At 43.0% G+C, this 72089-nt stretch overlaps 1 protein-coding gene and 1 long non-coding RNA gene across 9 annotated transcripts; both read right to left on the reverse strand.

The window, feature by feature from the left end:
- Positions 1-406: 406 nt before the first annotated feature.
- On the reverse strand, positions 407-17945 carry LOC137374852 (SLAM family member 5-like). Of its 7 annotated transcripts, none has more exons than XM_068041408.1 (9): positions 17913-17945; positions 17115-17275; positions 14072-16904; positions 13370-13484; positions 12928-13278; positions 12067-12339; positions 9357-9473; positions 7772-7919; positions 1238-1265 (listed from the first exon to the last, which is right to left on the reverse strand). In XM_068041408.1, exons 4-8 carry the CDS (start codon positions 13386-13388, stop codon positions 7780-7782), a joined length of 900 nt encoding a protein of 299 aa, XP_067897509.1. In that variant the 5' UTR covers positions 13389-13484; positions 14072-16904; positions 17115-17275; positions 17913-17945; the 3' UTR covers positions 1238-1265; positions 7772-7779. The 7 variants fall into 7 exon arrangements, 6 of the variants coding, with proteins under 6 accessions (XP_067897511.1, XP_067897509.1, XP_067897510.1 ...); XM_068041409.1 differs by having other exon boundaries at positions 17111-17275; XR_010975906.1 differs by having other exon boundaries at positions 7772-7924; positions 14072-17275; positions 17913-17935.
- Positions 17946-37625: 19680 nt separating this feature from the next.
- LOC137374853 (uncharacterized) lies at positions 37626-40966 on the reverse strand. 2 transcript variants are annotated; one of them, XR_010975908.1, is made up of 2 exons: positions 40905-40966; positions 37626-39507 (listed from the first exon to the last, which is right to left on the reverse strand). It is a non-coding gene; the product is annotated as an uncharacterized lncRNA (long non-coding RNA). The 2 variants fall into 2 exon arrangements; XR_010975907.1 differs by lacking the exon at positions 40905-40966 and adding an exon at positions 40728-40889.
- Between the last annotated feature and the right edge of the window lie 31123 nt (positions 40967-72089).

Here is a 72089-nt window from a genome sequence, read left to right on the forward strand (position 1 = left end):
ACAGTACTGGTAGGGACAGGGGGAGACAGACAGAGAGGGGTGGGGGGGGACACACAGAGATTGGGGGGAGTCACAGATAGAGGGGGGAAACAGAGAGAGAAGGGAGAGACACAGTGGGGGAGGAGACACAGAGAGAGGGAGAGACACAGAAAGGGGGGAGGGGGGGTGCGGGTATTACAGAGAGTGAGGGGAGAAGACACAGAGAGGGTGGAGAGACATAGAGATGGGGAAGATGGAAAGGGATCAAAATCAGTCCTGACAAATGAATATCTAAACTGAATTCTCTGCATCTCTATATCAAGTATGAAGGCAGACATTGTGCAAGCAAAAACAATGCTAAGTATCTCACGAAATCAGTGTTCAACATAGTAAGGAGAAAGTAAGTTTAATAAATTAGTCTTCTCATTTAAAGCTTATTCACAAAAATGCACATTTTTTTAACAGTAAGATGAATTTTTAATGCTTTTATCTTTCTGAAATTTGATCACCGTCTCCCTACGTAGGACAAAAATTGTAATGTGGCCCCTCACAGAAAGAGGTTGAACACCACTGTTATAGAGAATGTCCAATTTTCATTGAAATCACTGATCCACAAAACCAGTTTTGTGCCTGAGCAGCGAATAGGATATGTACTTTCATGTTTGTTTTAGCTTTATTGCAAATCAAGACTTACAGTCTGGAAGTAAGTGGCCATAAAGTTTAGTATTCCAACAGAGCTGAATGGGATTCCCATCCTCAATACACAGACATGCAACGTAGTAACGTTAAACAAGAGCCTCATCTTACAAATGCACATCAATGATCAAAATACACAAGCTGATTGCAGCTGGAAATGCAATGTGATGCAAATGGCACCAGTGTTCCTAAGAGCAGACAGTAGAATAAATTGCCAGGGCCCTTTAGTCACCCAGCATCTGGCACCTGATGCGTGCATGTTTGGAATCTGGGTGAGGCTATTACATTAACTGCAGTTTTGTCAGAGTATGGTGACAGTATAAAATTCATCACAATTCATTTTGTGACACTGTAGAGCTAAATGAAAAACTCCATAACAACGATCTTCATTCTGCAGCCCAGTGAGATTCAATCAATTTCTTCCATTTTTATAGTTAGTTGCCTCCTTTCCCAGTGAGACTAACAGTGCAAGTAGTATTGTGTACATAATGGGCAGTGTTAGCTTAAATCAATTCTAGTAATATATGTGGCTTCAATAGATCCATCTCTAAGGTAAGATATTTCTTCATTCCTCTTTGGTGTTGCTGTATCTGAAAAAGTAAATAAAATTCACGTCATTTTATTTTTTTTTGAAAACTGGTTGGAAATGCATCATTGGTCACAGTAACATAATCCAAGTGTACAGCTCTGTTCATTCAGTGCACAACTGTCAGGAGAACTACATTATTGAAAGTATTCCTCCACTATATGGTTTGTAGGGGGACTATTAAATAGAATTGCATTAAGGAGCTAATAAGAGGGTGCTTAGAATGTGAAACTCATTTCCACAAGCAGTATTTGAAGTGAAGAGCATAGATACGTCTAAGAGGAATATAGATAAAAAAATATGATGGAAAACGGAGCAAAAGGTCAGCATGTAAAGCTACCTTGTTCAAGAGAATATAAGAGCTATTTTTAGAAAAGGTCCGCAGTAAAGAAATTAATAAAAATAGTCAACTGAAAAAAAATGAGACTTAGTAACATTTACAAATGAAGTGACTTTTGCATTTAGTTTAGTTTAGTTTAGAGATACAGCACTGAAACAGGCCCTTCGGCCCACCGAGTCTGTGCCGACCATCAACCACCCATTTATACTAATCCTACACTAATTCCATATTCCTACCACATCCCCACCTATCCCTATATTTCCCTACCACCTACCTATACTAGGGGCAATTTATAATGGCCAATTTACCTATCAACCTGCAAGTCTTTGGCATGTGGGAGGAAACCGGAGCACCCGGAGAAAACCCACGCAGACACAGGGAGAACTTGCAAACTCCACACAGGCAGTACCCAGAATTGAACCCGGGTCGCTGGAGCTGTGAGGCTGCGGTGCTAACCACTGCGCCACTGTGCCGCCCTTTCTTTTGATATTTTCTATTTTGAATTCCCAGCTGGTCAATGGAATTTGGTTTTCATGTTGTTTTACCTCAAATGACATTTTTTGCGACATCTCTGCCGTAATTTAGTCTGGGGCGGGAAGGCCTGTGAACTGAGGCCCTTAACTGGGTAATTAATCCCTAATTAAGGTCCTCTTCCCACAGCAGCCGCAATTACCTGCGCAGTGGGTGGCCCTGTCGCCACACAGGAAGCACAACACAAAAAACTGTGTGGGCTGCTTCCCAGCTCCGGGTTGGGGTAGTTGCCTGAATGAGGGACCTGGCATCGGGAAGGGGGGCCCACTAAGGGCCACCCCCCTGCCCTTGCTGCCGACCCCCTCCCCCATATCCCTCACCCCATGAGACCCCTCCCGCCCTGATCTACCTTAAGTCAGTTTCCCATCGATTATAAGCCCATAGCACAAAAGTGGTACTCAAGGCAAATCAGTAAAATAGCAAAGTAACATGTGAAAATATTGTAAATTGAATGGTTGAGATATTTTAGTTTGCCTTGGAATTAAAATTTTCACTCAGGAGAGGTCACAGCATGGCTGGTGGAGCAAGTGAAAAAATGTTGTCTGGGAGTTCTTTTAAGGGGGGGGTGACATTTAGCTGCTGTCAGTATTGCTTAACGCGAGGGGGCAGGTACTTCAGTTGCAGTAAAGTATGCACTGTAGGAGACGTCAAAGACTGATTTAGGCTTTAACTGTTTGCAACAGTTGTGGTTTTGAAATATATGTTTACAAAATTACAGATTAAGTGAATTTGTCTATTGGATCTGTTAGCATTTCAGGCACCCAATATCCAAATACAGCACTCGTATGTGGGAGGCACAGAGTAAAACTTCATCGACTCATCTCTAATATTGTGCTCAAGCTTCACCCCCATAACAGAACTTCCAGACAACATTTTTTCACTTGCTCCACCAGCCATGCTGTGTCCTCTCTTGAGTAAAACTTTTAATTCTTACACAAACTTCCATATGTCAACCATTCAATTGACAATGTTTTCACATGTGACTTTGTTATTTTACTGATGTGCTTTGAATACCACTTTTGTGTTATAGGCTCATGATTGGTGGGAAACTGGGTTAAGTCCACCACCACTAGCACCATCACCAACAACCCTCACTGCAAACTCATTTGAAGTAGGACCCTTGCACTCAACATAGAGCAGTTGTAAGAATAATAGGTTGGGATTTAGTTTCATATCAATAAATTTTTTTGTCAAATGTTTAAATTAGTTCTTAAGTAAACTACGTAAACCACCTCAACTGAAAGGACACAGTTAACTCTGCACAGACCAAAGATATTGAGGATTGAACAGGGCACAATCTAATGTCCTATAACTACAATATTATACGGTTATCTGTAGAGTCCAGGATAATATTGTTAGCAATACAATTTCACAAACAAAGCAGTAACTTAATTTCAGAATTACATCTAAAGCATTAACTATATTCAATTTAACATAGGAAGATTTCATTCAGAATCCCATTATCATCGTCTCAATTTATCGTAACATTAGTAATCAATTTTGAGGATTAGAAACAAAAACAAGAAATGCTGGATTCACTCAGCAGGTCTGGCAGCATCTGTGGAAAGAGAAGCAGAGTTAACGTTTCGGGTCAGTGACCCTTCTTCGGAACTGACAAATATTAGAAAAGTCACAGATTATAAACAAGTGAGGTGGGGGTTGGGCAAGAGATAACAAAGGAGAAGGTGCAGATTGGACCAGGCCACATTGCTGACCAAAAGGTCACGGAGCAAAGGCAAACAATATGTTAATGGTGTGTTGAAAGACAAAGCATCAGTACAGATTAGGTGTGAATACACTGAATATTGAACAGCAGCAAGTGCAAACCTGAAAAAAAACCTGAAAAAAACAGTGGGTAAGCAAACTGAACAAACTAAGATGAAATGAAATAAATGCAAAAAAAGATAGTAAAAAATGTAAAAAAGAATGTAAAAAAAAAAGGAAGAAAAAATAACTAAAAATGAAAGTAAAGTGGGGGGCTGTCATGCTCTGAAATTATTGAACTCAATGTTCAGTCCGGCAGGCTGTAGTGTGCCTAATCGGTAGATGAGATGCTGTTCCTCGAGCTTGCGTTGATGTTCACTGGAACACTGCAGCAATCCCAGGACAGAGATGTGAGCATGAGAGCAGGGGGGAGTGTTGAAATGGCAAGCAACCGGAAGCTCAGGGTCCTGCTTGCGGACTGAGCGGAGATGTTCCGCAAAGCGGTCACCCAGTCTGCGCTTGGTCTCCCCAATGTAGAGGAGACCACACTGTGAGCAGCGAATACAGTATACTACATTGAAAGAAGTACAAGTAAATTGCTGCTTCACCTGAAAGGAGTGTTTGGGGCCTGGGATAGTGAGGAGAGAGGAGGTAAATGGGCAGGTATTACACCTCCTGCGATTGCAAGGGAAGGTGCCCTGGGACGGGGACGAGGTGGTGGGGGTAATGGAGGAGTGGACCAGGGTGTCGCGGAGGGAACAATCCCTTCGGAATGCTGACAGGGGAAGGGAGGGGAAGATGCGACTGGTAGTGGCATCACGCTGGAGGTGGCGAAAATGGCGGAGGATGATCCTTTGGATATGGAGGCTGGTGGGATGAAAAGTGAGGACAAGGGGAACCCTGTCACGGTTCTGGGAGGGAGGTGAGGGTAGAGGTGCGGGGAATGGGTCGGACACGGTTGAGGGCCCTGTCAACCACAGTGGGGGGAAATCCTCGGTTGAGGAAAAAGGAGGTCATATCAGAAGCACCGTCATGGAAGGTAGCATCATCAGAGCAGATGCGTCGGAGATGGAGAAACTGGGAGAATGGAATGGAGTCCTTACAGGAGGTAGGGTGTGAAGAAGTGTAGTCGAGGTAGCTGTGGGAGTCAGTGGGCTTATAATGGATATTGGTAGACAACCTATCCCCAGAGATGGAGACAGAGCAGTCGAGGAAGGGAAGGGAAGTGTCAGAGATGGACCATGTAAAGGTGAGAGAAGGGTGGAAATTGGAAGCAAAGTTGATAAAGTTTTCTAGTTCGGGGCGGGAGCAGGAAACGGCACCAATACAGTCATCAATGTACCGGAAAAAGAGTTGGGGGAGGGGGCCTGAGTAGGACTGGAACAAAGAATGCTCGACATATCCCACAAAAAGACAGGCATAACTAGGACCCATGCGGGTACCCATAGCGACACCTTTTACTTGAAGGAAATGCATGGAGTTGAAGGAGAAGTTGTTCAATGTGAGAACAAGTTCAGCCAGGCGGAGGAGGGTGTTGGTGGATGGGGCTGGTTGGGCCTCTGTTCCAGGAAGAAGCGGAGAGCCCTCAAACCATCCTGGTGGGGGATGGAGGTGTAGAGCGATTGGACGTCCATAGTGAAGAGGAGGCGGTTGGGACCAGGAAACTGGAAATTGTCAAAATGACGTAGGGCGTCAGAAGAGTCACGGATGTAGGTGGGAAGAGACTGGACCAGCGGAGAAAAGATAGAGTCTAGATAGGAAGAAATAAGTTCAGTTGGGCAGGAGCAGGCTGACACAATGGGTCTGCCGGGACAGTCCCGTTTGTGGATTTTGGGAAGGAAGTAGAAGCGGACTGTCCGGGGTTGCGGGACTATGAGGTTGGAAGCTGTAGAGGGAAGATCTCCAGAGGAGATGAGGTCAGTGACAGTCCTTTGGACGGTGGCTTGATGTTCGGTGGTGGGGTCATGGTCCAGAGGGAGGTAGGAAGAGGTGTCTGTGAGTTGGCGTTGAGCTTCTGCAAGGTAGAGGTCGGTACGCCATACATCAACGGCACCACCCTTGTCTGCAGGTTTGATGACCATGTCGGGGTTAGACCTGAGAGAACGGAGTGCCTCAAGTTCAGAGGGGGACAGGTTAGAGTGAGTGAGGGGGGCAGAGAAATTGAGACGACCAATGTCTCGCCGACAGTTTTCAATGAAGAGATCAAGAGCGGGTAAGAGGCCAGGGTGAGGGGTCCAGGTAGAGGGAGAATGCTGGAGGCGGGTGAATGGGTCTGCTGGTCGGGGGGAGGACTCCTGGTCGAAGAAGTGAGCCCGGAGGCGGAGGCGACGGAAGAAGAGCTCAACGTCATGCCGAGCGCGAAATTCATTGAGGTGGGGGCGTAAGGGGATAAAACTGAGACCTTTGCTGAGTACAGAATGCTCAGCATCAGAGAGGGGGAGGTCAGAGGGTATAGTGAATACACGGCAAGGGGTCAGATCAGAAGGGGTGGGGTCAGAGGGAAGTGAAGCGGAAGGAGGATCTGGAGGGGCATTAGTCCCCATCAGCTGCTGGAGCTTGCGTTCCTTAACACCTGAAAGGAAGAAAAAAAGTTTTTTGTTAATGCGTCGGATGAGACGTAAGATGAGATGAAACTGCGGAGTAGAACAGAAAAGCCCACTGACTCCCACAGCTACCTCGACTACACTTCTTCACACCCTACCTCCTGTAAGGACTCCATTCCATTCTCCCAGTTTCTCCGTCTCCGACGCATCTGCTCTGATGATGCTACCTTCCATGACGGTGCTTCTGATATGACCTCCTTTTTCCTCAACCGAGGATTTCCCCCCACTGTGGTTGACAGGGCCCTCAACCGTGTCCGACCCATTCCTCGCACCTCACCCCTTCCTCTCCCTCCCAGAACCGTGACAGGGTTCCCCTTGTCCTCACTTTTCATCCCACCAGCCTCCATATCCAAAGGATCATCCTCCGCCATTTTCGCCACCTCCAGCGTGATGCCACTACCAGTCGCATCTTCCCCTCCCTTCCCCTGTCAGCATTCCGAAGGGATCGTTCCCTCCGCGACACCCTGGTCCACTCCTCCATTACCCCCACCACGTCGTCCCCGTCCCAGGGCACCTTCCCTTGCAATCGCAGGAGGTGTAATACCTGCCCATTTACCTCCCCTCTCCTCACTATCCTAGGCCCCAAACACTCCTTTCAGGTGAAGCAGCGATTTACTTGTACTTCTTTCAATGTAGTATACTGTATTCGCTGCTCACAGTGTGGTCTCCTCTACATTGGGGAGACCAAGCGCAGACTGGGTGACCGCTTTGCGGAACATCTCCGCTCAGTCCGCAAGCAGGACCCTGAGCTTCCGGTTGCTTGCCATTTCAACACTCCCCCCTGCTCTCATGCTCACATCTCTGTCCTGGGATTGCTGCAGTGTTCCAGTGAACATCAACGCAAGCTCGAGGAACAGCATCTCATCTACCGATTAGGCACACTACAGCCTGCCGGACTGAACATTGAGTTCAATAATTTCAGAGCATGACAGCCCCCCACTTTACTTTCATTTTTAGTCATTTTTAGTTATTTTTTCTTCCTTTTTTTTGCATTCCTTTTTACATTTTTTACAATCTTTTTTTGCATTTATTTCATTTCATCTTAGTTTGTTCAGTTTGCTTACCCACTGTTTTTTTCAGGTTGTTTTTCTTCAGGTTTGCACTTGCTGATGTTCAATATTCAGTATATTCACACCTAATCTGTACTGATGCTTTGTCTTTCAACACACCATTAACATATTGTTTGCCTTTGCTCCGTGACCTTTTGGTCAGCAATGTGGCCTGGTCCAATCTGCACCTTCTCCTTTGTTATCTCTTGCCCAACCCCCACCTCACTTGTTTATAATCTGTGACTTTTCTAATATTTGTCAGTTCCGAAGAAGGGTCACTGACCTGAAACGTTAACTCTGCTTCTCTTTCCACAGATGCTGCCAGACCTGCTGAGTGAATCCAGCATTTCTTGTTTTTGTTTCAGATTTCCAGCATCCGCAGTATTTTGCTTTTATTTGAGGATTAGAATACTTGCTTGATAGTGTCAGGACTGTTCTGATTATATAGTGAAATAATAGTAAGCAATTATGCTCTTTCTATATCTTGAATGATTATATAAAAACACACAGCCTCTTTTTAATTGTTATATTAAAATACTCTGCCTTCCCCTGCACAATATACTAATTCTAAGCTCAAGAGCATGTCTTCAGTGAATTGTCTGTAATCAACTGGAATGAACTGCCTGGAAGAGTAATAGGAATTTCAATAGTAACTTTCTTAAGTGAATTGGATATATACTCGGCAAAGGAGCAATTTGCAGGGCTTTAAGAAAGAGCGGAGGAGTAGAACTAATTTGCGGAGCAGGCTCGATGGGTCATATGGTCTACTTCTGCTCCTATTTCTTGTGTTCTTGTGTAATTCAATAGTTTTCCTTCCAAGACCCAGTGTAGACATGATGGGTTGAATGAATTCCTTCTGTGCTGTATGATTCAATCCTTCACGTTTCGTCGCACTGACAGGGTTAAATGAAGAGGAATGGGAAGATGTTCACATGGAGCACAAACAGCGGCATGGACCAGTCAGCCTGAAAGCCCTGTTTCTGAACTGTGTATTCTGTGTAAATCTGTGTAAGTCTATGAAATCTTGATTTGTATTTCCTTGAGTAGAGAAGATAGAGGCATGATCTGATTGAAGTATTTCAAATGTTAAAAGGATTAGGGTAGGTACAGATGAACTATTTCCTCTGGTAGGGGAATCAAGAATGAGGGGACACAATCTTAAAATTGGGGCTAGGTTCTTTAGCAGGGAAACCAAGAACCACTTATTCACACAAAGGATTTGTAGAAATCTGGAATCCCAGGCAAAAAGCCTGCGTGCTGCTGGGGTAATTGAAGCTTTCAAGACTAAAGATTTTTTTATTATGTGACGGGATCAAGGCATATAGAGCTAAGGCAGATAAAAAGAGTTGAGGTACAGATCAGCCATAATCTAATTGAATGGCTGGGCAGGCTTATGGGGCTGAATGGCCTACTCCAAGATTGAACTACTTTAGGTAGAAGGTGGGAATGTGTAGAGTGGGCAGTCCCAAGGAGGCAGTGTGGGAACATTTCAGGGAGAGTTGGATAGATATTTGGGGAGTGGGCATTTGAGAGGTGTTAATTTTGGAACGATCCATTCACGCACTTTATGTTGTTAATCTGCAAGAATAAAATGTTTAGGAGTACTATGCTTTTTGTTTAATAATTATCGGTAAAAATGCAAACAAATAATTCTGATGCTGAACATTTTAAATATAACTTCTGGAAGATTTAGAATACAGTTCAAGCGACAATATTTTATCCTGAATTCATGAAGTATTTTGACCAACTGTGTATTTTCCGAATATTTTCTGGAGTGATCTTACCTGTCTGTAAATCTTACAATACATGGAATAAATAAGCAACACCCTTGAACTTCTGCTTTGTCTAATAATAACAGTTGTACTTACTGCCTTCTTTATCACTGGCAGTCAGTTTTATTTTGTAGCAAATGTATGCCACTAAAGCCAAGACTAACAGCAATACTGGTGCAGCGATGGTGGAAATATTCCAGAGCAGTTTATGATCTAAAATAGAGAGAGGGGTTAAAACATTGAAATAGCAGTTTAACAAACCTGTGATTTGACAGATTTGGTAGAAAGCAATTATTCGTTATACACTAACGTATGTGTATATATGGATAGATATAGGCAAAATACCATATGTCTGGAACTGTTGCATCATGTCTTGTTGTTACATGGGTAATTAACTTCCTTTGTTTGCACACATAAACAGAGAAAACATTTTAAAACCAGTTTCTAGGAAGTGCAAGAAAAAAGGAGTAAGGGATTGAACCTACAACTTGAGGCCTATGCATTTTTTTATTATTAATAGCTGATCTCCCATTTCATTGCTAATGGATTGTCTGAGATTTGGAGTATAATGGTGATGGTCAGTTTCTTTTAACCTGATCGGTCTCTTTTTAAGGTCACTGCTCATGTTCTTGCTGTGGAAGTGACCTCAATATAAATATTCTTAACTCAATTAGAAACTAATTGTTGAGGTAAGTTTCTGCAAATCGCTGCTGTTTGTAAACATTTCGCTGAAGAGGCCACATTATTGAGCTCAAAGATATGATTGTTTCTTTTTTATATATACTTATGACACTTTGAAATGTGACTGCACATCCTAGATACAAGACTTTATTTTGTGCACAATGGGATCTCTATGTAGTGCTTGTTCTTGGTAGTGTTCAAGTGAATGCAGTGTTCAATAACAAAATACCAAAACCACACAGTATTGAATATGATACCTTCACAGCTGCTTGTAGTGCTCAATGCAAATCAATGGTATGATTCAGTTTGGTTTAGATTGCAGTTTTTCCATTGTCATTTTTTATGAGCAGTCTGAAAGGGAAGTGCGTCTACGATAATGAGAGCATCTGTGGATAGTTTCAGCAGTCGAGAATTGCAAAACACTTTATTTTATTACCCTTCACATTCAATACTATATAATGCAGTTTAGAGTTTTTGCTACCAACCATGTTACAAACCTTGGGACCTACTTTGTTTAAATATCCATCAGAGATCTGACTTCAACTCTATTGCTCAGGGGAAGGTGGTGTCTATTAGGAGCTGCCAAATCAAGAACCATATCCCGATTTTATTGGACAATTAGCAAGTATTAATGTTGGCTCAAAAATGTCAATGATATAATGGCTGAACAGGGACGCCAAGTAACGTTTAGTGTCAAGAAAGAGAAAAATCCTGCATTTATATATCACCTATCACAGCTTCATGAATGCCTCAAAATGATTCACAGACAATAAATTATTTCTGAACTGTAGTCATTGTTGCAGTGTTGGGAAATGCAGCAGCCAATTTGCACAGAGCAACATCCCACAAACAGCACTAAGATAGATGCCAGATAATCTGTTTATGTAATATTGGCTGAGGGATAAATGTTTGCTGAACACTGGGAAAACTCTCTGCTCTTCATCAAATCATGCCATGGGATCTTTTATATCCGCATGAGAAGTTTAACATCTCATCGAAAGACAGCATCTCCAGTAACACTACACAAAAGTGTTCAACTCTCTGGAAATTCCAATCTTTTAACATAGAGGTAAGAATGCTGCAACTGAGCTGACTAACACATAAATATCCTTAACTAACTTAATGTACTATTAACTTCCACTGTAAAAGATCATGAGTTGAAAGTTTATTGAGGCAAGTAACTGCATCAATGTATTAGTTCCACTGTAAAAGATCGTCACCAGAAATCTGAGCTTACAATGGATGGTCAGGTGAAGCATCATGGAAATTAATGGCTCATGAGTCAAAGGTCGAGGCAGCTGTGACTTGAATTCATGACACATATATGTTAAGAGTACCCGGTCTTTTCAGCAAGCCAATTAAAACATAGTCAAGTTGTCAGATCAATGGATATGCTGTCCCCAAGTCTAATAACATCAATTTTCGCCAAGCTCGACCGTACCTTTACAGAATAGGTCCATTTCCTTTATCTCAGTATCTGAATGTAAAATGCACTTCTCTATTAGTTCCCTGTCTTTCATTACTACAGCAACAACTTGCATTTATATAGCGACTTTAATATAGTAAAACGGGCCAAGGCACTTCACAGGAGCATTATCAAACAAATCTGACACTGAGCCACAAAGGCAGATATTAAGACAGATGACCAAATACTTGACCAAAGAGATAGATTTTAACAAGTGTCTTAAAGGAGAAGAGAGAGGTTAAGAGGCAGAGAGCTTTAGGGAGGGTATTCCAGAGCTTAGGGTCTAGGCAGCTGAAAGCGTGGTTACCAATGGAAGAGGAATTAAGATTGGAGATGTACACGGGGCCAGAATTGGAGGAGTGTGGAGATCTCGAGGGTTGTTGGGCTGGAGAAGTTTACAGAGATAGGGAGAGGTGAGGCCATGGAGCAACTTTGAAAAGAAGGAAGAGTATTTTAAAATGCAGGTGTTGCCAGACAGACAGCCAGTGTAGGTCAGTGAGCACAGGGGTGATGGGTGAATGGAACTTGGTACAAGTTAGGATACAGGAAGCAAAGTTTTGGATGAGCTCAAGTTTACGAAGGGTGGAAAATGAGAGGCTGCACAGGAGAACATTGGAATAGTTAAGTACCACAGAACAAGTAGTTTTTACAATCTCTCACCTTTAGAATTATTCACATTACACTGCTCTATAGTCCATGGATCACTGCTTGCATTACTGATGAGGTTGTCTGCTATGCATCGGTACATGTATTGTTCCTGTTCAGTAACATGGTCTATCACTAGCTCTGCCCCATCATAGGTTCTATTGATGGCTCCAGACAAGGATTGTTTTTCCCAGTGAAAAATGACATTATTTCCCTTGGCGACTGAGCAACTCAGAGTGATATTTGAAGCTGAACAAATTATTGTCATCAGAGGTTTGGAAACTGCCTCTGCAATAGAGATAATAGTTAGGAGGTGAATTGTGAGACATGATAGTATTTCTTGAATTTCACCATTTTACATTTAGTGTGAAATAAATAATTGCTTACATTCCAGCAAAGTACACAAATCTGAAATGTGTACAACAGGATTGCTGGAAACACCTGGTCAATTTCCCTCAGAAACTCAAACCCTGATGTATCTGCATTTTCTGTAAAACTTCTGTCCACAGAAAACCTCCGGTTAATTTTATAAAATTACTACAGTTTAAATGGGTTAATATAAAAGCTGGAAATGCACAACAGCCACTGACATAGGAGACATATTCAAAACATTAAGGTAGATATTCTGTTTTCAGATGTTGATGGAGCTTCTGTGTAACTCACAGATCTGGGGTAATAAGAAGGGCTCCCACAGAGTGAGCATTCTGCCTCCCTCCCTCTCCACTGTGTTCCTGATCTCAGTTGGAGTCCTGAGTAGAGGTCTGGAACCTCCTCATGGAGAGAACACATTATTGTGCATTCTAATAACTGTCTCAGAGAGACATTGAGTTTGAAAATCTCAGTTTTATTTTGAAGTTATATTATCAAATAACTTACCAAACACTCGCAAATCAAACAGTTTTTCATCTGTTGGTGTCATGGTTTTGCTGTAGCAATCAATTTGTAATCCATATAGTTTAGTGTCACTAATCTGTACATTGTACAACACCACAGAATCATTCGTGCTTCTTTCCAGTCTGTTTTCGTACAGTGGGTGTTTGTGAGACGTGTTGAATCCCCATGTAGCAAGTTTAGCATGAGTTGGTGATTTTGTTAGAAATGTTACTTCATACTGAGCTCCACAATGGTTATGTACAGGGAACAGAACCTGTTCTCCCACAATGGCATTAATGATGCTATTGGGCACGGCTGAGATCTCTGTCCCACACAGTGTAAGCAAATGGAATACTGGAATGGAAAATAAATATATCTACATTACATGGATGAATATTTATATTTCTGAATGACAATTAGCTTGATAATTCCTAAAGCATTTTACCTGAAAGCAGTGCTAGCATTTTCACATTGAAGAGATCCAAGTTCTTTGTATCTGCGCTGTGTACTGTTTGTTTTTTGATTCTTGTTTGCAGTGATTGATCCTAAAAGAACTTCATCTGCAGAAGAATAAAATAAATTAGTTGAGTAACAGCACTTCATGGAAATCTAACTTTCTCCCAATTGGAGTACGTCGAGCCATTTTGTTTGGAAATTGAGAAACATCAGTGATGAGTACGGGTCACAGTACAAGAGACTTCTGACAGAAGTAGTTCTGATAACTTGAGAAACTGTGGTCATTTGTTGCCAAGCTTGTGTTTTAAAACTGTAACAATTCTAGAAGAGCCAACTGGAAAAATGTGTAGAGGCATACAGTTTTGAGGTTCTGTGAAAGAATGAGTAAGAATACAGAGAAGATAAAGACTCCATAAAATGATGCATTTGAAACTTACAAGAAGCAGGAGAGGACATCTCAGAGGACTGGCGGTCAGAATAGTATTGATAAAATTAAGAAAGGCAAGAAAAGGTGTGAGAAAGAAGGAGGTTTGCGGTAGAGAAATATTGTCCAGCTAGCTTTATCTTGTATAATAAAGGTAAAATAATGCAGATGCTGGAAATCTGAAATAAAAACAAGTGCTGGAAATACTCAACAGGTCTGGCAGGATCTGTGGAGAGAGAAGCAGAGTTAACATTTCAGGTCAGTGACCTTTCATCAGAATTTTATCTTGTATCTTGTCCAGGACTCTGAGAAGGTGTTATGAGATTCTTCATACGTGGTATTGTGTCCAACCCAAGACGAAATACAATATGTTTCAGGAGTGGTATGGCTGTTTTTAAAAAAAATGGGATTATAACATATCATTGAGCCTCAACTGTTCTCGGCACGGAAAGAAATTTACAGTGCAAAGCTTTAAACCACAGGGGAGAATAAATTCACTTCATCTACTTCATGTCATTAATATCACACCTCCTACTGACCCATTAAGCGATCCATTCACTGTAGTGAGAAGCTTGTGGTTGAAACCGCAGACAACGTGCAGATGAACTAGCAATGTGAAAGCAAGTGGTTATGTGCAGGAGCAGCAGATGTGTTAACTTTGGGTCAGGTTCCGATTTTTACTCATCTTACCCCTATTAATCTTCTCACAGACTACATTCAAAGTTATTCATCGATCACTTCAAATTTTCAATGAAATACTTTAGCATAGCTTTCTAAAAAATACAAGTATTGCAAATGCTTTCAAATATGTGTAATTAAAGTGCATGATTAGAATATTAAACTTTCCTGATTCCACGTTTTAATTTTGGATTATACAGCAGTAAACATCAGAAAAGTTAGTTTCCATTTCTGACTTAATTTTACCTCCTGTAGGTACAAAATGAGCAAGGCGTTAGTAAGAAAAAAAACAAAGTGACTGAGAAGATCTGCATAATGTTAGCCAGTCATTAATCTGACAAAATAATGTATTTTTTTTTAACTGTCACATAACCAGAATAAATTATACATTTCACCCACCCATGACAGGAACACAAGAAAACATTCCAGCAGATCAATCTAACTTTACAGTCTATGTAATCCAACCAGGACATGCTGCATTTCACAAGACATTCCCATGATCCCCTAACAGAACTGGATCCATTGTTTGAAGTATAATTAATTATCTATGTCTACTTTATGCCCAGAAACCCCATTCAATACTAGTAATCTAACTCCCTATCATCCAGCTCTTTCTTAAAGATGTAAATAGCATTGATCTACTATTAATGGCAATTTATTCCAAACAGCTACTGTTGTGTGTGAGTGAGAGAGAGGTGAAACTGTCTCTAGTTTAATTTAATTTATTTTTTACTCATGTTCTTGAGTTTTGTGATCACAAATTAAGTGACTTTGACAAATACTCAAACAAAGAGCACAACAAAGAGCAGTGAGAGAAAACAATATTATCACTTTTGATAGTAAAGTTTAGAAATGTCACGTATAAATGGATACTAACAAGGGTAATAGAAGATTCTGAAATATTTCTAAAATATTAGAATTTATCAGAAGAAGATTGTGTCTATCGATGAGGTGGAACGAAATTGCAAAGGAGATTATAAGATTTTGCGACAGCCAGTCGTCACTCACTGAAGTAAATTCAACTGAAGAGTACAAGATACAAATGAGAATAGATATATGTGAATAATATTTAGCCGGAACTGTGAATATTGAATTAATTCTTTGTACTGTATAACGGTCAGCTTTAATGATGTGATATTACACATTGTCCTTCGGCTCTGCTTTATCACCAAATGCGATATAAAAAGCTATTATTCAATTTTAGTATTTTCCTACATTTTTTTCTGTTTATTAACATGCTACATTAAAAAAATTCCCAAATCAGTTTACTAATTCACTTTTCAAAATAAACTGAGAAAAATTATATCCAGCAGGAGCTCCTAAATTTAAGTTAAGGAGAGGAACAGGTTGGCAACTAAACGGTTACTTTCGCACGTTGATCTATGCTTTTTTTTTTACTAAACGCCATTCCAAGTTTCAGTTCACATCAACTTGCATTTATATAGCGCCTTCAACGGAGGGAAAGGAGCAGCTTCGCATATACTCGATAAATCATATTACCTCTTTAGTAACAATCCAATGAACCGTACCGGTAATGCACAATGTAACCGCGGCTTTACCTCTTAAAACAGGGTCAAAGTCCGCAGAACAGCAGAAAAGCAGCTTTCCCGCTAAATGTGTTCTGCCCGTCGGGTCCAGTGAGCACTTACCTCGAGATACACTTTATAACATTCCCTTCTCAAAATACAGATGTGCAGCAAATAAAGACAGGGCTTGAGAAAGAGCAGCTGGAATCACAGTGCAAATTCCGGCAAGGTTTATAAATCCGAGTCGCTAAAGGCAGCGCTACAATAATCTGCTCAGAGACACTTCAGAGCAGATCAATTCTTTAAATAATAACAGAAAATGCTGGGAATATTCAGCAGGTCAGGCAGCATCTGTGAAGAGAGAAACAGAGTTAACATTTCAGGTCGATGTTCTGTTTTATTCCAGATTTCCAGCATCCGCAGTATTATTGCTTCAGCTCAGTTCCTTATTAGTTCATCCAGATTTGAAGATAGTCCCACTGCACTTCACCCGCGCTTTGAAAGTTTAATATAATCACTAACCTCCAATGTAGATAACAAGAATAATGTTAAACATCAGTCAGTAATTCACTGCAGAGAATTATATTCGAGAGAGAAATATATTACAAAACATTGAAATGATAAACTCAACAAACTCGTTTTATAAGAAGCTGTAAAATATTATTATTTCAGTTCAAAAACGTTGTTCGAAAACTTTCTTATTCCAGTGAAAGGAATAAAAAAAAATCTTTACCGAAAAATCGGCGATTGCGTTTCACTTCAATTTGAAGGAAAAGGGGACGTTTCCAGTTTGTTTTAATTATGTTCCTTTTTTAAAATTAACTTTGGAATCTCTTTTACCTTGTTATAATCTCTGGATCAAATATTTGCGCCAGCTTTTTTTTAAAAGCCCCAGTCTGAAAATAAAGAGTGCAGTTTTTATTAAACGAGTTTACATTGAGCGGCTTGGACCTCGGTCACTCTTGACCATTTGTCCAGCCCGAGTCTCTGTCTCACAGCCTCCCTCTCTGACACTCACACTCACTCCCTCTCTGACACTCACACTCACTCACTCTCTGACACTCACTCACTCTCTGACACTCAATCACTCACTCACACTCACTCACTCTCACTCCTCTTCCCCAGGCGGCTCCTCTCAATTTCTTTGCACTGTCCTGAGCGCGGGTCAGAAACAAGAACAAGAGCTCAGAGCAGCTCTGGCTGAGTGACGTGTGATGAATTCTGGCCGGTCACATCCTCTGTTCTGTGTGATTCTGAGCTGTCGGCACTGGGGAAATAGAATATGACATTTATAAAGGGAAACATTATAAATTCATGTGTATATGTGTGTGTGTGTGGAACTCTGTATAATGATGAGCATATACAGATATTTCTCATCTTAAACCATATGAATGACGCTTGGCGGGGATGATATATTTTTTAATTGTAGTTTTGGGTGGTCTGTGTTCATCTCTTGCTGACAGCATTTCATTCCCAGGATGAATGTGGCTGTCAGACTGATCCCATTTGATTCATCAAAAAACTCAATCAAGTTAGTTTAACATGATCTGCCTTTAACAAATCTCTGCTGGCTTCATTAATTAATCCACACTTGCCCCAGTGACTGTTCAATTTGTCCCAGATTATCGTTTCTGATAGCTTTCCCACTGCCAAGTTTTAATTAAATGGCCTTTAGTTGCTGGGTTTATCGTTACACCCTTTTTTCGAACAAGGGTTTAACTAACCAAAGTAAATGGTGTGATATTGTGGCACTCATTTGTTTTTTGACCCTCCTTTGGATATTGCATCAACCTGCTAAAACTATCAATTAATTAGAAATGTTTAATTATACAACACAATTATTTTGATTGTCAGGTCGACAAAATGCAATGTGAAAATATTCACATCAAATAATGAAATCTCACCACTACAGTCTTGCTGTGTATCTACAACTTTCTTCACTGGCGTAGGCGAATTATGATTTGTAACCTTCATCTATTTATTTGCCACATTTTCATTTGTGTGTAGGCTGACTTGATGTTCACAGAGTGCTAACACCAATTCCCTCTGCACTGGGCATTACAAAGAATAAACGCCCAGCACTTTTGCTAAAAACAAAAGCCGTGTCTGTTTACGAGATGTATATGTGTTTCCAGCCACTTCCTGCAGTACTGCCCTACCATCTGATCATGTAAGTAACATTACCATCCTACACATTTTCCGTTCATCTTTTGAAAGGACATTAAATAAATAGGAGCCACAAATGCAGCCTGTAAGAGTGTGTGTGGGAGGGCCTTTTGCTTTCCATCGCATTAATAAAATACTGTCAGATGTGTTTATTTTGTGTACAAAGTTATAAAAAAATATTCAGACTTGGGCAAATTTTACTAAGTCCCAATTTGCTCCTTTCTGCAGTACATGCAAACCTATTGTTAATTAATGCTGTTTTCAACAAAATTCATACTTGTTCTGTAATCATTATTCTTTGGAACATAGTAACATTTGAACAAGAGTAGGCCATTTAGCCTCTCGTGCCTGCTCCACCATTCACCAAGATCATGGCTGATCTGTGACAACTCCATATACCTCCCTTTTCCCTATATCCCTTAATACCTGTGGATCACAAGAAACTATCAATCTTAGATTTAAAATTTAGAATTCATCTAGCATCAATTGCTGTTTGCGGACGAGAGTTCCAAACTTCTACCGCACCTTGGGCTGAATTTAGTCGATCTGGTGGGGGTCCTGACACTGGACCCTAAAGGCGAGGGGAAATTCACCTCTGCCCTTCGGAGTCCCACCGATGCAATTCAATGGCACTTGGGCACTTAATTGCCTGCATCCGTGGTCCCTGTTCCTTTAAGGATAGGCAACCCACTTCTAAAAGCTGCTGGCCAACCAGAGGGCTGGCAGCTAAGTAGTATCGGCAGCACCCCTGGAAGTGGTGGCCACTGCTGGTATTATACCAGGCCTGCAACCAGACCCGGCGGCAGGTGCCACAGACCCAAGGTGAGTGTGGCGGGGTTGCCAGAGCCAGAGCCTTGGTGGGGTGGTGGTGTGTCGGGTGGGCATTCAGGTTGGGGTGGGTGTTCATGGAGGGGCAGCTTTGCCACTGGGGGCCCTCCATTGGCCACAGACTAATGACAGAGGAGGCCTGCCCACCCTAGGCCCACAGGGAGGCTTGTTTTGCTGGGAAATCTCCTGGTATGGCGGAGGCTCCCTGCTGCTATTTTAATTCCAACGGCGCCGGTCACTTAAGGCTCTCAACTGGCCGCTGGGCAGGAAAGCCATTTTCGGCCTTTTCAGTCCCCAACTTAATTGCAGTACGACAGGAAGGAAATGGGCCATCCATCTTCTGTGGTAATTCTATGGGACCCCTGCCTCCCAACCCATCTCCCCGGGGTCCATTAAATTCTACCCTTTGTGTGTAGAAGTGTTTCTGACTTTCACTCCTGAAAGGTCTGTCTCTGATTTTTGGACTATGCCCTCTTGTCCTAGACTCCCCAACCTGTGGAAATGTTTTTTTAATTTATGTACCCTGACAGTTCCTGTACTATCTTCAAAACTTCAATGAAATCACCCCTTAACCTTCAAAATTCCAGGAGCTACAATCCTAGTTTGTGCAATCTCTCCTCATAATGTAGTTCTTTGATTCCAGGTAACATTCTGGTGAACTTTAGCTGCACTCCCTCCAAGACCAGTACATCCTTCTTAATGTGTGGTGCCTAGAACTGTTAACAGTACTTCAGGTGTGGCCTAAACAGGGCTTTGTATAGCTGAAGTATGATTTCTACCCCCTTGTATTCCAGTCCTTCACATATAAAAACCAGCATTCTATTGGTTGACTAGATTATTTTCTAATAGTCGTTTAGCAATACAGAACTTGAGTATTGCTGAAAATAGAGACATGTTGCCAAGCTTTTTGTCTTGCACTCATCGGGACAATTCGTAAGAATAACCAATGTAAGGGAAAACAACAACTTATACTGCATGAGAAGGGAATGCTGATTGGTTGGCAAGTGAACTCTGATTGGTAGGGGCATTGCAACTGGATTTTCCGACGGCTTCTGACTTTTTTTTAAAAAGCCCACCAGAAAACCCAGAATCTGTCCAAAGTTCGGAAACTACTGTTTCCGATGTCAGCAGCTGTCAGCTGTGAAACAGACTTGTGATGTTCTTGAAAAGCCCATCTGACAAAGGGAAATTTCACATCTCCAGTCACAGAGCCCTGGCGAGGATGAGGAATAGCCCTGGGTATAGTTTACATCCGCAGGTCAGATGGTAACTTTTGACGAGCCATATCCTGGCCCACAGGCCGAATGTTGGACAACCCTGTGGTAGAGTTAAAAGCGGAGAATAACAGTATCTTAGAATTAGGCTAACAATGTAAAATGGCTGTTGTTGGCATTGAAACGCTATTGGTGATGAAGAACTGCTGCTTTTTCTTTCTATGATCCTAACCATTACCTTTTAAGTACCATGTGTGTAATACAACCACAGAGTTTAAATAAACCAAGTGAAAAATTATACCTCCCACATGACTGATACTTTACACTTGTAAACTGACAAATGCGAATTCACTTTCATGGGGTGTCAGTAACAGCATGCAGTGATCCAAAATCAACATAAAACCATTTTTACAATATACCCAGTGTTTTATCACAGTATCATAAAAGGGTAAAGCACAGAAGGAGACCAAATGGTCCATCACATCTGTACCAGTTCTTTGAAAGAGCTATCCAATTAGACCCATTCCCCTGCTCTATCCCCAAAGCCTTGCTAAATTCTCCCCTTCATTTATTCAATTCTCGTTTGAAAGTTACTGTTGAATCTGCTTCCACCATCCTTTCAGGCAAGCAGTTTCTCCTTATTTATTCTATCAAAATTTTTCACCATTTTAAGCATCTTCATTAAATCTCCCTGTCATGCAGGCCCCCACCTACCAAGAATGGGGCACAGATATTTTGCCACATGGACATTTTAAATTTTAAAGTTGTTGCTGGTAAGAAAAGAAGGCCTATTACAAGGGGTTGCCAAGTCCCTGACTGGAAAGACATTTGCAAAGACCAGACAGTACTTGGAAAGGACAAAGGGGCCACTCCCTGCTCCAATATAATCCACAATGGACTTTTGATTACCAGATGTTGAAGGTGGAGAGGCTAGCATTCCAGGTTAACTGCTAAGATGACCGACTACACAAACAGATGTGGTCAGACCAGTTTAATCACATGACTAACTGGCTGTTGGAGCTTTTTGAATTTGAACTTGCCACAGAGAATTGTAACTCCGAAAGCTCTTTGCTCCTGGACTGAGAACATCTCTCTCCTGTTTGCTCCCATCTCTTTCTCACGGAACTGAAGACCTATTGAAGACACAGCGACCCCAAGAGAGAAAAGTCTCCTACAGTGAACAAGTTTAAGAAGAATATTGGGTCCCAATGAAAAGAAAGAATTACCTGCAAGCAAGAACTACCTACAAAAGGACTACAGTGAGCTCGAAGCACAGTAACAAGAAACTCTTCTTATATTGCCTCAAACTTCTCCACTATTTTTCTTCTGCTGTTTTCTGTCTCTATTTGCATGTGCGTATTGCATATGTGTGCTAGTGTGGGGCGCGGCATGTTTCCGTAGGCGTTACACGAATTAGAGTTTAAGTTTTAATAAATTTCACTTTTCTTCTTTAAACCTAAGAAGGCCTGTTTGTGCTCATTTCTTTGCCTTATAATTATAAAGCAGTGAACAAGGATTCACCAAGAGGGAGCTCAAAACACAGTGTGTTTAAAATTAAAATCCTGTTACAATAAGACCAGGTGAAGGCTGAAAGAGACCCCTAGATATCTTTCTCACCTGGTCGTAATACTTCCCATAACTTATTTTGGTCCAAAGAGAATAACAACAGCTTCTCTAATCACTTCACATAACTAAAATCCTAAAATGCCCTATCACTGGTACCATTCTAGTAAATCTCCTTTGCATCTTCTAAGGATTTGACATCCTTCCTAAAGTGTGGTGCCCAGAATTGGCCACAAAACTCCAGATGAGGCCTAACCAATGATTTATAAAGGTTTAGCATAATTTCTTTGTTTTTCTATTCTATGGGCTGGATTTTAAAGCTTCTCTGATGCTGGGAACGGTGGCAAGGGGGCAATGAAGATTGCAACAGAGGAGGCCTGCCACCGACCCCGATGGCGGCAGGTCCCGTGCCGATCTTGGCAGTGAGGCCCTGTGGCAGCCACCCCATCGCTCAGCGACGGGACCATTCTGGGAAATGAGGCGCGACATCTGTGGGGAGGGGGGAAGAGATGTGTTTTTCTCCGTGTGGGAGGAGGGGAGAGGGGTTACAATGCCTCGGTATGGTTTGGGGAGGTGATGGGAAGGGGTAAAGCACAAAGGTTCTGAACTTTGGTGGGGAGGGTCAAATTTTCAAGGTAGGTATTCTGTGGGGGGTAAAGGGCAGGAATGTTGTGATATGCCATTGCGGGGGGGGTGCGTGGGTGAGTGCATGGAAAGGTTATTTTATTAATTTTTAAAATCTTACACATAACTGTCGCTTTAAAATTTTAAATGCTCAGTTAGAGTTCTAAGCCCTTTAAATTGGCACCGGCGCTTGTGCATTGGCACCGGATGCTGTTGCCGGCGATGGCTCGCCCACCCCCTCCACGTCATCAGGGGGTGGGCGGGGGCAGCCGCCCCGGGCATGGTAATAAGCTGCCATGTTTCGATTAGTGGTGGCTCTCGGACATGCATGCGTGACGCAAATTTTTACGCCCGCCACCTACTTCGGCGGTGGACTCTTAAAATGCAGCCATGTGCCTCTGTTTATATAGTCTAGGATCCTGTATGCTATTTTAACAGCCTTCTCAACTTGTACTATCAGATTTAAAGATTTGTTTCCCTACACCCTCAGGTCTTTCTCTTCCTGCGCTGCCTTTAAAATTATATCATTTAGTTTATATTGCCTCTCATCATTCTTAATACCAAAATACATCATTTCTCACTTAGCTGTGCTAAATTTCATTTGTCTTCCCATTTCACCAGTCTGTCTATATCCTCCTGAAGACTGTTACTATCCTCTTCATTGTTTAGTATACTTCTGAGTTTTGTGTCATCTGCAAACTTTGAAATTATACTCTGTATTCCCAAGTCCAGGTCATTAATATATATAAAAAGAGAAATTCACAATGACTCTTTGCTTTCTGTCTCTTAGCCAATCTTGTATCTATGCTACTGTTGTGTCTTAATCCCATGGGCTTCAATTGTGCTACCAAGTCTATTATGTGGTACTTTAGCAAATGCCTTTTGAAAGGCTATATATACACCATCAACTGCATTACCTTAAACTACTCTCTGTTACTTCACTAAAGAACTTAATCAAAGTAGTCAAACACAATTTTTCTTTAACAAATCCGTCCATACCCACATCTTTCCAAGTGACAAATAATTGTTCTCTCTGATTGTGTCTTTAAAAATTTCTTCACCATCGACATTAGGCTGATTGGCCTATAGTTGCCAGTATTATTCCTCTCCCTATTTTTGAACAGGTGTGTAACATTTGTAATCCTTCAGTCCTCTGGCACCATATCCATATCTAGGGCGTATTGTGGCCAAAGCCTTCACTATCTCCATCCTTACCTCCTTACTAATGAAGGGGCAGTACTGGACCTAATCCTAGGAAATGAAGCTGGACAAGTGGTAGAAGTGTCAGTGGGGGAGCATTTCGGGGATCGTGACCATAACTCTGTAAGATTTAAAGTAGTTATGGAAAAGGACAAAGATGGGCCGGAAATAAAGGTATACTGAATTGGGGGAAGGCCGATTTCGATATGATAAAACAGGATCTGGCCACAGTGGACTGGGAGCAGCTACTTGTAGGAAAGTCTACATCAGACCAGTGGGAGGCATTCAAAGAGGAAATAGTGAGGGTTCAGAGCCAACATGTACCCGTTAAGGTGAAGGGTAGGACCAACAAGCCCAGGGAACCCTGAATGTCAAGGGATATAGAGGATTGGATTAGGGGAAAAAAAGGAGGCCTATGGTGGATTCAGAGTGCTGAAAACAGTGCAGGCACTAGAACAGTATAGAAAGTGTAGGGGGTACTAAAAAAAGTAATTAGGAGAGCGAAAAGGGGACATGAAAAACACTGGCGGGCAAGATGAAGGAAAATCGTAAGGCATTTTATAAGTATATTAAGGGCAAGAGGATAACCAGGGAAAGAGTGGGGCCCATTAGGGACCAAAGTGGCAATTTGTGTGTGGAGCCGGAGGACATAGGTGAGGTTTTAAATGATTACTTTGCATCTGTGTTCACTCTGGAGAAGGACAATGTAGGTGTAGAGATTAGGGAGGGAGATTGTGATATACTTGAACACATTAGCATTGAAAGGGAGGAAGTATTAGCTGTTTTAGCAGGCTTAAAAGTGGATAAATCCTCAGGCCCAGATGAGATGTATCCCAGGCTGTTGTGTGAGGCAAAGGAGGAGATAGCAGGGGCTCTGACACAAATTTTCAAATCCTCTCTGGGCACAGCGAAGTACCAGAGGACTGGAGAACAGCTAATGTGGTGCCATTATTCAAGAAGGGTAGCAGGGATAAACCAGGTAATTACAGGCCTGAGTGTAACATTAGTGGTTGCGAAAATAATGGAAAAAATTCCGAGGGACAGGATTAATCTCCACTTGGAGAGGCAGGGATTAATCAGGAAGAGTCAGCATGGCTTTGTCAGGGGGAGATCATGTCTAACTAATTTGATTGAATTTTTCGAGGCAGTGACTTGATGTGTAGATGAGAGTAAAGCAGTTGATGTAGTTTACATGGACTTCAGTAAGGCTTTTGATAAGGTCCCACATGGGAGATTGGTTAAGAAGGTAAGAGCCCATGGGATCCAGGGCAATTTGGCAAAGTGGATCCAAAATTGCCTTAGTGGCAGGAGGCAAAGGGTGATGGTCGAGGGCTATTTTTGCAGGTGGAAGCCTGTGACCAGTGGTGTACCGCAGGGATTGGTGCTGGGACCCTTGCTATTTGTAGTGTACGTGAATGATTTAGATGTGAATATAGGATGTCTGATAAGTAAGTTCACAGATGACACGAAAATTGGTGAAACATAGAAAATAGGAGCATGAGTAGGCCATGCGGCCCTTCGAGTCTGCTCTGCCATTCATCATGATAATGGCTGATCATCCAACTCAGTAACCTGTTCCTGCTTTCGCCCCATATCCTTTGATCCCTTTAAACCCAAGAGCTATATCTAACTCCTTCTTGCAAACATACTTGGAGTCGTAAATAGTGAGGAGGAAAGCCTTAAGATTACAAGACAATGTAGATGGGCTGGTAAGGTGGGCGGAGCGGTGGCGAATGGAATTTAATCCTGAGAAGTGTGGGGTGATGCATTTTGGGAGGACTAACAAGGCAAGGGAATATCCAATCGATGGTAGGACCCTAGGAAGTACAGAAGGTCAGAGGGATCTTGGTGTACTTGTCCATAGATCACTGAAGGCAGCAGCACAGGTAGATAAGGTGGTTTGGAAGGCATATGGGATACTTGCCTTTATTAGCTGAGGCATAGAATATAAGAGCAGGGAGGTTATGATGGAGCTGTATAAAACCCTAGTTAGGCCACAAATGGAGCACTGCGTACAGTTCTGGGCACCACACTATAGGAAGGATGTGATTGCACTGGAGAGGGTGCAGAGGATGTTGCCTGGGCTGGAGCATTTCAGCTATGAAGAGAGACTGAAAAGGTTAGAGTTGCTTTTCTTAGAGCAGAGAAGGCTGAGGGGGGACATGATTGAGGTATACAAAATTATGAGGGGCATTAATAGGTTAAATAGGAAGAAACTTTTTCCCTTAGTGGAGGGGTCAATAACCAGGGGGCATAGATTTAAGGTAAGGGGCAGGAGGTTTAGAGGGGATTTGAGGAAAAATTCTTTCACTCAGAGGGTGGTTGGAATCTGGAATGCACTGCCTGAAGAGGTGGTAGAGGCAGGAACCCTCACAACATTTAAGAAGTATTTAGATGAGCACTTGAAACGCCATAGCATACAAGGCTATGGGCCAAGTGCTGGAAAATGGGATTAGAATAGTTAGGTGCTTGATGGCCGGCATGGACACGATGGGCCTGTTTCTGCGCTGTCTAACTCTATGACTCTATGATTCCCTCAGCAACCTCAGATGCATCCCATCCAGACCAGGTAACTGCTTTGAGTACTGCCAACATTTTGCGACATTTTGATGTCCAACAATTACAAAAAATGAATTGTATTACATTGAAAACCTAGATACGATTATGGCCCTGTAACTCTTTCCAAAGTCTTTACCATTTTCCTTGAGCATAAAAGCCCAGCGCTGAGGTGTGATAAATAGCTTCAAAAATGAGGATCAAACTTTATGACTGAAATTCAGAGCCGTCAATACTGAGAAATAACAGAGGAGACCAGTATGCTTGGCAATATTGACATGAGGGGAAATGTACCAATGCTGAACATCCAACGGTCAGCTGCACATTAAAGGTGAAATATGTTGGAGATGGGGCAAGATATTGTCAAGATGGAAAAAAAGTTAGAGAAAGCAGATGGCCAATCATGAAGAAGTGATCAGGTGGTGCCTAGTTTTAAAAGCCTAAAGACGAAGAGAGTGAGATTGCAGAAAGTAAGTGCTGCTATGAAGCTGGCAACTGTGACTGCAGAGCTACAAAAGAAGAAAGATTTGTTAATATTATGGGAAAATGGATACCATCACTAACTCTGACTCTGCATTTTAATTAAACACTGGAGAACTGCTGCAATTCTCCTTCACCTGCCAAGTTTTGCAAGAAAGCACAATTCTTGTTGCACCTCACAATCTACACCTAACAGTCTCAGGTTGGTCTTGCAGTATATTGAAATCAGTCTTACCATTTGTAACTGGTGTAGAATTTAAATCCCAAGTCATTTTCCATGTCTGATTTAAATTCTGTCACTGAAAACTACAATATACCTGCTATGCTAGAGACAGACCAGCTGTAGAGCTCCATGAGGACCTTCACACACTCATCGATCTCGGTACCACTTCCAGAAAAGATTTGACTCCATTGTTTTATGGTCCATTATCATGTGAACATAGAACAAGCAGTAAAATTAGTTCGCAATTCATGGAAGTTCCCATGTATGACAAGTAATTAAGGTTAGTGTTATGATCAGGTGAGGAATGGTCGCAAGCCTCCCCTTTTGTCCTTCTCCTTATATGACCACAACAGGGTTTATTCCTTTTTAAACATTGGATGTGCTTACTACGTCTCCTACTACTGTGTTTAACCTTTTACCTTTGTTGTGATCATTTAAGAACCAATTGGACAGGTTTTCTTGAGTTTAACCAAGAAAGAGATGAGTTTATTGTATTTAACCAAAAACCCAATCTAAGTAAAATAATAAACTATGCTACACTTTTGCTCACATGCACACACACACACACAAGAATCACACACAAATAGATTACAGGATGGAGAGGAATAGTGGTTGGAATAGAGTTTTGATAAAATAAAAAGAATATACAGTCTGTGGTGTCTGTTAATTCCATTGTCTTCTGGCTGAATCTGGAGTGCTGATGTTCTTGGTTTGTAGATGCTCTTGGAGACAGTGGAGTAGGTGGTCTTCTTCCTGGGAGTCTTTGTCTTGGATCTTTTTCAGCCAGCAAGCAAGCTTTGAATGCCCCAAGATTACCTGGAGAGACAGAGAGCGGGTGAGAGAGAGACACCTGCTATGGGTTTTGCACATGTCAAAGTCTCAGGAGCTTGTCCCTTTGTTTCAAAAGAGTGCTAGTTCACAGTTGGGGAGGCAGTCACATGATTGTCCAGTATGCTCATTTGCAATTTAATTAGATTCAAGTCTAGGAATTCACAATCTCTCTCAGGTCTCATTGTGTTTCAATGCTTACCCCTGGAGGGGTTTATCTTCTACTCTTAATATTCTAAGATGGCTTTGAATGTTTTGCCATTAGAAGTGAAGCTGTTAGCTATTTCCAAATTCATGAGGCATTGCTCTAGCGGTGGCTAGCTCAAACATCCGTCTCTCCTTTGATACCTTGATGTGTAAGGTATTCAGATGCAAATAGTGGTTGCCTTTTGAAGCTGTTTAGCAGTGACTTTTATTAGTTTCTTTCTGTTTCTTGCTTTTAAAAGATTAATCCAAGTTTCCAATTAATGGATTAAAAATTCTCATTCAGCATAGTATGTTTTCTTGACATTACTTTTAAACAATCTACAAATGGAGGTACACCTCTGTGCAAATATAGTTTTGAACTATAATATAGCCAGGAATGATCTTAATTCAAAAATTATAGATCAGTCACAACAGAATCTACCAGATACAGTTCCGAAGAAGGGTGACTGACCCGAAACATTAACTCTGCTTCTCTTTCCACAGATGCTGCCAGACCTGCTGAGTGGTTCCAGCATTTCTTGTTTCTACCAGATATAATATGCGTAGGCAGTTACCATCTCGCTTGAGTGCCCTAATTCAACAACATCCCACACAGCAGAACTGCTCATAATTGCAGAGTTGAAAGGAAATCAAACCAATACAAAGTTGAATATGGAGGTGAATATGACAAAGTTCAGATTTTTGAGGTGTGGAGGTACCTGCAGAGCAGAGGAGCTTTAAGGTTAAGATCTCATGGGGTCAACTCTATGAATCAAACACTTTACAGCAACACAAAAGTTTCAGTATAGATCCCTGATTCTGGATTTATATTGAAATATTCATATCATTGCAAAGTACAAATTACTTTGCAGCCACATTGAAGCTGTGGTATAAGTGCACCATAAAACTATTTGGCCAGATTATAGGAAAGGAAAACAACAAACGGGTAATTTTACAAAATTGCCCTTCCAGCGGGGAGTTCATATGCTGCGAACAGGTTTCGGAAATTCAAGCGCACACACCATGATCCTCCATCCATTTATTTTAATGGAGAGAAAATCATGAACAGTGCATGCCTGAATTCCCAATGAAGGGCAAAATTACCCTTCAGATATTTATTGTTGTGTTCATTAATGTGGGGATGAAATTCAATCTTATTAATGCTTCTGCTCTAAGTTCTTGAAGTGTTACGAGTGAATGTATCATAAATGCACATAATAAATATGAATGAGGAAGGCCATTTAGTCAATCCTGCTCTGCCCATCTAAAAAGAGTCTACACAACAGGAAATCTAACTGTTTTCATTGATTCCAAGACTTTTGCTTTCATTATCCTACCCAGCGATTTATTGCATAAGCTGCTCATTTTTTGTGAAGGAAAACATTTGACACCAGTCCCAGTTTGCCTTTCACCAGTCTGAACCTGTGCTTCCTTAAATGAAGTATGAACAGTGCGAGCCAATTCTTACCCAACTATGACCATTTGGATCTGTGCCTTGCAAGCTTAAATTAACACAGATTGTGAAAATAAGGCATCCAATAATAGAAACTAGGATTCCAACCTCAGAGAGGTGGGAGGGCACACCAGTAAGATACTATCAAGGGCTCCCTGGTACTTGAAAAGCTTCATTTCACAAGGTTAACTGCTTCAATCCATACATACAGTCAAAAAAGTTTCTTGTATTCTTCACTAAAATGTTGTAAATTTGCATTACTGAGAAAATTCTTCTGAAAATCATCCAGAATACACAATCGATTTGTATTAATAAATAAACTAATTCTCAGAAGGTTTAAGTTGCAATGTCTTCATGAAGACTTACAAAACACTTTTTTTTATTGATGACGAGAAAAGGCATGGGTCATTTTCAACAGAATGATGTAATGTAAATGATTTAGATTATCTCATGCATTCACAAAATAAATGTAATGAAGTTTTCGACAAAGATAATGCCCCTTTAAGCAAAGCAATTTTACCTTCCTGGAGCTATGCACTTGAAAGGTCAAAATAGTGGTGCAGACATAGGTGGCAGTGGGCGGAGATTCTGTGTATTTTTTTTAATGTCTAATTGTGATTGAAATGGCAACAAATTTGTATCTAGTATCAGTAACATCATAGACTTCTTCCAGAACAAACTGTTATGTTTTTGGGTTTTGATTCTAATGGGATAATTTTTGATTTTGTGCTGTCGGTGGGGAGTCCCACCAGCTGGAATTTGGACTGAATTGTAACATGGGCTTTGGGCCACCATCGTCAGGCTGAAAAGTGGGTCCCGAGCCCACAATTGCCAACAGTGGGACCAGCTTGGCAATTTTACCGCAGGCGGCCTCCTAATTGACTGCTTGTGGGCTCAGCTTCCAATTAAGGACGGTGGGCAAGCTTCTGATGCTGCCTCCCAATCAGAGGGCCGGCAACTCTGAAGCCTCAGTAGTGCCACCGGGAAAGGAGTTCACTGCTGAGGCAGCGAGGAGTAATCAAGAACCCCTTGGACAGATATGTAAAAATTAAAATTTTGGGTGCTGAGGGTAGTAGGCCCCACAGGACGGAGGAGAACCCCACTGGGGGGCTTAGTTGGGGCCCGGGGGCTGCCTTTCATGCCTGCAGACCTCTTTGGCTCATAGAGTCTTTGGCTCTGATGGCCCCTTGGGCTGCCACAGGGACACTGCCTCCATGAAGCGGGTGGCCTCCCCACGTGTGGGTGGCTGCTCCACCATCACAAAATGCTCCTGGCCCCAAAAAACTCCCTTTAATAGGGCCTTTAACTATGCAAATCGGCTGCTCCTCTCTGAGGAGAAGGGCAGCCATTCCACCTCACAGCCTGCCTCCTGCCGACTGCAGGGAAACATCCCCGGCAGTAGGGCAGCGACGGGAAGTGGCTATTTTATCAGTTCCCCTTATCTCCATTCTCACCACCTGAGGGCCAGTAAAATTCAACCCCACATATTAGAAATGCTGTCACAAACTACAAAATTTTCTTAGTCTAAGTTTCTTGTGTTTGTGATTATATTTATCATACATCCTCCACACTATACCTTAACAGGTGCTCCACTTGTCTTCTGCTAACTTATTATTAAACAATATCCCCAATTTATTTGTTTTAGTCATTCACTCATTTCATCAGATTTACCATTTCAAAACTAGCTGGACCTCTTGATGCTTGTGGCATTAGTGATGTGCCCTCGCCAGTGCCTGGACTTTCTTCCCTCTAAGCTGCCCTTCTGCCTCAACAGGGGCCACAGGGCCTGGGTCTAATGCACGTGACCTCTTTCTGAGTTGTAACAGGATTCTTCTTCTTCTTAGGCAGTCCCTTGGGACTGAGGATGACTTGCTTCTACTCCAGTTGAGTGCATTCGAACATAGCTAATGAATCCGATGTGTGAACGCAGACTCTACCGCATGTGGGGCAGGTGGTGTTTGAAGAGTTGGATAGGTGAGTTACTTGGAAGGCTGTGCACTCCTTCCATTGCCTGGACTTGGCTTGCACATGCTCCCGTTGAGATCTCACAAGGTGCTCAGTACCTTCCCGAATGCACCTTCCCCAATTTGAGCTGTCAAGGGGCGGGCTCTCCCATGAGTCGGTGGGTATGATGGATTTCTTCAGGGAGGCTTTGAGAATGTCCCGAAAGCATTTCCTCTGTCCTCCTGGGAGTCTTTTGCTGCAGCAAAGCTCAGAGTAGAACAGTTGCCTCGAGAGCCTGGTGTCAAGCATGCGATTGACATGATCCACCCAGTGAAGCTGGTTTTGGGTGATTAATACCTCAATGCTTGAAATGTTGGCTTGGCAGAGGATGTTGACATTGGTCCTGCCAATGAATGAACCAGGATGACTGCCCCCCCACACTCCCCCTCCTCCCCCCCCGCACCCCCCAAATCTGCCCATCAATCCTAGCTTCAAAGCATGTGCCACTTCCACTTGTGACCCTGGCCACAAGGACTAACACTCTTGGCATTTGCTCCACCCTTCTGCTGCTATCTGCCAGTGCCCTTTGTGCACCACCCTTCCTTCCATCGCACACTGGCTCTCCCGATGGCCCCATGCGAGGGCCACTACTTACCTCCCGCCTCCTTGCTACGTCCCACTTCACTGCCGCCTCATTTCACCGGGGGGGGGGTTGCTCCAGAGCCCCAGAGCCTCCATGCGCCACTGATTAAAATACTAATGCCCTGTAAAATTCTAGTTAATTGGCCTTTTAAATACCTCAATTAGTGTTCTGCTGCCTCGAAGTCAGGAGTCCATCCTCCATGGGTCCCACCATTGGTAAAATCTGGAAACAACATCAAGACGTTGGACTTCTGGTCAAATGTGGTAAGCTCCCATTTTACACACACCTCCCACCCCTGCCTCTGAACTCAACTTAGTGGCCTGGTAAAATACTGGCCGTTAACTCTGTTTTTCTCTCTCTGCAGATGCTGCCAGTCCTGCTGAGTATTTCCAGCATTTTCTGTTTCTATTTCGAAGTTCCAGCAATTGCAGTATTTTGCTTTAAGCTATCCATGCTTTTGTTTGACTACTTGCATAAGCGGGGGGCCTGATATCAAAAATTGCCATCACCAGTTAAAGCTAGCCTGCATTGCTTAAAGCCAGTTTGCACCTCTTAAAGGGGAGGTGCATTGTGGCTGGAACAAGTGCTGGCAGATTGCAAGAAATGAACCTAACCTGGGGAAGAATGAAGAATGGCACAACATGGGAGAAAGCAGGCTGCAAGTTTTTCAGAGGATGCACTGCAGGCCTTGGTGGAGGAGGTGGAATGGAGGAGAGATGTACTGTATCCACAGGGGGCCAGCATCTCCTCCAGACACATGGTCAAAAGGCAGTGGGAGCAGATAGCCATGGAGACCAATGCCAGGAGTCTAGCTGCAAGGATCTGGGTGCAGTTCAAAAAGAAGTTTAATGACGTCAAACGAGTGGTCAAGGTGAGTGAATGCATCTTCAAATGTCATATCATACCAACTTCACCACCAGCCTCAGCCAGTGTTCAATTCACCAAACCCCTATCACTCACCTACCAACAATCTCTATCAATCCAACCTCATACCTAACATTCATATGCTTGCCCTCATCCTCACAATAATCGAACTACTGCAAACCTCACACCCACATCTCACAGCTTGCACGCACTATCAGCTATTCAACAATGGCAGCCACACACTTCCCCCTCTCTAGCAGGACAAGGTGGCACACAACTGGAAGCAGTACAGGCTTATCAGAGGGGGGATGTTCACTGCTGAGGCCATGACCAGAGACAGGGCTGAAACCATCGAAAATGATGGTTTCCTCATACCTAATCTTCCTTCTCACATCACATTCTCTCCTCATCCCACAATCTTTTCTGACTTACAAGCTGCAGATGGTGTATGTACAAATTACTTTCCCCCACTCCACTCATCACAACCTCCCCCTTGTGCTTTTCTCCTTCCAGATACCCAAGAAGTGTAGCCTGGCAGTGGAGGCACAGCAAGATGACAGTGATTCTAAAGTCTGTCACTCGATTTCACACTCAGAACCCCCTGCTCAGATACTGATCCTGCATGTAAGTTATAAGATAGCTTAGAGGCAGGTTCTGCATGTGTTGAGATACCAGGCACAAATGGCCTACATCCAGAGCAGGGGGAAAAGATAGCGCACATGCCAGCTTGCTGGAGGGTGAGGTCGCAAATGAGTTCTGCTGCATCGGGCTCAGATGAGGACTTCAATGGGACAGGCGACAGAAAAAGGCTGATGGATATGCACAGTGAACTGCTTGGGGCATTGGCAGGCCTGCCAGAAAGTCTATGATCAATGTCAAGCAGCAAAGAGGAATACAACAACAACTTGTCACATGGTTACATGCAGAACTTGGATCCAATCCTTCCTAGTATGGAATTGATGGCCAACTCTGTTTGCACACTTCTGGGTGCAACCGTGATGCCACATTTGATGGCCGATGTTGCAGCTTCCATTGCAGCCCAAGCAGAAGCTCAACGTCTGAGTGCTGCAACGGATGTTCAGTCTTCTGTTATGCAAGCTCAATTTGCAGTCATGCAGGCTGAGGCTGCTGCCATCATAGTTGTTTAGTTTACGTTGCAGAGTGTCACACCAGTCCAGAAATCTGCCCTTGAACAGATTACTATGATTGCTGAGACTCCGCCCCAGGGATTGCCAGTGGCTCCGTGCAGCACAAATCTGCTGTCCACTCTCAGGATGGCAGCATTCATCTTCTCACCCTTGTCAATCTGCCTGTGTCCCTGTTGTTGTCTGTCAGCCAGCCCGGACCACTGTCAGCAATGCTGAGAAGGTACAGTCCACAGCTGGGCCTTCTAGGCCCAAAGCTGCTCGAGTCATCCTGTAAGACCATCTACAGTCTCCTCCAGTGAAAGTCAGCAGCCTTCCATTTGCCATGCTGCAGCTATTGGGGTAGCATTGCATAGTAACATTAGAACAGGCAAAGGCATGTGGAAGACAGGGAGTAAGGGAACGCATAAGGGTGCTTTGTTAACTTTTGTATGCAATATGGCAGGAGTTCATTATAATTTTGGTTTGGAATGTTTATTTTTGTGGTGGATTTTACTTTTGTATTGTGGCCGAGTGAACACAGTGACGGTCAGTGACAGAGGGAATGTAAGGTTGGTGACTGGGGAATTGGGTCACAGTTGGGTGAGCTCAGGCAGAAAGCGGCAATCTTGGCTGCTTCCTCCCTTCCTCTTCCTTCGGCTCCCCGTCATGCTCCTGCTCTTCAACTGCTCGCTGTCTAGATGGTGGCAAGGGCTGTTCCCTCATGATGGTGAGATTATGCAGTATGCAGAAGACCACAACGTGGCTTGACACCCGCTCTGCTGAGAACTACAGGGCTCTTCCAGAGCAGTCCAGGCAGCGGAAGCACTGTTACAGCATGCCAATTCTGCTCCATTACATTTCATGTGGCAGGATGGCTTTAACTATATGTATGCTGGGCACACGTGTGTGAGTTGCACACTGGAGTCATCAGCCATGTGGTCAGCAGATAGCCCTTGTTATCCAGTAGTCACCATTTGGTTTGTGGTGATGGCTCAAACGTACCTGGCACACTGGACTGCGATAGAATGATGGCATCATGACTTCTGCCAGGATATTGGGTATTGACCTGCATGATTCTCTGCCCATGGTCACACACCATCTGGATATTGAGGGAGTAGAATCCCTTTTAGTTGCAGCATAAGGCAGAGTTGATATGCAGCACCCACAAAGCAATGTGCACACTGTCAATGACCCCTTGCACCATGAGGAAGCCTGTACTCCTAGTGAAACCGCCTGCTCACTCTGTCTGCTTGTCACTAGCAAGAGGGAATGAAATGTAGGTAGCTCTCTTTGAATAGAGAGCCTCAGTAATCTATATACAACAATGGACAGCAAACTGCACGATGTAACAAATATCTCCAACTCCAGCCTGGAAGAAACCAGATGAATGAAAGTTTGCCAGCACATTTATCTTCACCATCACTGCCAATACCAAACTTGCCCAGCTCTGAGGTTGCACTTGTGGCCACAGTAGATGGCAGATTTCAGTGAGGACGTTCTGATCCAACATGTTGTTCCTCATTGAGATTCTAGTAGGAGAATTGTTCCCTGAACACCTTGGGTGGATATGGCCTCCTGCTGAGAACTCTCCTCTCCCTCCTCCTCCTTTGTCTTCCAAAGCCTGTCTTGCTCTGTGTGCCCTTTGTTCATCCTCCAAGTCATGCTGTATTCCAAGGGGAATGCCTCCTCGTGCACCCATGTCTGGGAGCAAGTGGTTTGTGGAGGAGCCTTGAAGTCAGAAAAAGTTTCTTCAGCACCTGCCACATTACTCCCTGTAGACTTTTGAAACTTAGAAGCTCTATAAAAAGCATTAAACACTTGTAAAATCATAACAACATCCAGAAAAAAGCAACCAGCAAGTAAAAATAACACTGGTCGTGTGTCTTTCCTGTTGCTGAATGCATGTTCAGCTGTGTGAGGTTAAGAAAGTGCATTAACGGAGCATTGAACTCTAAAATGGTACTGCTGGCGTCAAATTAGCATGGCACGCTGATTCATGTTATGATCTTTCTGCTCTACATACTTTCGGTGCACATTCACTGTGTGCGTGTTAACGCCCGCCACCAATATGGCATACGGCATGATTCGTCCCACAACTGTGCTCATGGGCTATGAATGCCATTTCAGAGTTTCAAGGGCACACTTAGTACCCAAAAACAGGCATTAAGGAGCCCAATTTCTCACCTAAGAATTGTACATCTTTTGCTTTAGTGACAGATGGGAAAGGTGTCTATGAGAAATCAAATCTCCCCAAGAAGTAAAGAACTTGTTTATAATGGAATGCCTTGCACAGCTTCAGGACATGTCAAAGTGCTTTACAACTGATGCAGTGCCATAGAAATGAAATCATTCTAGTTATGCAGACAGATACAGCAGACCAGGAAAAATGCTGACCACATTATCAAGGTAAGAGTCACTCACTAACCAAGCCATTGCATGTGATATCTGAGCTGCCACCTCCCTGACTGAGAAATGGCTGTTGTTTACATTATTACCATTTATCACTTTTGTATTGAGGCCAGACATTCAAACAAGTGCCTAGAATCACAGGATGGTTACAGCACAAAAGGAGGCCGTTTGGCCCATCTTCTTTGTGGCGGCTCTCTGCAAGAGCAACTCACCTAGTCCCACTCCCCTGCCTTTAGGCCATAGCCCTGCAAATTTTTTCTCTTCAGATTATTATCCTGTTCTCTTTTGAAGGCCTCAATTGAATCCATCTCCACTCTCAGGCAGTGCATTCCAGATCCTAACCACTCGCTGCATAAAAACGTTTTTCCTCACGTCGCCGTTGCTTCTTTTACCAGTCACCTTAAATCGGTGTCCTCTGGTTTTGGATCCTTCCGCCAATCGGAACAGTCTCTCCCTATCTACTCTGTCCAGACCCCCATGATTTTGAACACCGCTATCAAATCTCCTCTTCTCCAAAGAGAACAGATCCAGTTTCTCCAACCTATCCACAGTACTGAAGTTCCTCATCCCTGGAACCATTCTCATGACTCCTTTCTGCACCCTCTCCAATGCCTTAATATCATTTCAAAAGTGTGGTGCCCACAATACTCCAGTTGAGGCCGAACCAGTGTTTTAGGCAAGTTTATCATAACTTCCTTGTTCTTGTACTCGATGCCCCTATTTATAGAGCCCAGGATCCCATATGTTTTATTAACTGCTTTCTCAACCTGCCCTGCAACCTTCAATGATTTTTGCACATATACCCCCAGGTCCCTCTGCTTCTGCCCCCCCTTTAGAATTGTACCCTTTATTTTATGTTGCCTCTCCTCATTCTTCCTAGCAAAATGAATCACTTCACACTTTTTTGCTTTAAATTTCATCTGTCACTTGCCCACCACATTCCACCAGCCTGTCCATGTCCTCTTGAAGTTTATCACTATCCTCCTCACAGTTCACAATACTTCCAAGTTTTGTGTCATTGGCACATTTTAAAATTGTGCCCTGTGCACCCAAGTCTAAGTCATTAATATTGATCAAGGAAAGCCTGAAAATTAACAGATGGTGATGAAATAAGTGATCAACTCGCTCTTTCATTCCTGTACTGTTTATTGCAATCTGCCAATATGGGACATGATGTATCTCAGAGCAAAATGGTGCAAAGTTGTTTTACACTTTAATTTGAGGAATTGTCTTTTCATCTCCACATGATTTAACTTTATTTTAAATTTACGTCCATTTTCCTAAAGAAACTTCAGGCACAAACCAAGACTTTATAAAGAAATTGATCATTTATTATTAATACAATACAAAAATTACATCAGAATTTAAACATCATCTTGGGTTTTAAAACTGTAACAATTCTAGGAGAAAGAAACAACTTGAAAACAATGTGCTGAGCCATACACTTTTGTGGTACTGGGTAAGAATGAGTAAGAATACGGAGAGGATAAACAGAATGTAAAATGATGCATTTGAAACTTACAAGAACCAGAAGCGGAAATCTCAGAAGACCAGTGCTCAGAATAGTATTGATAAAATTAAGAAAGGCAAGAAAAGGTGTGACAAAGAAGGAGTTTTGAGATAGTGAAACATTGTCTATCATATGACCAGCTTTACCTTGTATTTTGTCCAGAAGTGTAAGAAGGTGTTATGAGACTCTCATGTAGTAAGCCCAAGAAGAAACGTACTTTGATGCTTCAGGAGTGGTATTACTGCTTATTTTTAAAAATGGCAATGTATTGAATCACTTCAATTTGCCAGTCTAATCAATTCTAGGCACGGAGAAGGAATTTGCAAAATCAAAGCACTAAACAACAGGGGGAAACAAATTCACTTCCCTTGCTTCATGCCATTAATATCACACTTCCTACTGACCCATTAAGGGATTAGTTCGCTGTAGTGAGAAGCCTGTGAAGCTGGACATGTGAAGGAAAATGACTGTGTGCAGAACATCAGATATGTTAACTTTAGGGCAGATTTACCTACCTTATCCCTATTAATCTACTCATATGTTCAAAGCAATTAAAGGATCATTTTGAATTTTCAGTAAAACAGAGAATTGCATACTTTCTCAGCCTAGCTTTCTATAAAGTGCAAGTACAGATATAAATGAGTGCTTTTAAAGTACACAATTAGACTAGTATTTTTTTCTGATCCAACCTTTTAATTTTGGATGTACAGCAGAAAAATTATTTTCCATTTCTGACTTAATTTTACCTCCTGTACACACAAAATGAACAAAGCATTGGGAAAAAAAGATGCAAAATGACTGTAAAGATCTGCATGATGCTAGCCCGCCATTAAGCTAAAAAAAAATGTCTTTTTTGTTAAAACTGGTCATATAACCAGAATATACTAAATATTTCAAACACCAGTTACAGGAACACAAGAAAAGATTCCAGTAGATCAATCTAATACTACAGTCTATGTAATCCAACCAGGACCAGTTGCATTCCATAGGACATTCCCATGATCCTAACAGAGCTGGATCTGTTGTTTGCTGAAGTATAATTAATTATCGATGTCTACTTTATGCCCAGATTCCCCATTCAATACAAGTAATCCAATTCCCAATTATCCAGCTCTTTCTTAAAGATTTGAATAGCATTAAGCTATTAATGGAAATCTATCCCAAATATCTACTATCGCGTGTTTGAGAATGTTTCTCGTCATATGTTCTTGAGTTTTATGATCACAATTTAAGTGAAATGATTGACTTCGACAAATAATCAGTCAACAAAGTGCAGTGAGAAAACACAATACGTACAATTTTTTACATTAAACAAGTTGAGGTATTTCTCAGTTTAAAACTGTCACGCATAAATGAATATTAACAAGGATAATAGAAGATTCTGAAATATTTCCAATTTGAATGTATCAGGCAAAGATTGTGTCTGTGAACGAAATGAAGATATATAAGGATTTTGCTTCCGCTAATGCACAAATGAAATCTTCACCCATTGCAGAAAATTGTCCCACTAAAGAGTACAAAATACAAATGGAACAGGATTCACTTAAAACAGACATGTGAATATTGAATTGATTGACTGTATACCGGCCAGCTTTCATGATGTGATGTCACAAATTGTCCTCCTATTCTGCTTTATCGCCAAATACAGTTGACAGAAGTCGAATTCAGTTTTACTATTTTCCTACGGAAAAAAAATTGTTCCATTTGTTAAAAGGCTAAATTTTAAAAAAAATGTCACCCGCCATCTTGCCAATCCCTTTTTCAAACAAACGGAGAGAATTCTGGAATTGAAGTTAAGGAGAAAAACAGTTTGCAACTAAAGCATTTTCTGTTTTTATTTGTAACCAAACGGTTACTTTCACACATTGATCTTACTATGTATGTTTTAAACATTTTAATACTAAAGGACATTCCAAGTTTCAGTTCACATTTAAGAGCAACTTGCATTTATATAGCGCCTTTAACGTTGGGAAAGGTCCCAACCAGCTTCGCACATAATCGATTTTAGATTGATAAATATAAAAATCCCATTCCCTCTTGAGTAACAATCCATTGAACCGTACCGGTAACCCACAATGTAACCGCGGCTTTACCTCTTAAAACAGGGTCAAAGTCCGCAGAACAGCAGAAAAGCAGCTTTCCCGCTAAATGTGTTCTGCCCGTCGGGTCCAGTGAGCACTTACCTCGAGATACACTTTATAACATTCCCTTCTCAAAATACAGATGTGCAGCAAATAAAGACAGGGCTTGAGAAAGAGCAGCTGGAATCACAGTGCAAATTCTGGCAAGGTTTATAAATCCGAGTCGCTAAAGGCAGCGCTACAATAATCTGCTCAGAGACACTTCAGAGCAGATCAATTCTTTAAATAATAACAGAAAATGCTGGGAATATTCAGCAGGTCAGGCAGCATCTGTGAAGAGAGAAACAGAGTTAACATTTCAGGTCGATGTTCTGTTTTATTCCAGATTTCCAGCATCCGCAGTATTATTGCTTCATCTCAGTTCCTTATTAGTTCATCCAGATTTGAAGATAGTCCCACTGCACTTCACCCGAGCTTTGAAAGTTTAATATAATCACTAACCTCCAATGTAGATAACAAGAATAATGTTAAACATCAGTCAGTAATTCACTGCAGAGAATTATATTCGAGGGAGAAATATATTACAAAACATTGAAATGATAAACTCAACAAACTCGTTTTATAAGCTGTAAAATATTATTATTTCAGTTCAAAAACGCTGTTTGAAAACTTTCTTATTTCAAACAGTAAAAGGAATAAATAAAATCTTGACCGAAAAATCGGCGATTGCGTTTCACTTCAATTTGAAGGAAAAGGGGACGTTCCCAGTTTGTTTTAATTATGTTCCTTTTTTAAAAATTAACTTTGGAATCTCTTTTACCTTGTTATAATCTCTGGATCAAATATTTTCGCCAGCTTTTTTTAAAAGCCCCAGTCTGAAAACGAAGAGTGCAATTTTTATTAAACGAGTTTACATTGAGCGGCTTGGACCTCGGTCACTCTTGACCATTTGTCCAGCCCGAGTCTCTGTCTCACAGCCTCCCTCTCTGACACTCACACTCACTCACTCTCACTCCTCTTCCCCAGGCGGCTCCTCTCAATTTCTTTGCGCAGTCCTGAGCGCGGGTCAGAAACAACAAGAAGAGCTCAGAGCAGCTCTGGCTGAGTGACGTGTGATGAATTCTGTCCGGTCACATCCCCTGTCCTGTGAGTGACTCTGAGCTGTCGGCACTGGGGAAATAGAATATGACATTTATAAAGGGAAACATTAGAAATTCATGTGTATATGTGTGTGTGGAGCTCTGTATAATGATGAGCATATACAGATACTTCTCATATTAAACCATCTGGCAGGGCTGAGAATGTTTAAATTGTAGTTTTATGTGGTCTGTGTTCATCTCTGACTGACAACAGTTAATTTTCAGTGTGGATGTGGGTATCAGAATGTTCCCATTTGATTTTGGGGAATGTCTGAATCAAAGTCCGAATCGCTCCAAAGTGAGCTCAGAACTAGGACAAAGCAGCTTTTTAATCTTTGATTTATCCCAGGATGTATAGATTTTATACAGATACCAATGTACTGATTGGTGAAAACAACTCCATTTACTAACCAGAGTAACAGGTTCAGTTATTGTGCTAATTATCTGTTTTGTGACACTCTTTGGATGTTGCATCAACCTGCTAAAACTATTAATTAATTTGAAATTACAACACAATTATTTTGATTGCCAGGTCAATAAAATGCATTAAAAATGTCATCTCACCCACTACAGTCTTACATAGAACATAGAACATAGAAAATACAGCACAGAACAGGCCCTTCGGCCCACGATGTTGTGCCGATCCTTTGCTGTGTATCTACAACTTTCTTGACTGGCGTAGACAAATTATGATTTCTAACCTTCATCTATTTATTTGCCACATTTTTATTTGTGTGTAGGCTGACTTGATGTTCACAGAGTGCTAACACCAATTTGCTCTGCACTGGGCATTACAAAGAATAAACACCCAGCACTTTTGCTAAAAACAAAAGCCATGCCTGTTTAAGAGATGTGTGTGTGTATTTCCAGCCACTTCCTGCAGAACAACCCCACCATTTGATCATATAAGTAACATTACCATCCTACACATTTTCCGTTCAGCTTTTGAAAGGACATTAAATAAATAGGAACCACAAATGCCGCCTGTTAGAGTGTGTGTGGGAGGGCCTTTTGCTTTCCATCGCATTAATAAAATACTGTCAGATGTGTTTATTTTGTACACAAAACTTTAAACAATTTCCAGATTTAGGCAAATTTTACTAAGTCTCAATTTGTTCCTTTGTGGCAGAGTACATACAAACCTGCTGTTAATTAGTGCTGTTTTATTCTTTGGGTAAAATGGAAAATAATGGCTGTCACCACTCATAGCACTGGCAGGCCATAGGTGTCTTGTGGAATAGGAGTTTCAGTCATTATTATTTGGAGAGGATGGACACAGTTGAACACCTCAGCCATATTCCCGTTTATTGGGCCAGACACCTCCAAATAAGGAGACAAGCAAGGTCAAAGAGCATGTCAGTTTGACCCATAACCTCATCTCTAACTGGAGAGGGTTATTGGCAGAGGTCTGTAAGCCAATTATCTGTCCATGCTTTTGCTTCAGGAAATGGTCTGTAAATACAGTTAGAGTTACAAGAGGAGAATAAAAATATCTTTAAATTAAGCTGAACAATGTAAACCAGCTGTTGGTGGCATTGTAATGCTATTGGTGACCAAAAACAATGTAAGCTGTGTCTCAATTGTTAGCACTCTTGCCTCTGAGTCACAAGGTTCTAGGTTCAAGTCCTACTCCAATTCTTGAGCACAAATCAAGGCCGACACTCCACTGTTGGAGGTGCTTTCTTTTGGATGAGACAATAAACTGAGTCCCATCAGCCTGCTCAGGTGGATGCAAAAGATCACAGGGCATTACTTCAATGAAGAGCAGGGGAATTATCACTGGTGTCCTGGACAGTATTTATCCCTCAATCAACATCACAAAAATTGATTATCTGGTCATTATCACTTTACAGTTTGTGGGAGCTTGCTGTGTGAAAATTGGCTGCCACAGTTCCTACATTACAACAGTGACTACACTTCAAAAAACAATACTTCATTGCCTCTAAAGTGCTTTGAGATATCCAGTGGTCGTGAAAAGCGCTATATAAATGCATGTCTTTCTTTTTTTTTAAATACCTCCTCATCTTGCCTCTGGTTCTTTGTCAATTATCTGAAATCTGGACTCTGAATCTTTCTGCCATTGAAAACAGTATCTCCCTATTTACTCTAACAAATTTATAATGATGTTCAATATCTCTATTAAATCTTCCCTCAACTTTTTCTGTTCTAAAGAAAACAATAGCTTCTCTAGCCTCTCCATGTAACTGAAATCCCTCATCCCAGATACCATTCCAGTAAATCTGCTTTGCATCCTCCAAAGCCTGAACAACTTTCCTAAAGTGTAGTGCCCAGAATTGGACACAATAATCCAGCTGAGGCCCAACCAATGATTTTATAAAATTTGAGGATAACTTCTTTGCTTTTGTATACTGGAAGTCAGGAAGACCTGGACAATATTCAGGCTTGGTCTGCTAATGGGCAAGTAACATTTGCACCATACAAGTGCTAGGCAATGACCACCTCCAACAAAGCGAATTTAACCATCGCCCCTTGACATTCAATGGCGTTGATGTCGCTGAACCCCCACCATGAACACCCTGGGGTTACCATTGACCAACAAATGAACTGGACCAGCCATATAAATACTCTGGCTACAAGAGCAGACCAGAGGCTGTGAATTCTGTGGCAAGTAACTCACCTCCATACTGCCCAAAGCCTGTCCACCATCTACAAGTTATAAGTCAGGAATATTCACCACTTGCTTGGGCGAGTGCAGCTCCAACAACCCTCAAGGAGCTCAACACCACCCAAGACAAAGCAGCCTGCTTGATCAGCACCCCATCCACCACCTTAAACATTCACTCCCTCCAACACAGGCACACAGTGGCAGCAGTGTGCGCCATTTACAAGGTGCACTGCACCAGTGCTCCAAGGATCCTTCAGCAGCACCTTCCAAACCCGCAGCCTCAACCAGCTAGAAGAACAAAGCAGCAGATACATGGGAACACCATCACCTGAAAGTTCGTCTCCAAATGACGCACCATCCTGACTTTGAAATATATCATCATTGCTTCACAGTCACTGGGTGAAAATCCTGGAATTCCATCCCTAACAGCACTGTGGGTGTACCTACACCACATGGACTGCACAAGTTCAAGCAGGCAACTCACTACTTTCCCAAGGGCAATTAGGGATGGGCAGTAAATGCTGGCTTTATCAGCGATGCTCACATCAATGAATGAATACAAAAAATTTAAGTGCCTCTTCTTTGCCTAACTGAACACAGTGAGGGAACACAGTGAGGCAGTGAAGGGACACAGTGAGAATAGATCTGCCTGAGTGCAACCTTGCCAGAGTGAAGCTGTAATTTAGTGCATGTGGTAAGTTCTGGTAAGTTTTTGACAAGCTTAAATTTTAGATTAAGAGTCAGGCGTTAAAATCTCCTGGTTAGGTAAATAGCCTTTTTAAACAAGAAGCAGCTAGTAGTGGCAGTTTTCTGTTAATCAGTTGAAAGTCGTTAGATTCAATAGGTGCTAATTATTGTGGCAGACACTGAGCTAGTGAGTCATCTGAATCTCTATGTGAAGCAGACCAGTTCTTAGCTGAACACAGTGAGGGGATGCAATGAGAAAAGATACATACCTGAGTGAGACATTGCCAGAGTGAAGCTAGAATTTGGTGCACATGGGAATGTGGTGCAGAAGGGGAAAGAGGGGCTTCTTTCCTTTTCTTTTTTAGCCTCCAGCAACTGGTGAGTCTTCCTCCTTTGACTCTAGGGTAGGTGATTGGTTGGTGAGTGTTTTATCATTTATCTTTCAAACCTCAGGTAATTTTAGAAATTGTAAGGTTTCATTTAGTAATACTAGTTAACCTTAGTAGATTGGGAAACAGTGAGAGTGAATTATGAAAGTGATTAAGACAGTAGTTAAAGCAAATTAACTAATAGCACAAGTAACAATAGCATAACAGGTGTTATGTTGCAGCTGTGGTATGTGAGAGCCTTTGGATGTCAAGGCGATCCAGGACAAGCACATCTACAGAAAGTGTAAACAGCTAGAGGAATTCTGGATCAGGATTATTGATCTGGAAACCGAACTGCAAACAGTGCACAACATAACAGAGGGGAAGAAATATCAGAACATTTGTTCCAGACGGCAGTCACACCTCTTAGAACAAGGTCATCTGTTTTGGTCTGCAGTGAGGGACAGGAGGATGTGACCATGAGTGAGGCAGGTAAAGGGACCAAGCAGACAGTAGTGGAGGAGCCTCAGATTTTGCAATTGTCAAACAGGTTTGTGCTGCTCTCAACCTGTGTGTACAAAAGCGAGGTCTGCAAGGTGGATGAGCAGACTGGCCATGGCACTGTGGTACAGGAAGCCATTCAAGTGCAGGGAGCCAAAAGGAATGTAGTGGTAATAGGGGATAGTATAGTGAGGGAAATTGACACTGTTCTGTGCAGCCGAGAGCATAAGTCCAGAAGGCTGTGTTGCCTATCCGGTGCCAGGGTTCAGGATATCTGCACAGGGATGGACAGCAACTTGGAGTGGAAGGGGGTGGTTCCAGCTGTCGTGGTCCATGTAGGTACCAATGATATAGGTAGGACTAGGAAAGAGGTTCTGCTAGACAGTATGAGGAGCTAGGCACCAAATTGAAGAGCAGAACCTCAAGGGTAATAATCTCTGGAATATTACCTGAGCCACATGCCAAATGGCAGAGGGCACATAAGATTAGTGAAGTGAATACGTGGTTCAAAGACTGGTGTACAAGAAGTGGGTTTTGGTTTATGGGGCACTGGCACCAGTACTGGGGAAAGTGGGGGGTTGTACCATTGTGATGGTCTGCACCTGAACCATGCTGTGACCAGTGTTCTAGTAAACTGTATAACTAGGGAAGTAGAGATGGCTTTAAACAGGTAACTATAGGCCGGTTAGCTTGTTGTGGGGAAGGTGTTAGAATTAATCATTAAGGAGGCTATAGCTGGGCACTTTGAAAAACTCAACGTAATCGGAATAGTCAGCACGGCTTTATGAAAGGGAGATTGTGTTTAACCAATTTATTGGAGTTCTTTGAGGGAATAATATGTGCTGTAGATAAAGGGGAGCCCGTTGACGCACTGTATTTGGATTTCCAGAAGGCATTTGACAAGGTGCCACATAAAAGGTAATTGCGCAAAGTAGGAGCTCATGATTTAGGGGGTAACATATTCACATGGCAGAAAACAGAGTATGCATAAATGAGTTCTTTTCTGATTGGTAGGATATGACAAGTGGAATCCCGTAGGGGTCTGTGCTGGGGCCTCAACTTTTTACAGTTTATATCAATGATTTAGATGAGGGGAGTGATGGCATGGTAGCTAAAGTTGTAGATAAAACAAAGATAAGCAGGGAAGTATGTTGTGAAGAGGACATAAGGAGTTTGTAGACTGATATAGATAGGTTGAGTGAGTGGGCAAAAATCTGGCAGATGGAGTATAATGTGGTAAAATGTGAATTTGTTCACTTTGGCAGAAAAAATACAAAAGCAGAGTATTACTTAAACGGAGAATGATTGCAGAACTCCGAGGTGCAGAGGGATCTAGGTGTTCTAGTGCATGAGTCACAAAAGGTGAGTATGCAGGTACAGCAAGTAATAAAGAATGCTATCCTTTATTATGAGAGGAATTGAAAATAAAAGTAAGGCTGTTATGCTTCAGTTATACAGGGCATTGGTGAGATCACATCTTGAATTTTAAGAGGAAGAATGTGAATGCTTCAGAGGCAATTCAGAGGAGGTTTACAGGATTGATACCTGGAATGAGCAGGTTGTCTTATGAGGAAAGGTTGGACAGACTGAGCTTGTTTTCACTGGAGTTTAGAAGAGTGAGGGGAGACTTGCTTGAAGTATATAAGATCCTGAATGGTCTTGACAAGGTGGATGTAGAAAGGATGCTTCCTCTTGTGGTGAAGTCCAGAACTAGGGGCACTGTTTTAAAATTAGGGGTCACCCTTTTAGGACCAAGATGAGGAGAGTTTTTTTCTCTCAGAGGGTTGTGCAACATTGGAATTCTGCCTCAGAAGGTGGTGGAGGTAGGGTCATTGAATATTTTTAAGGTGGGGGTAGATAGATTCTTGTTAAGCAAGGGAATCAAAGGTTATTGGGGGTAGATGGGAGTGTGGAATTCTAGACAAACAGATCTGCTATGATCTTATTGAATGGCAGAGCAGTCTAGAGGAGCCGAATGGCCTACTTCTGCTCTTAATTTTAATGTTTGTATGTATATTCATATTTTCTAACAATTAAAAATACAGAACCATATTACATTGAATCCCTTGATATGAGTATGGCCCCATAATGCTTTCCAAAGATTTTACCAGTTTCCTTGAGCATAAACGCCCAGCACTGAGGTAAAAAAATCTTCAAAAATGAGGCTCAAATGTCATGACTGAAATTCACAGTTATTGACTACTGAGAAATAATAGAAGAGACTAGTGTGCTTGGCAATAGTGACATGAGGGTAAATCTACCAATGTTAAATTGTCTATGGTCAGCTGCACACTCAGGAGAATTTTGTCCGGAAATGGGCCCATCTGGTGGGTGACTGCCCCACAGCGGGTGGCCATATTGCATAGTGGAGGCGCAGGTCCTTCCCAGTCATGTGGCAGGGGCAGAAGGCGAGTTGCCGATTATATGTCAGATGACTCTAGTGCAAGTGCCATGTTTAAAAGCCTGCCAGCCCTGCATTCAGTCCTGCCTTGGAGTCACCGACAGCTTTCATTTGACTGGTGAAAAAGTTGCTGATTCCTGAACCACTCCAATTCGCTGAGGAAGGCAGAAGATGATGGTCAAGGCACAGGGTGGCCCAATGGTTCAGTGATGTCTCCCTTCAGATTTTCCTCCAAGCTGTGAGGGAAAGGCGGGAGGTTCTCTTCCCCACCAATGGCAAGAATAGGTCCTCCCGCCTGACCAAGCGAGCCCGGATGGAAATCACAGAGGAGGTCAGCAGCTTTGGGGTCACTGACTGGAATGGGGTCCAGTGCAGGAAGGGGGTCAATGAACTTCTGCGTTCGGATACCAATCGCCTTTTGCATGTGACTACGTGGGAGGGTGTATGACGTGGTGAGGGCAGCACTAGGACAGCAATGGCAGAGGGGCTAGAGTATTACCTCATCCAGACAGATGTATGGCTGCATCTTGGCCATGGGTCACCTTCCTTCATAGCTCACCCATGTTAACTCTCCTGACAGCATGTGGCAGCATGAGAGATATCAGATCCCCCAGTAGGGATGAGGGTCTGACACTAGCAGAACTGTCATCGGAACATAGGAGCAGGACTGGCCATTCAGCCCATCGAGGCTGCCCCACCATTCAATATAATCATGGCTTATCATCCACTTCAATGCCTTTTTCCCACACTATCCTCATATCCCTTTTTGTCATTTTTATTTAGAAATCTGTCAATCTCTGCTTTAAACATACTCAATGACTGAGCTTCCGCAGCCCTCTGTGGTAGAGCATTCCAAAGACTCACAACCCTCTGAGTAAAGACATTTCTCCTCATCTCTGACCTAAGTGGCTTCCCCCTTATTTTGAAATTGTGTCCCCTGGTTCTAGACTCCCTAACCAGGGGAAACATCTTAGCTGCATCTACCCTGTCTATCCCTTTAAGTATTTTGTAGGTTCAATGAGATCACCTCTTATTCTTCTAAACTCTAGAGAATACAGGGACAGTTTCCCCAATCTCTCTTCATAGGACGGTCCCGCCATCCCGGGAACAAGTCTGGTGAACCTTCGTTGCACCCCCTCTGTGGAAATAATATCCTTCCTAAGGTAAGGGGACCAAAACTCCACACAGTATTCCAGGTGCGGTCTAGCCAAGGTTCTATACAATTGAAGCAAGACTTCACTATTCCTGTACTCAAATCCTCTTGCAATAAAGGCGAACATACTATTAGCCTTAATTGCTTGCTGCACTTGCATGTTAGCTTTCAGTGACTTATTAATAAGGACACCCAGGTCCCTTTGTACATCTAAACTTTCTAATCTTTTACCATTTTAGAAATACTCTGCACATCTATTCCTCCTACCAAAATGGATAACCTCCCATTTTTCCACATTATATTCCATCTGCCACATTCTTGCCCACTCACTAAGTCTGTCCAAATCCCCTTGAAGCGATTGTACATCTTCCTCACAACACACAGTCCCACCTAGTTTTGTGTCATCTGCGAGCTTGGAAATACTGCATTTGGTCCCCAAAACCAAATCATTGATAGATATTTTGAACAGCTGGGGCCCAAGCACTGATCCCTGTGGTACCCTGCCAATGCGAGAATGACCTGTTTATTCCTACTATCTGCGTTCTGCCTGTTAACCAATACTTAATCCATGCCAGTATATTACCTCCTATCCCATGTGCTTTAATTTTGCTAACTAACCTCCTGTGGGGGAGTTATCAAAAGCCTTCTGAAAATCCAAATATACCACGTCCACCAACACCCCTTTATCAATTCTGTTCGTAACATCCTCAAAAAACTCCAACAGATTTGTCAAATATGATTTCCCATTAATAAATCTATGTTGACTATGTCCAATCAGATCATTATTATCCAAGTGTCCATTTATCACATCCGTTTGAATAGATTCTAGCATTTTCCCAATGACTGATGTAAGGCTAATAGGTCTGTAATTCCCTATTTTCTCTCTCCTTCCCTTCTTAAATAGTGAGGTGAAATTTGCAACCTTCCAATCTGCAGGAACCACTCCAGAATCTCTAGGATTTTGGAAGATGATCACCAATTCGTCCATGATCTCCATAGATACCTTTTTCAACAGTCTCTGATGTAGAATACAGGGCACTGGGGACTTATTAACCTTCAGCCCAATTAATTTCTCCAATACAACCTTCTTACTAGTACTAATTTCATTCAATTCCTCATTCCCCCTAATCCCCTGGATTGCTAATTCTGGAGGATTTCTTGTATCTTTTCTCAGTGAAGATGGACACAAAGTAATTATTTAGCTTCTCTGCCATTTCTCTATTCCCCATTATAAATTCTCTTGACTCTGCCTGTAGTGGACCCACATTTGTCTTAGCCAAACATTTCCTTTTTACGTACCTGTAGAAGCTTTTACAGTCTGTTTTTAAATATTTTTTGCTAGTTTACATTTATATTCTATTCTCTCTTTCTTTATCAGTTTATTCATTCTCCTTTGCTGTATTCTAAAATCCTCCCAGTCCTCAAGTTTACTACTATTTCTGGCATCTATATCAGCCCTTTCTTTTAATCTTATAAAATCCTTAACTTCCTTTGTTATCCACGGTTGACTACCTTTACTTTTGGTGTTTTTGTGCCTTGAATGAATGTATAGTTGCTGTAAACTTTAATATTTCTTTAAAGACTATTCATTGCCTATGTACTGTCATAACTTTTAATGTGTATTTTCCCGATCCACCTCAGCCAATTAGCCTCTCATACCTTCATAATTTCCTTTGTTCAAATTTAACACCCTGGCTTCAGAGTGAACTAACTCACTTTCAAACATAATGTAAAATTCTATCATATTATGGTCACTCATCCTTAAAGGTTCTTTTACAACAAGATTATTAATTATCCCTTTCTCATTATATAAAACTAGATCTAAAATAGCCTGTTCTCTCGTCAGTTCCTCAACTTACTGCTCTAGAAAACCATCCCTAACACACTCCAGAAACTCGTCCTCCACAGCATTGGTATTCATTAGGTTTACCCAGTCTATATGCAGATTGAAATCACCAATGATTACTGTATTACCCACGCCACATGCTTCTCTAATCTCCTGATTAATACCATGCCCCACACTACTGCTACTGTTTGGTGGCCTACAAACAACTCCTACCACTGTTCACTGCCCCTTGCTGTTTCTTAGCTCCACCCAAACAGTTTCCACATTTTACTGACTACTGAAGGATATTCGACATTTAGGAAGGACAGGCAAAAGGAAAAGGAGGTGGTGTTGCGCTGATAATAAGGGATGGGATCAGTACATTAGTAAGGGAGGATCTCAGATTGGAAGAACAAAATGTGGAATCTGTTTGGGTGGAGCTAAGAAAAAGCAAGGGGCAGTGAACAGTGGTAGGAGATGTTTATAGGCCGCCAAATAGTAGCAGTAGTGTGGGGCATGGTATTAATCAGGAGATTAGAGAAGCATGTGGCATGTTCCCAGTAACGCAGGATGTGCATTCCACTTGGCCAAGCTGACCTGCCATACCGTAACTTTGAAAACTTTTTATTACAATGACAAGTAAAATAACTTACCAGTAACTCGCCAAACAACTTTTCCCCCTGTACCAAAGAGAGAGGCAGCTACTGGAAGCTGAAAAGAGGTAGAAGAAAGAAAGGAGCCCCTCCATCAATTACCATGTTGGTCTCTCTGCCAATCTCTACTATCTCCATCCTTCCCCTTGCAGGACAAGAAGGCCCACAACAGGAAGGAGGTGCAGACTGGCGGAAAGGTTCCTGATTTGCGTCCTGTCACCACCACCGAGGAAGAAGCCTTGGAGCTGATGGACCCAGGGTGGCCGTGCAGTCTCAGATGGGGAGACTGGAGTCCCTACACAAGAGAGTGAGGATTGGCTTCCACTGACATATTCATTAATGTTGGAGACCCACATAACACATGACTGGCATGACAAGATCTGTACAGCCTCTACCAACTAGAAGGACAAGGGCAGCAAATGCAAGGGAACACCACCACCTGCAAGTTCCCCTTCAAGTCACACACCATCCTGAATTGGAATTATATCACCGTTCCTTCACTGTCGTTGGGTCAAGATCCTGGAACTCTCTTCCTTACAGCACTGTGGGTGTACCTACCTCACATGGACTACAGCGGTTCAAGGAGGCAGCTCACCACCACCTTCCCAAGGGTAATTAGGAATGGGCAATAAATGCTGGCCTAGCCAGCGATGCCCACATCCCATGAATGCATTAAAAAAAGCCTAACCCACAGATGTTTGTGTTCTCTCATGCAGGTCGGCGTGCGCAGGAGACTGCAGTTACGGGGGACAGCTGTTAACCTCTGAGGAGGACAACCACTCAGAGGATGCACCATTCCATGATTCTTGTGCACCTCTAACGAGTACAGATACTTTCACCTCGATGGGTTTCTGCTCGTCTGTAGAATCAGGGTCACAAGCTGGTAAGAGCACCGCACATGTGCCTGAGCAGCTGACCGAGGCTGAGATAGCTGAAGGCTCTGACAGTTGGAGGACAGTGGGTGGCCAGGCCCATGCTGAGCCCCAGGCTGATGACAAGCACAGGGCACGCTGGAGTTGCAGAGAAAGGTAGGGTAACATCCAGCAGAGATGCCAGAGGCCATGCACAACCAATTAACGGACAATGCAGGTGTCCACCCATAGCATGTGTGCTGCCATGTCTCAGGCATGTGAACACATGGCTTCCTCCATCGAGAGGTGGGCGACCCTCAGGGAGAGCCAGTTTCCACAGGTGCACAGAGACCTGCACACCATCGTCTTGGCCATGAGCTCGACACAGCAGTGGCAAGGCAAGAGACTTCTCCTGCTCCTCCTCTCCCCAGTGAGCAGGGAGGTTCAAACGTTAGCCTTCAAAGGGAGGAGGAGAGGCTGCCTTCCACATGTGGTGGCTCCTCTCAGGGCACTCCAAGTGTGAACAGTGACTCCTCTGCCCCTCCACCAGTGAGCCCAGCTTCAGCAGCTATGAGGCCTGAAGAGAGTCCTGCACCAGTGCCAGGACCCTCCAGGCGCCAGACACCCAGAGCACATTGGTCAAAGTCATCACAGGCCAATGGACTGCCTGATCAGCAGCCTGTCTCTAGTTCAGCTGCTGTCACAAGGGTCACACCATGTAGAAGCACTCTCAAACATTTTAAGAAAATCACCTAGTCACACTTTGGGACTCACGGGTGTAGATAATATGTAATTCTGTCAGCAATTAAAAGTTCTTTTGAACAAATCATTAGCTATCATTCTCTAAAAGATGTTCCATTATGCCTTAATTTTGAGCTGTTGACTTCCCCCTTCCCCCTTAGAGCAATGCCAATGTGACCACTGCCCTCATTAACATACCAATGTGATGAGAGCCCTCATTATGGTCTCCCATAATGGGCACTAGTGCATTGCAACTGGTCGCAGGTCAGGAAACACAAATGGAAGGAGGCGACAGACTACATGCATTAAGGTAAGCCTTTATTTGACTCTCTGTGACTGGACATCAGGGTGGGGGAAAATGGGTAATTATGAAGTTGTCTCTTGCCTCCTTTGCACATTGCTCAACCCGTCTGTGCTCTTGTGCAGGGTCTCCACCATCCATTGCTGCTTGCCCCTCTTCCTCCTCTGTATCCTCCTGACTGGTGGATGAGTGTCGCCCAGGCATCCTATCATGTAAGGCTTCCTCCCTCTGCAGCGCTAGATTGTGCAGAGCACAGCAGACCACCACAATATTCAAGACCTCGCTGGGGCATACCGCAGTGCTCCATCAGATTGATCAAGGCAGTGGGATCTCATCTTTAGTAGCCCGATGGTCGCTCGAGTGGAGCCGTGGCAACTGCTGTACCTCTCCTCCGCTGCATTGTGAGTGATCCTCACAGGCGTCAGTAGCCATGTCTTCAATGGATAGCCCTTGTCCCTGAGATTCCATCTATGAAAGTGAGCGGGGGCCTGAAAAGCTGTGGCACCTGGGTCTGTCGAAGTATGTAGGCATCATGGCTGCTTCCCGGGAAGTGGGCACACACATGCAGGAAACGCTTTTGGTGGTCACAGACCAGTTGAGTGTTGAGTGAATGGAAGCCCTTCCTGTTGATGAAGATGGCTGGCTGGTCAGAGCCTTGATGGTCACAAGCGTGCAATCTATCACTCCTTGCACCTGTGGGAATCCAATGGTCCTCTCTGTCTGACTGTCAGGGTTGGTCCAGTAGTGCACATAGTCGCCAGCCCTCTTGAACAGAGGTTCGTCACCTCCTTGATGCAGCGATGGGCCACTGCCTGAGAGACCCTATACATGTCCCCGGTGGATCCCTGAAAAGATCCAGATGTGTAGAAGTTTACTGCCATGGTGATTTCAGGGCCACTGGCATGGGATGATCCCCAAATCTCATAGGTCACAACTCGCCTTGAAACATGGCACATAAGACAGTGAAGGTCTCCCTGGAGAGTTGTAGTCTTCGCTGACAGCAGTGGGACTCGGACATTTGGAGGTAGCTAATCTGAGTCCAGTTCTCTCTGTGGTGTACATGGGCCCTTCTTGGCATGGCCGGCTGCTGCTGCTCTCATCGTGGAGCTTCACAGCCAGGTGCAAAAGGCTGTTGTCTCTCCCTCCATCGGAGGCACCACAACATTGGTCGGCACAGTGGCGCAGTGGTTAGCACTGCAGCTTCACATCTCCAGGGACCTGGGTTCAATTCCGGGTACTGCCTGTGTGGAGTTTGCAAGTTCTCCCTGTGTCTGCGTGGGTTTCCTCCGGGTGCTCTGGTTTCCTCCCGCATGCCAAAGACTTGCAGGTTGATAGGTAAATTGGCCATTATAAATTGCCCCTAGTATAGGTAGGTGGTAGGGAAATATAGGGACAGATGGGGATGTGGTAGGAACATGGAATTAGTGTAGGATTAGTATAAATGGGTGGTTGATGGTCGGCACAGACTCGGTGGGCCGAAGGGCCTGTTTCAGTGCTGTATCTCTAAAAAAAAACATGCCACGGGGATCCATAAATACAGGGTGTATGAAACTGATGCCAGGTTTTGACATTTCTCTCAGCAGAGTTGCTGATAGACCTCAGAGCCCAAACTTGCTGATGGTCCACCCTCTGTTCCAGCAGCGTGAGCAACCAAACACATCTCACAGCGGTTTGGTAATTCAATACAACTCCCATCAAAACCCACATGGAACCCTTGCAGAGCCATCGAGAGCCCGAACACCCTTGCAGAGCACACAGCAATGCAGTCCCATAATGGCCTCCAAATCCCTCTCTTTCCCCCATACAGCAATGCTCAGGACTGCTTCCCTGTCACGACATTGAAGCCTCTTCTTGCCTTCGATGCTGCCAGGTTTCAATGGTCGTGAACCTGGAGGCATGTGAGTCATAAAATTGAGGGCCAATCATTAAATTGGAATTAATTATATTTAAATACATTTAAAACAACAGTTCAACAATTTCAAATAGCTTCCCATTGCGTTGGGGTGGCAATGCATCATGGTGCTTTCCTGCAACTGACAAAATATGAAAATGACATCATGACACCGGATTTCAGGGCAGACGGTTTCAGTGTGATTCTCCGTCCCACCACACCATCATACCCACCTTCAACGGCCGCATTAAATTTAGCCCTAAAGGTAAAATGACGTGGAGATCTGGCAAGATACATCAAGGTGGAGAAAGGAGAAAGCCAATCAAGGAGAAGTGGGCAGGTAGTGACAAGTTGGAGAAACCTGCAGATTGAATGCGGAAGGCAGGAGTCCAGAAAGTAATGTGCAGCTATGAAACTGAATTGCTGTAACTGCAGAACTATAGAGGAGGAAAAAACTATTCAACTTTATATTCCCACAGAAATAAACACTAATCTGATTTACATTAAATTAGACTCTAAAACGATGCATTTAAACACAATACAACTTCTGCAGTTATAATTTGACATAGATGAACAAGCTCCATATTCCCAGCTCCAAAAACATTAGCAGAAAACTCAAGGAACTAACAATTCTGTGATCATTTTCTTCCTTTCAACAAAACCATCAAAGACTGGTTTCCGAAATTGATCAACCTGTCAGCCCCAAGACTGTCAGTTCCATTGAAAAATTTACAGTCATTACGGAGAGCAAAGCATAAATAACATTTCCGGCTCATTATCTTCTGTGAAACTGATTTTTGACTTATGAAGTAAATCTGCCCTGAAGAAATAAATTATTTTGCAGAATATGACAAAAATATGGTCAGAAGGAATGTATTACAATATATTGCTTCCTGGATTTAATAACCAGTTTAACTTGGTTATGATTGTACTGTTGGTTCAATGAAGAGTACAGGAGGGCATGCCAGGAGCAATACCAGGCATACCTCAGAATGAGGTGACAAATCTGGTGAAGCTACAACACAGAACTACATGCATGCCAAACAACGGAAGCAGCATAGACAGAGCTAAGTGATCCCACAACCAGCAGATCAGATATAAGCTCTGCAGTCCTGCCACATCCAGCCGTGAATGGTGGTGGACAATTAAACAACTAACAGGAGGAGGATTATCCACAAATATCCCCATTCTCAATGATGGGGGAGCCCAACAAATCAATGCAAAAGGCAAGGCTGAAACATTTGCAACAATCTTGAGCCAGAAGTGCCGAATGGATGATCCATCTCAGCCTCGGTCTGCGGTCCCCAGCATCACAGACGCCAGTCTTCAGCCAATCCGATTCACTCCACGTGATATCAAGAAATGGTTGAAGGCACTGGATACTGCAAAGGCTATGGGCCCTGACAACATTCTGGCAATAGTACTGAAGACTTGTACTCCAGAACTTGCCGTGCCCCTAGCCAAGCTGTTTCAGTACAGCTACAACACTGGCATCTACCCAGCAATGTGGAAAATTGCCCAGGTATGACCTGTGCACAAAAGCAGAACAAATCCAGCTCAATTACTGCCCCATCAGTCTACTCTCAATCATCACTAAAGTAATGGAAGGTGTCACAGTGCTATTGAGTTGCAGTTACTCAGTAATAACCTGCTCAGTGACACTCAGTTTGGTTTCCGCCAGGGCCACTCAGCTCCTGACCTCATTATAACCTTGGTCCAAATACAGACAAAAGAGCTGAACTTCAGAAATGAGGTGAGACTGACTGCCCTTGAACATCAAAAAAGCATTTGACCAAGTGAGGCATCAAGCAGCCCTAGTCAATGGGAATCAGGGGGAAAACTCTCCACTGGTTGGAGTCATACCTAGCAAAAGAAAGATGGTGATGGTTGTTATGGTTGTTGGAGATCAATCATCTCAGTCCCAGGACATCACTGCAGCAGTTCCTCAGGGTAGTGTCCTAGGCCCAACCATCTTCAGCTGCTTCATCCATGACCTTCCCTACATCATAAGGTCAGAAGTGGGGATGTTCGCTGATGATTGCTCAATGTTTAGCAGTATTCGCGACTCCTCAGATGAAGCAATCTATGTCCATATGCAGCAAGACTTGGACAACATTCAGGCTTGGGCTGATAAATTGCAAGTAACATTCATGCCACAAAAATGCCAGGCAATGAACATTTCAACAAGAGAGAATCTAACCATCTCCCCTTGACATTCAAGGGCATTACCATCACTGAAATCCCCCACTGTCAACATCCTGGGGTTACCATTGACCAGAAACTGAACTGGACTAGCCATATAAATACTGTGGCTACAAGAGCAGGTCAAAGGCTGGGAATTCTACGGCAAGTAACTCACCTCCTGACTCCCCAATGCCTGTCCACCATCAACAAGGCACAAGTCAGGAGTGTGATGGAATACTCTCCACTTGCCTGCAGCTTCAACATCATTCAAGAAGCTCAACACCATCCAGAACAAAGCAGCCCACTTGATTGGCATTCCAGTACCACCTTCAACATTCACTTCCTCCACCACCGACGCACAGTGACAGCAGGGCATATCATCTTTAAGATGCATACCAGCGACTCACCAAGGCTCCTTCAACAACACCTTCCAAACTCATGACCTCTACCACCTAGAAGGATAATGGCACTAGATGCTTGGGAATATCAGCACCTACAAGTTCCCTCCAAGCCACACACCATCCTGACTTGGAACTATATTGCCGTTCCTTCACTGTCACTGGGTCAAAATCCTGGACCTCCCTCCCTAACAGCACTGTGGGTGTACCGACCCCACATGGACTGCAGCGGTTCAAGAAGGAGGCTCACCACCATCTTCTCAAGGGCAATTAGGAATGGGCAGTAGATGCTGGCCCAGCCAGCGACCCTCATATCCCATGAAAGAATGAAAATAAATTCATGGAGATGCTTTTGAGTTAGCATTGTTGTAAGTGTGAGAGTATAACTTGGGCTTCAGGTCATGATGTATCTCCCAGGTGCATTAAAGCCAAATGGCATGAGACACCCTCCACAAAAGCATCTCACACTCTGGTGTACAACTAGACGTGGAAGATGCTTAGTCTGTCCTTTGCAAATTTTGGAAACTGCATATACTTAGTGCTGAGACCTTTTTTATTACTATTATGGGCAAACCAATACCACCAGCTACTGTAAATTGATATTAAAAATACCCACTGGAGAACTGCTGATAGAGCTTTCTCTCACCTGACAGTGTACATGTTGCAGGAAAGTACAACCCATGCTATTCCTTCACTGTCGCTGGCTCAAAATCCCTGAACTTCCTCCCTAACAGCAGTGGATTTACCTACACCGCATGGACTGCAGTAGTTCAAGAAAGTGGCTTGTCTGCGACACTCACATCCCATGAATGAATTTCAAAAAATGCTGCATCTCACAGTCTACATCTACCAATCTTAGACTAGCCTTCAAGTGTATTGAAGTCAGTCTTATTATGTAGAATTTAAATTCTAAGTCATTTTCCATGTCTGATTTGAATTCTGTGAGTGGAAACTACTAAAGGACCTGTTTCCCCCAGTAACAGACCAGCTGTACAGCTCCACAAGCAGCTTTACACGCCAATTGATTTTGTTCCCACTTCCAGAAGCGATTCGATTCCATTGTTATGTGGTCAACCGTAAATGAAGAGACAAAGGATGGAAAATCTCCAGTTGGGGGTTGTTGATGTAAGACAGCAACAATGACCATACAATAAGCAGTTAAAAAATTAGTTCAATAATTAACAATGTGCACCTCGTCCCCGTCCCAGGGCACCTTCCCCTGCAATCGCAGGAGGTGTAATACCTGCCCATTTACCTCCTCTCTCCTCACTATCCCAGGCCCCAAACACTCCTTTCAGGTGAAGCATCGATTTACTTGTACTTCTTTCAATGTAGTATACTGTATTCGCTGCTCACAGTGTGGTCTCCTCTACATTGGGGAGACCAAGCGCAGACTGGGTGACCGCTTTGCGGAACATCTCCGCTCAGTCCGCAAGCAGGACCCTGAGCTTTCGGTTGCTTGCCATTTCAACACTCCCCCCTGCTCTCATGCTCACATCTCTGTCCTGGGATTGCTGCAGTGTTCCAGTGAACATCAATGCAAGCTCGAGGAACAGCATCTCATCTACCGATTAGGCACACTACAGCCTGCCGGACTGAACATTGAGTTCAATAATTTCAGAGCATGACAGCCCCCCATTTTACTTTCATTTTTAGTTTTTTTTCTTCCCTTTTTTTTACATTCCTTTTTACATTTTTTACAATGTTTTTTTGCATTTATTTCATTTCATCTTGGTTTGTTCAGTTTGCTTACCCACTGTTTTATTCAGGTTGTTTTTCTTCAGGTTTGCACTTGCTGCTGTTCAATATTCAGTATATTCACACCTAATCTGTACTAATGCTTTGTCTTTCAACACACCATTAATATATTGTTTGCCTTTTCTCCGTGACCTTTTGGTCAGCTATGTGGCCTGGTCCAATCTGCACCTTCTCCTTTGTTATCTCTTGCCCAACCCCCACCTTACTTGTTTATAATCTGTGACTTTTCTAATATTTGTCAGTTCCGAAGAAGGGTCACTGACCCGAAACGTTAACTCTGCTTCTCTTTCCACAGATGCTGCCAGACCTGCTGAGTGATTCCAGCATTTCTTGTTTTTGTTTCAGATTTCCAGCATCCGCAGTATTTTGCTTTTATTAAAAATAAGGAGTCTCCCATTTAAGATGGAGATGAGGAGGAATTTCTTCTCTCTGATGGTCGTTAATCTTTGGCATTCTCTTCCCCAGAGAGCAGTGGAGGCTGGGTCGTTGAATATAATCAAGGCTGAGTTAAACAGATGGCCTACTCCTGCTTCTGGTTCTTATTGTTGCGGACGGATAGTAAGTGGTGTGGATGGCTTCCACTTTTCACATCCCAACTGACCACACTTGTGTTTTGTTAAAATGATGTGTTAGTCCCTGAGTGTTTTTAGGGTCAAATAAACAGAAAAATGACAGGTTTTCTCATAGATTAAAAAAAAGAAAATAACTATTTTTTAAATACAGTTCTCGAAAATGTGGGCAACCTTCACCCACTCACACATGCACCTGCATACACAAGAATAGATAGAGAGGAAAGGGTGGAATGCAATTTTAAAGTTCAAGGTGATGTAAGTGTTTGTGGTTTATGGAATATTATTGAATCTTCTTGGGAGGAAAAGTTCTTTTTAAAAGTGCAGGCCTGGTTTTTTGCAGTCTTGAACTTGCAGAGTGTTGTAGACACCTTGTGGTTAAAACTCAGCCCGAAGTTGGTGGTATGAATTTGGTTTACCTTCATGGATGGAGAGTCTCAAAGTCACTTTGTAAATTCTTTGCTGTAGTTGTTGTTCAGTTCTTGTTCAGCAGGATTCTTCTGCTTAGCTGGATCCCTCTCAGCCTCTGGCTGCAAAATAGCTTTCTGAGGCTTTTGCTTCTTCTTCCTCTCTCGCTCCAGAGTGTTACCTATTAAGGTCAAAATCTATCATCTTTAATTTTCCGTTAGATGACACCTGTTCCTCTCCCCTGGTGTCACCACACAATGGACTAGGCTATCTATTGATGTCTGAATGGGGACCGTTCTGTTATAATTATGTTACTTTAACCCAGTTCATTTGGTTTGGGCTGTGAGTCAGTCTGTCTCCAGAACCTTTTTTTAGTTTATTCATGTAGATAGAAGTCATCAATATGCAATGGTGCTCCTTTTAATTTCAATGGATTCTCCCCAGAGCTATTCAAACACAGTTAATGAGTTTTGTCTTTGCAGACAGGTTTGTTGATTTCCGATACAGGAAGGGTCACGTGACAATGACTCCATTTTATCAAATGACTATGTTCTTGTGGTTTAGTTCAACAGTTGACTTTTATTTTCATAATTCCTCCAATTTAATGTTCATTTCATCACGGCTCCTTCCATGCATGACATTGGGAGGAATTTTATACTGGCGACAGGGGTCTTGACATGCAGAAAAGTGATACTGAGGTCCCCGTGTTGCCTTTTCTCCGGAAGGCCTGCCGAATTTAGTGCCTACCAGGCACTTAAGTAGACAGCGGTGGACCCTCCACAGGATTAAGGACCCTGTCGTTAGAAGTCTCGCCCTTGGACAGCTGCCAGCCTATCAAAGGATAGCAGCTGCAGCACCACCGCAGAGGTAGTGGCTGCTGCTGGAGGTGCACCTATTGAAAGTTGAGAAGCATTGCTGGACCCAGGCCACACGTAGGTCAGTGCGGGAGGGTTCTCATGAGGTGGGGGTTGCTGGGAAGGGGGGAAGGCGGATTGGCAACAAGGGCAGTGGGGTGGCCCCCCCCACCTTCCCAACACTGGGTTCTTCGTTCAGGCACTAAGTGCCTTTAAGTGAGGAACCCCTCATCCCTGGAACCGAGAAGCAGCCCGCACAGTTTTCTGTGCCGCACTTCCTGTGCCATGACAAGGCCACCTGATGCACGGCTAATTGTGGCTGCAGTGGGAAGAGGTCCTTAATTGGGGGTTAATTGCCCAGTTAAGGGCCTCAATTGGTGGGGGTGCAGGAAGACAGAAATAGCTAAATATATTAATCATCAGAGATTTTTCATCTCCTGCCTTTCTATATTTTAATCTTGCTATAAGCCAGTTATATGACACTCTTTGCATCAATATAAAGAGACTTCTGATGTGTACTGATGTAATTGTCTGCTGCAATTTAGACACAAAGTTATCTGAAGTGAGTAAGAGATGGGAGATAATCTCCAACGGGTACTGTTATTGATAGGAATGTTTTTACACTGGTCAATGTCCCAATTGATTGGGTCTCTTTAATGGTGGCAGTGAGTACAAAAGCACAAGATAATTATAGTTGAGGTAAATCATTCAGCCCATCTAAGTTTATCAATCCAGAAGCACCTTACAGTCCTTCCATTGCAGCATTCAGTTGTATTTAAATGCATGCAGAGTTTTTGCCGTCATCATTCTAGTGGCTATTCTAAGTGTTGTTGACTCTCTGCATGAATGATTTCCTGTTAGGTCCTAAAGTTAACTTTAGTAGTTTCAAACTATAATAAATACAAAACGTGCTGGAAAGACTCAGCAAGTCAGGCAGCATCTGTGGAGAGAGAAGCAGAGTTATTGTTTCAGGTCTGTAACCTTTCATCAGAACTGATGTGATTGGTGTGTTCTGATGAAAGGTCACAGACCTGAAATGTTAACTCTGCTTTTCTCTCCACAGATGCTGCCTGACCTGCTGAGTATTTCCAGCACTCTCTGTTTTTATTTCAGATTTCCAGAATCTGCAGTATTTTGCTTTTATATTAGTTTGAAACTATGTCCACTGGTCCTAATCCAAATGTAAATTTAAAGTAATGTCCTAGATTCTTCTTTCCATGTCATTGACTATCTTATTTACCTCTATAAGATCACTCTCCAAAAACACTTTTCAGGATAAAAAGCCCAGGTGTGTCCTAGATTTACACATAATTCAGACCCTTGGTAGCAGAGACCAGCCTTGTGGCTCTTCTGGGCACTGCCTGTAGCACTTGTAAGAGTAATATTAACATATTCCTGTTCATTTGCCAACTGCAAGGATTAAACGTTCAGGAGTGAAATAGAGTATTTGACAAATGAGCCAAAAAGCTCTACACCCTTTAACAAACCAACTTCTGAAATCATGCTGACTAAATGATTTAACAGAGAAGCTGCAGCTCAGAAAAAGCCAGACAAATTTGAAAATAAAGCAACCAAAGAGCTTCAGAAGAGAAGTTGTCAGAATTGAGCTGACAGAACAGTGGATAATGGATGCAGCACAAGTGTAATGGCAAGTAAATGTAAGAACTGAAGAGAGGAAAATGTTTCAGAGGAATTATACTGATTCAGAAAATAGCACCAGGCAATCTGAGAATCTGGTTACACACTCTAACATAAGTCACCCTTGTCACCCCAAATTTTTTAAGTTGCGTATACAACAGATTCATCAAATGCAGGCCTACCGGCATGTAAAGACCTCACATTGGTGACAATTCACAGCACCGACATGAATGCTAAGCCGACAGACCACAAGGATGACTGCAGACGATCTGTGATGAGCAGGAGCAGGCACTGCAGGGGCTGGGTTACAGTGAGTCAGAACACAAAATTGAGACAATCAAAGAAACCAACAAGGCATTGCAGGGCCCAACTAGAAACTGATCTGAAGATTGAGAAGGAGTGGAGACATGCAGTACAGAATGACCTTCAGGGGGAGAGGGACACCATCTCAGAACTGAGAACACAGATAAAGCAACTCAGCACCCTGAAGAAGGAATTCCTTCGATTACAAAAAGACATCGGACAAAAGGTACAAGTACAAATATCCAATGGCATGACATAGCATTGGAACCATTGTCAAATTCGAGAAGTTCCCGACCAAGGAGCACCAAGAAAGTCCCATTGCCAACAGGACATGTTAGAAGATACGACCCAAACCCAACATTTCCACCGACAGTCAAAACTATGCAACTGTACAACGACCACAAACTAATCTTATGTCCCGACTTGGTCACTGTATCATTAGCCCTCCAATATTCTTTAGAGATGTGTAAATTTGTTGCTTTATATTTTAAACATTTAATACCTTTTTCACTCGCTGTATTGTAAATAGATCTGACTATTTTGAGACACATCTGTAATTTAGGAAAAAGGGGGATGTTGTGATATTACTTTAAGGGGCATATCTAAAATGACTGTCCATCACCAGACAGGATATGATGTGCAGACCCATGTGATCTCTAGGCAGTTGTTAGAAGCAGCTACCCGGATGTGTTATCCTACTTTTCTAGTATTACTGTATATAAGTTAGCACTTTCAATAAAACCTTTTAGATTGACCAATCTTGTCTGTGTAGTTGGTGTGTTTGTGTTAAGAAAGAGAAAGAAAGAGAAATGTAACACAGAACATGATAGAAGAAAAGATTATAGCTGCTAACAAAACAATTAGAATTTCTGTTGGAAAAAACAAATCTGCTACTCTAACAAGGTGTGAAAACTACATAACAATGATTTTACCTATTAGTGATTTTGTATTAATTATTAACACTCAAACAGTTGGATTCTATAGTTGATAAATTGATTTTTTCATTGTTTTCAAAATAAATTAGGCAGCATTGTTTTCTCAGAGCTGGGGAATATTTGTATGATTGATAGGTGAATGGAGTCCCATTCAAATAGTTGGTCAATTCAGGGCACATGTTTTACAGCTCTGCCAGCTTTTGTAGCTCATTATAACTGAACTTCATATCAAATACTAAAGATCTTGTCATTCAGACATCCAGATGAATACATTCCAGCTTCTGAGGTACCACAAGTTGGGCAGCATTGATATTCACAGGCATTTTCAGGTTAGCTGTCAGCTTGACTCAGCTTTAATTATAATATCAATTTATGTAAGTTGGTAGCACTTTAACTCTTTAGGACTTGAGCACATGTTTTAGATCAATATTTCCGTGTAGTATTAAGAGAGTGCTGCATTGTCAGAGGTGCCATCCTTTGGATGAATCAAGGCCTTGTTTACCTGTTCCGAAGGATGTAAAAAATCCCATTGGCTCTATTTGAAGAATTGGAGGTTGTTAGGCAGAAACCCTGGCCAACATTCCTGTCTTAACAAACACTAACAAAAAATTAATTAGCTTGTCATTGTTGTACACATAACAACAATGACTGTATTTCAATATTAACTCATTGGCTGTGAAGCACTTTAAGACATAAGAAGATGTTGGTCCAGAATTTGCTGAAATAAAGCGTCTGAAGGATGCACATCATTATTAATGTAAAAATTGGTCAGTGCCTTGTGAAGAAGGGTTATTCTGTAAATTGTAAATTGCTATAAATTGCTGGCCGATTTGCAGCACTCCGTCGTTAGCTCAGCAAAAACACTGGGCAGGATTTTTCGATTGGGATTAGGACCCTGATGTCAGTACCATTTCCAGGTCCTGACCCCGCTCCGAGGGGGAAGCAGTAACAAGTTGCGATTTTCCCAGAGATTAGCCCTAATTGGCTAGAGGGTGGGTTTAGCAGCCAATTAGCGGTGGAAGGCAGGGGAAGGGGGTAGGAAGCTGAAAGCGCAGGCCCGATTTAAAAGGATGTCGACAGCCATTATTGTGGCAGTCACCTTGCAATGCAATGGCAGGCAGAAGCGAGGAGAGGCAGATTCCAGGCACTCGTAGCAGGGCAGCCCCAAAATTTAGTGATGCTGCCCTTGAGGTGATGTTGGAGGCAGTGCGAGAAAAGTGAGGTGTTTTGTTCCTAGATAGTTGCAGGAGAAGGCCAGCCAGCCAAACCAAGCTAGCCTAGCTGAAGGTGGCAGAGCATGTGAGCAACCGCAGTGTCATGAGGAGGACCTGGGTGCAGTGCCATAAGAGGTGCAATGACCTTCTTCATTCTGGCAAGGTGAGTGCAATGCAACACCCAGATGAGAGACCTCCAGATCTGCAACCACCAGCAGATACACCAGCTGAGCAGCCTGAGGTGCTCATGAACATGTGAGAGTTGTGAGCTCAGTAATTACTGTCCTTTGAGTAAGGTCCAAATCCCTAGCACTACGAGGATCTGGCAGCACTGATAAATGCAACATCTCATTTAAACAAGCTGCTGGAATTGGTGAAAGAGGCCAGCATTGTCTTATCTCTCACTCATCCTCACAAGAGGGCACACAATGCTAGGGAGAGGGATTGGACTGGAGGAGGAGTGCCCCCACTCACTACCCTCACTGCAATGGAGGAGGCAGCACTTGGCATTGCGAGGGGGGCATCGCATGAGGAAGTGGATGATGGAGAGATGGGAATACCTGTAGGAGAGGGTGAAAAGATATTGTATTCTGTAGATGAAGGGGATGGAGTGCACTCCTCCCCACGTGACAACATGCCACAGCCTCAGCTCCATTGGGAAGCCTCAGATCCACAGGGGCATCTGCTGTGAAAGGCGAGTTCTCATGACCTTCTTATGTCTCCCACAGGGCCAGTTTTGGAGGGGGAGCACAGTGCTGCTGAACCATTACCGAGGTCATCAGACGAGATGGAAGCCAGAGACCCAGCACTGTCACATCATTCAAGTGCATCCTCCACCAGCACAGATACACTCACATCAGCGGGTCCTCAAGTATGATTAGAAAGGGTGGCACTGGGTGAAGAGTGCGTCAAAAGTGAGAAGGAAGAAGTGAGAGAGGCAGTGCCCCTTGGAGGATCATGGATAGACAAAGCCCTGCTCATCTGGCACAGATGGACAGCTTTGGGAATCACAAGCATGACGGCTCTACTTTGACCAGCAGTGTGAGATGTTAGCCCACATGTCAGAGTTCCCTGAGGCAGTGCGGAGTCATGGGCTGAGAATAAAGCAATCCATTCAGCACCAACATAGCTCAGGGATTTGAACACGAGCTCCTCCACCGAGAGAGTGGACAACCCATGGAGAGCCATATGCAGCAGGACTCTGAATGAATGCAAGAACAGCGCACTGACATGCACAGAATGCAATGCATGCAACACTCTGTAGCACTGACCAGTCAGTGGCGCTGATGACACAAAGATGCATGAAGTGGATGCCAGTTGCGCCCCAGCTGGTGCTCCCCTCTAGCAAACCAGAGCATCATCAAAGGGTTGAGGCAGTCACCGATAAGGGTGAAGGTGGCCCTATCAGCACAGACATGACTGGCTCCCCACTGCATTGTTGCCTTTTACTACTTGGACTGTTCTGGATCCAGTTTGGATCCCATGCCTTCACACCAAAATTGCAGGCTAGCCTTAATGGGCTGACAACAAGCTCATTAATAGGCTTAATTGATCATTCCTCAGAATCAGATGGGTTGCTAGGTCCTGCCTTCACCCATGGTCAGAAAAATCCTGACTTTGTCAGGAAGTCGGCACAACAGCCAGCATCAGGAAATTACGCTTCCGCCCACCTCAGTTCTCACCCACATTTGGCCACCTGAATCCTGTCTGTTTTCTCACTCTTAACTTGCCTGTAATTTTCAAGAAGGTGCTGAATTTGCATGTTAAATGCCCATTAAACTCGCCACAAGTTGTCTGTTAATTAACAGCGTAAGTATCCTTTTAACAATGTGATCACTGTTAATGACTGCCAATCAATCTCTCTTGCCTAGAAAGTGAACAATTAAAACTATTGTTATGGACAGATGGGTGATGGTGTGGCTGGTTTCCACTGTTCACCTCCCAACTGAGCACAGATACTGTTTTTGTATTACTAGTGTTTCAGTCACTGTGTTTTGTTTGTCAAATAAACAGACAGTGACAGGTATTTTCATAGGTTTAAAACAGAAGATTAAATATTTATTGAGCAATATTCATCACCCGAAATGTTTACAACACCACCCATGCACGCATTCACTCTTTTCATGCACACACAAGAGAAGATAGATAGAAGGGAAAGGGTAAGAGATATTAAGAGTTCAAGGTGTAAAAGTCTCTTGTTTCAGGAAAAACCTGTGGGATCCTCTCAGAAGGTGAGTTTTAAAGTTGCAGGCCTATTTGCTGATCGTCTTGTATATGCTAGGTTGCTGAAGACTTCTGGCATTTCACTTCAGTTTGAAGATTGTTCTGATATTCTTAGTTCAGTTTTCACAAGTGGAGGAGTGGTTTAAAAGGCACTCTCTTTTTCTCTGCTGCAGTTGGCTTCCAACTTGTCTCAGCAGGGTTCAATGATGTTAGCTGGAACTGATCTCACTATCTCTGTCAGCTTTGTGCTGGAATTCAAGATGGCTTTCAATGTTGACCATGCAGCTGGAGAGCCCAGAATGATGTTGATGGCTGATGTTTTGAACTGGAAAGGCCCTTTTGTTCTTCAAAACAATTACCTTTAAAGGTGAACTCATAAGTGTTAGTTTAGCCCATGTGACTTTAGGTTTCAGTTCTTGATGGGTTGGCATTTTGATGGTGCCATTTTGATAATATGAGGGCTGTTCACACTCTATTGTGGTGAAGGGTAGCTGGAGACATAGGATCTGGAGAATGCCTTTGTCTTAGTTTATTTCATGTATAGCTCACATCTCCAATTTTAGATTGAATTTCCTTTCCTTAATAGCCAATGTTGTTCCTTTGTTTAAGAAGGGTAGCAAGGATAATCCAGGAAATTATAGGCCGGTGAGCCTTACATCAGTGGTAGGGAAATTATTAGAGAGGATTCTTCGGGACAGGATTTACTCCCATTTGGAAACAAACAAACTTATTAGCGAGAGGCAGCATGGTTTTGTGAAGGGGTGGTTGTGTCTCACTAATTTGATTGAGTTTTTTGAGGAAGTGACGAAGATGATTGATGAAGGAAGGGCAGTAGATGTTATCTATATGGACTTCAGTAAAGCCTTTGACAAGGTCCCTCATGGCAGACTGGTACAAAAGGTGAAGTCACACGGGATCAGAGGTCAGCTGGCAAGATGGATGCAGAACTGGCTCTGTCATAGAAGACAGAGGGTAGCAGTGGAAGGGTGCTTTTTTGAATGGAGGGCTGTGACTAGTGGTGTTCCGCAGGGATCAGTGCTGGGACCTTTGCTGTTTGTATTATATATAAATGATTTGGAGGAAAATGTAGATGGTCTGATTAGTAAGTTTGCGGACGACACAAAGGTTGGTGGAGTTGCGGATAGTGATGAGGATTGTCAGAGGATACAGCAGGATATAGATCGGTTGGAGACTTGGGCGGAGAAATGGCAAATGGACTTTAATCGGACAAATGTGAGGTAATGCATTTTGGAAGATCTAATACAGGCAGTAAATGGCAGAACCCTTAGGAGTATTGACAGGCAGAGAGATCTGGGCGTACAGGTCCATAGGTCACTGAAAGTGGCAATGCAGGTGGATAAGGTAGTCAAGAAGGCATACGGCATGCTTGCCTTCATCGGTCGGGGTATAGAGTATAAAAATTGGCAAGTCATGCTGCAGCTGTACAGAACTTTAGTTAGGCCACACTTAGAATATTGCATGCAATTCTGGTCGCCACACTACCAGAAGGACATGGAGGCTTTGGAGAGGGTACAGAAGCGGTTTACCAGGATGTTGCCTGGTCTGGAGGGCATTAGCTATAAGGAGAGGTTGGATAAACTCGGATTGTTTTCACTGAAACGACGGAGGTGGAGGGGTGACATGATAGAGGTTTACAAAGTTATGAGCGGCATTGACAGAGTGGATAGTCAGAAGCTTTTTCCCAGAATGGAAGAGTCAGTTACTAGGGGACATAGGTTTAAGGTGCGAGGGGTAACGTTTAGAGGGGATGTGCGAGGCATGTTTTTTACACAGAGGGTGGTGAGTGCCTGGAACTTGCTGCCAGGGGAGGTGGTGGAAGCAGATACAATAGCGACGTTTAAGAGGCATCTTGACAAATACATGAATAGGATGGGAATAGAGGGATATGGACCCCGGAAGTGCAGCAGGTTTTAGTTTAAGCAGGCATCAAGATCGGCGCAGGCTTGGAGGGCCGAATGGCCTGTTCCTGTGCTGTACTGTTCTTTGTTCTTTGTTTTGTTCTTATTTTTCTTTTCTATATTTTAATTTCCTCTCTCTCACATCCAGAGAGAAGACTCGGAGGGCGGAGTTCCAGACCTGTAAGTATAAAAAACTTACCTCGGGGATTCGCGGCCTACATCCAGGGAGAAGACTCGGAGGGCGGAGTTCCGGACCCGTAAGTATAAAAAACTTACCTCGGGGATTCGCGGCCTACATCCAGGGAGAAGACTCGGTGGGCGGAGTTCACAGCAGGTGAAATAACTGAGGGGGAACTAGTAAATAAGGCCTGTAAGACTAAGAGGAAGAGCAGGCAGGGAGATGTTGCTGAGCACAGCGGGACTGGTGGTCTGAAGTGTATTTGTTTCAATGCGAGCAGTATAACAGGTAAGGCAGATGAACTTAGAGCTTGGATTAGTACTTGGAACTATGATGTTGTTGCTATTACAGAGACTTGGTTGAGGGAAGGACAGGATTGGCAACTAAACGCTCCGGGATTTAGAAGCTTCAGGCGGGATAGAGGGGGATGTAAAAGGGGTGGGGGAGTTGCATTACTGGTGAAGGAGAATATCACAGCTGTACTGCAGAGGACACCTCGGAGGGGTCACGCAGCGAGGCAATATGGGTGGAACTCAGGAATAGGAAGGGTGCAATCACGATGTTGGGGGTTTACTACAGGCCTCACAACAGCCAGAGGGAGGTAGAGGAGCAGATATGTAGACAGATTTTGGAAAGATGTAAAGGTAACAGGGTTGTAGTGGTGGGTGATTTTATCTTCCCCTATATTGACTGGGACTCGCTTAGTGCTAGGGGCTTGGATGGGGCAGAATTCGTAAGGAGCATCCAGGAGAGCTTCTTGAAACAATACGTAGATAGACCAACTAGGGAAGGGACAATACTGGACCTGGTATTGGGGAGTGAGCCCAGCCAAGTGGTCAAAGCCTCAGTAGGGGAGCATTTTGGGAACAGTGACCATAATTCCGTAAGTTTTAAGGTACTTGTGGATAAGGATAAGAGTAGTCCTTGGGTGAAGGTGCTAAATTGGGGGAAGGCTAATTATAACAATATTAGGCAGGAACTGGAGAATTTAGATTTGGGGCGGCTGTTTGAGCGTAAATCAACATCTGACGTGTGGGAGTCTTTCAAACGTCAGTTGATTAGAATCCAGGACCAGCATGTTCCTCTGAGGAAGAAGGATAAGTTTGGCAAGTTTCAGGAACCTTGGATAACGACGGATATTGTGAGCCAAGTCAAAAAGAAAAAGGAAAAATTTGTAAGGGTTGGAAGGCTGGGAACAGATGAATCCCTTGAGGAATATAAGGAAAGTAGGAAGGAACTTAAGCAAGGAGTCAGGAGGGCTAAAAGGGGTCATGAAAAGTCATTGGCAAACAGGATTAAGGAGAATCCCAAGGCTTTTTATACATATATAAAGAACAAGAGGGTAACCAGGGAAAGGGTTGGCCCACTCTAGGACAGAGGAGGGAATCTATGTGTGGAGCCAGAGGAAATGGGTGAGGTACTAAATGAGTACTTTGCATCAGTATTCACCAAGGAGAAGGACTTGGTGGATGATGAGTCTGGGGAAGGGAGTGTAGATAGTCTGGGTCATGTTGTTATCAACAAGGAGGAGGTGTTGGGCGTCTTGCAAAGCATTAAGGTAGATAAGTCCCCAGGGCCTGATGGGATCTACCCCAGAATACTGAGGGAGGCAAGGGAAGAAATTGCTGGGACCTTGACAGAAACCTTTGTATCCTCATTGGCTACAGGTGAGGTCCCAGAGGACTGGAGAATAGCCAATGTTGTTCCTTTGTTTAAGAAGGGTCGCAAGGATAATCCAGGAAATTATAGGCTGGTGAGCCTTACGTCAGTGGTAGGGAAATTATTAGAGAGGATTCTTCGGGACAGGATTTACTCCCATTTGGAAACAAATGAACTTATTAGCGAGAGGCAGCATGGTTTTGTGAAGGGGTGGTCGTGTCTCACTAACTTGATCGAGTTTTTTGAGGAAGTGACGAAGATGATTGATGAAGGAAGGGCAGTGGATGTTGTCTATATGGACTTCAATAAAGCCTTTGACAAGGTCCCTCATGGCAGACTGGTACAAAAGGTGAAGTCACACAGGATCAGAGGTGAGTTGGTAAGATGGATACAGAACTGGCTCTGTCATAGAAGACAGAGGGTAGCAGTGGAAGGGTGCTTTTCTGAATGGAGGACTGTGACTAGTGGTGTTCCGCAGGAATCAGTGCTGGGACCTTTGCTGTTTGTATTATATATAAATGATTTGGAGGAAAATGTAGATGGTCTGATTAGTAAGTTTGCAGATGACACAAAGGTTGGTGGAGTTGCGGATAGTGATGAGGATTGTCAGAGGATACAGCAGGATATAGATCGGTTGGAGACTTGGGCGGAGAAATGGCAAATGGACTTTAATCGGACAAATGTGAGGTAATGCATTTTGGAAGATCTAATACAGGTAGTAAATGGCAGAACCCTTAGGAGTATTGACAGGCAGAGAGATCTGGGCGTACAGGTCCACAGATCACTGAAAGTGGCAACGCAGGTG

This window comes from Heterodontus francisci, chromosome 11 (genome assembly GCF_036365525.1).
Source record: "Heterodontus francisci isolate sHetFra1 chromosome 11, sHetFra1.hap1, whole genome shotgun sequence".
Lineage (NCBI taxonomy): Eukaryota > Metazoa > Chordata > Chondrichthyes > Heterodontiformes > Heterodontidae > Heterodontus > Heterodontus francisci.

Bases quoted from the DNA above. Each gene is read 5' to 3' on its own strand.
- LOC137374852 (XM_068041407.1), bottom strand. The intron at 12,340-12,927 runs GTAAGTTATTTG...TCTCTATTGCAG, and splicing joins GTTTGATTTGCGAGTGTTTG to AGGCAGTTTCCAAACCTCTG. The intron at 9,474-12,066 runs GTGAGAGATTGT...TCTCTATTTTAG, and splicing joins TAATGTGAATAATTCTAAAG to ATCATAAACTGCTCTGGAAT.